This window comes from Ranitomeya imitator, chromosome 8, assembly GCF_032444005.1.
Source record: "Ranitomeya imitator isolate aRanImi1 chromosome 8, aRanImi1.pri, whole genome shotgun sequence".
In the NCBI taxonomy this organism is placed as follows: domain Eukaryota; kingdom Metazoa; phylum Chordata; class Amphibia; order Anura; family Dendrobatidae; genus Ranitomeya; species Ranitomeya imitator.
The window spans coordinates 62,615,327-62,687,415 of record NC_091289.1 but is presented as its reverse complement, the minus strand read 5'-3'; the positions used below and the strand labels follow the sequence as shown (position 1 = coordinate 62,687,415).

General features: G+C 46.4%; 1 protein-coding gene across 1 annotated transcript; it reads left to right on the top strand.

The window, feature by feature from the left end:
* The first annotated feature begins 36,749 nt into the window (after positions 1–36,749).
* On the top strand, positions 36,750–45,848 carry PHF5A (PHD finger protein 5A). The gene is made up of 4 exons (XM_069737027.1): positions 36,750–36,900; positions 41,943–41,966; positions 44,972–45,138; positions 45,651–45,848. The coding sequence occupies exons 1-4, from the start codon at positions 36,849–36,851 to the stop codon at positions 45,738–45,740; spliced, it is 333 nt and encodes a 110-aa protein (XP_069593128.1). The 5' UTR covers positions 36,750–36,848; the 3' UTR covers positions 45,741–45,848.
* Positions 45,849–72,089: the final 26,241 nt, after the last annotated feature.

Sequence of the window (72,089 nt, the reverse complement as noted above, 5' to 3'; positions counted from 1 at the left end):
GTCAATTCAGAAAGCATAAACCTCTTATAAAGAAATGTGTCGGCGTCTGTAAAATTACAATATCTGATAAGAGTTACTGCATTACATACCGACATTAGCCACGTAAAGTTTGTTGTTCACAATTAACACCACGATGACCATTGCGCCCCCATAAATCTCCTTTTCTAGGCTGGTAAGTCGGTCTACAATTTTCTGGTACTGGCTAGGAAGCTGCTGAAGTACCGCACCCTACAGCACACAGAGAAGAAAGGGTAAATGAGGAGGAGCGGAGGCAATTAATATACTGACAATATTTTATTTACAGCATTGTTCTTTACACTAATTTTTTAATTACTTCTTTGCTGAAATATATGGACATTAGCATGTTACCGATAACTGGCAGGTAAATACTTTACATTGAAGGATAACTATGAGCAGGCGATGTTAGCGCTCGATTCACAATCATCTTTCAGAGTAAACAGGCGGCCGAACATATAAAAGGTAAAAAATGCTTGTTTGTAGGGTGAGATGATTTTCTCCGCAGCACAAAAGATCATTCTGGGCAGTGTCTTGTCCTGTGTATAAACAGGACTGAAGCTGCCAGGAACCATAGCAGCTTATGTGCACTGAGCGAGCCATGACACATCGCTCCGTGCTCGCCGGTCACTGCCGTCTGCCTGTGTATACAGGATATTAAACTACCGTATTTTCCAGCGTATAAGACAACTTTTTAACCCCTGAAAATCGTCTCAAAAGTCGGGGGTCGTCTTGTACGGCGTGTGCAGGGAGCTGTCCTGGATGGTTCCCAGGGTCTGAAGGAGAGGAGACTCTCATTCAGGCCCTGGGATCCATATTCATGTAAAAAATAAAGAATAAAAATAAAAATTATGGATATACTCACCCCTCCGACAGACCCTGGCTCTCAGCGGTGCAAGCGGCTGCCTCCGTTCTTAAGAATGCATTGAGCGTAGGACCTGCGATGACGTCGCGGTCGCGTGACCGGTCGCCACTAACACCAAACTAGGGGCAGTTTACAACACAAAAAGGACAGGACAGGTTTCCTGTGTATAGCCATCTACCTGAAGAATGAAGACAGGTTATGGCAGGTTTAATGACCCTCGCCGTATGTAAGTAACGCTGCATAAACTACACACAAACTGGCAAATAGAACTGGAGAATTTGTGGTTAGAAATGTGTTAACTTTGTTATTAAACTAATCACAGACATTGATTGTTCTAAAGGTCAAGCAACCTACTGAAATATTCTTGAATGTATCAATAAATACCTGGAAAATAAAATGTCTGCACTATTCAGAATGAGAGACTTACCTCTGGCAGCTGAGACAGGAGGCTCGCTTTTTCGGCTAAGGAATCATCTATGGACTCGAGAAAACTTCTTTCAACCATATCAAATGCCTAAATGACACAATTAAGGAAGATGAAATGCAAGATTGCTATGCAGCCGATTACCATTACTCTTAAGTTATCATAGAAATAATCCCAGCATACAACCAGGGCCGGTATTAGGGGCGGGCAGACTAGGCAGCTGCCTAGGACCCTCACTTCCAGAGGGGCACACCACGCGGCCACTATTGGGCTCGTGAGTCAGGGGGCCCGCCCAGTGCCAGCACCGCCCCTCCGCGCGCCACATTCAACTGTATCGGCATCATAAATGCTGATACAATTAAAGCAATAATGGAGGAGAAAGTGTCAGATGATGCTCCTTCCCTCATAAATCCCCTCTGCCTCTGACACAGTGGGTGTGCGATGACGTCACTTCATCGTGCTGTGCGCTGGCAAGGCAGCTGCTGAGACCAGAGCACAGTCTGGAGCAGTGTGTTAGACAGAATGGAGCACTATGGGGCACATTATACTGTATAGAGGACTATTGGGTGTGCATTATACTATATGGAGGACTATGTGGTGCATTATACTATGTGGAGGACTATGTGGTGCATTATACTAAACAAGCAAAATGCTGCCTATTCATCGAGTGATTGAATTGTTTATGCTGGAACAAAAATCCTTGTTCTCAGCAGCACATCACCCGGTGAAAACTGTAGATATACTGCAGATAACATGATAATGTTTGGGGGACACATTGATCCATTAGTGATTGTTCTGTCCCCATCATTGTTCCTTAGCCGGTGTAAAGAGACCAGGAAACAAGCGGCGAATGACTTCAATATTATTGATACGCTCGTTTAGCGGCCTGAACTCAGCGCATGTAAATACAACCAAAATGTTTCTGTCTGATGGTGCAATATGTCAGAATTTGGGGCCCCATTTCAAAACTTTTGCCCAGGGCCAGTTTTAGGCAAAGTGTAGCAAATAAATTTTTATAAAACATTCTATGTTTCTACTTTTGATTGGATGACCCTGGGCAGCGCTCAACAGATCAGCTGAACAATCATCAATTTCCAAAATGGAGGGAGGAATTCAACAACCTCTTATAAGAGCCTAGAATTAAGCTGCTTTAACAAGACATATTAGAGACTGGATCCATGGAACTAGTAGTATTTCAAATACCATGTTGGAGAAGGAATTGGCTGCACATAGTGATCTCCGGATCATTTTGCATATAAAGTTTGGAGAAATCCATTCTCATGTCAAACATTGCATCCTTTAGAAAGACATTATAGGTGCATGGAAAGCTTTAGGACAAGGTTTTCAAGCAATGGAAACAGAGAGGGATTTCTAAGATGGGGGATTTATTATACGTTAATGAAGGAAGGCTGCTCACCTGGCAGGAATTCTCAGGGATGTTAGATATGGGAGATCATCAATGTCTACAGCATCACCAAACGGTTAGTTAGTTAGTTAGTTAGTTAGGGAAGAGGGACAGGGAGTCTCCACATGAGTAATATCCAGCTGGAATCCAAGCGAGTTTGCTAGCATGTGTCTGGTGGGTGCATTCAGCAAATGTAGGGAAAGGAAAGGATATGTTTCCAGCACACCGGCCAGTGACAATTAGTGATGGGAGAGCACTACAATGCTTGGGTGCTCATTGCTCGGGTCAAGCAGATTGGAATGTTCAGGTGCTCGACCCGAGCAACGAGCACAATGTAAGTCTATGGGAAACTCGAGCATTTTTCCAGCAGCCCCTTCCCTCCCGGTGGTCTGCAGAGGGACTAGAAATTGCGGAAATCGATAGAAACAGTGCTCAAATAATATGGGAACAGCATGGGGAAGAGCCCTGGAAGCATTTCTGCCTCCCAGGTCACTGCTGTAAACAATGTTGGCAGAGTCGTACGCCACTTTTACAGACTCACATTAAAACATACAAAAACGACACCAAAATGGATTTTCCTGGGAAATATGTTAAGAAACAGCCTTTCCAGGTTATTGACTTGTATATAAGGCAAAATAAATTACCAAAAACAATAATCCTCCTCCACACCTTGGGCTATGTTCACACGTAGCGTTTTTGATGTGTTTCTGAACTTTAGCATTGCTTTCAACCAATCATTTTACAACCTTATCTGACCATGTGGTGTGTGACACATTATAAGACACATCCTGTTTCATTTATGAAGGAGGGACTTTGAAAGTCACAAAGCCTATTTTTATAGGGTCATCAGGCGGCCTTTACTATTCTTAACCTTCGTCTGGCTGAGTAGATACAATTGTAACTATTCCGTTTTAAAATTGCAATAACTTTTTTTTTGAAAAGCTGTAGAGGGCTGAAATTTCGTGACATCTCTGCAGTTTTGGTCCAGAATATATTGGCCAAATTTCAATAAAATATATATGAAGGTACAATTGTACCTCTGCAGCCTGTTAACGTTGTAAAATTATGCAGCCTGACGAAGGTTCAAGGGCCAGCAGTCGGCCCTCCCTATTCTTAGAGTGCCATCAGCTGTCTATGCTTTGCTGTTCCCATTATTAAACAGTGGGTCTCTTATACTGTTGTTGAGTATGCAGTGAGTGGCAGGGCTTTCAAAAATTTGGACGCACCCCAGTACCCCTTTGAAGAGAAGTACAGGAGGGCCTCCTGAAAAAAATATTCCCATTATTAGGAAGAGGGTTTCCCATACTGTTTGCCTGTGCAGTGAATGCAAGGGCTGCCAAAAATTTGGACCTAGTCCAATGCCCCTTGGAAAAGACGTAGAGGAGGGCCTCATAAAAAAATATTCCCATTAGAAAGGAGCGGGTCTCCTATACTTGTAATGCCCATGCACTAAGTGTATGGGCTGACAAACATTTACCCCTGGGGGGTATACATGAACATACTGTATAACAATTTTTTTTTAAGGGCATTATAAACACCCTTTAAAAAAATGATGTGGGTGTTGCATCACGGACCATGGTCACCCTGGTGATATGGTGGTGAAGGAGGATGATGAGAAGGAGGAGGACAACAGCAAATAGCCAAAATCAGGAAGTGTATACCTATGCGTGGATATGAAGAGGTTACGCTGCTATCATTTGGTGATGTTGAGAAGTCTGGCCCAATCCAGCCCTTGTTCATTTTTATAAGAGTCAGCCTATCAGCATTTTCAGTTGACAGGCGGATGCGCTTATCAGTTATAATTCCACCAACGGCACTAAAAACCCACTTCGACAAAACGCTAGCGGCAGGGCAGGCCAGAACCTCTAGGGTGTATTTTTTTAATAATTCCGCAACAAGGGCCATCTGGTACTGCCCCATTTTAGTAGACCTGTCCACCTCGGGAATAAGAGAAAGAAAGTTCTCTTTTTAGCGTGGGTCTAAAAGTGTCACCAACCAGTAATGGCTGTCACCCAAAATTTTGAGAACGCGAGGGTCACGGGAAAGGCAGTGTAACATAAACTCAGCCCTGCGTGCCAGACTGAGCGTGCCAGATTGTGAGCAGAGAGCGTTTCAGAACACAGAGAAGCGAGATGGTGATGCTAATTATGGCGTGGAGTTCTCAAAGTTTTGGAAAATGGTACATATGTCTGACATCCATGTCCACTCCTGAGGTCTTGTGTTGTGAATTCTGTGGCAGAGCTCCCTCCTGTGGTCACAAGTGGTACTTCGGCTGATTCTCTCTGTGAGCTTCCGTTGGTGGAGGAGAGTGGTACTGCGGCTTCTGAGTTTCCTTCCTCAGGTGATGTGGTGAAGTCGTTAGGTGCTGCTCTATTTAACTCCACCTAGTGCTTTGATCCTGGCCTCCAGTCAATGTTCTAGTATTGGACCTGTTTCCTCCTGGATCGTTCCTGTGGCCTGCTGCTCTGCATAGCTAAGTTCCGCTTTTGTTATTTTGTTGCTGCTTTTTTCTGTCCAGCTTGCTTATTTGTTTTTTTCTTGCTTGCTGGAAGCTCTGGGGCGCAGAGGGTGTACCTCCGTGCCGTTAGTTCGGTACGGAGGGTCTTTTTGCCCCTTTGCGTGGTTGTTTGTAGGGTTTTGTGTTGACCGCAAAGTTACCTTTCCTATCCTCGCTCTGTTTAGTAAGTCGGGCCTCACTTTGCTAAATCTATTTCATCTCTACGTTTGTATTTTCATCTTAACTCACAGTCATTATATGTGGGGGCTGCCTTTTCCTTTGGGGTATTTCTCTGAGGCAAGGTAGGCTTATTTTCTATCTTCAGGCTAGCTAGTTTCTCAGGCTGTGCCGAGTTGCATAGGGAGCGTTAGGCGCAATCCACGGCTGCCTCTAGTGTGGTTGGAGAGGATTAGGGATTGCGGTCAGCAGAGTTCCACGTCTCAGAGCTCGTTCTATGTTTTTGGGTTATTGTCAGATCACTGTATGTGCTCTGACTTCTATGTCCATTGTGGTACTTAATTACCTCATCATAACAGTCTTGTGTGGAGTCTGAACTGAATAACGACGGCCTTGTTGATGCTGGTAGTCAACAACTGCCCTCTTCCGCTCACAAATCCTTTCCAACATCTTCAGTGTAGAGTTCCAATGCGTGGGGACATCACACACCATTCGGTGAGTCGGAAACTGCAAACGCTGCTGAAGCACGGCAAGGGTGGTGGAAGCTGTAGCTGACTTTCTAACATGGGCACACAGGCAGTGTACTTTGACAAGCAGATCCGGCAGGTTCGGGAATATTTTGAGAAACCGCTGAACCACGAGGTTAAGCACATGGGCCAGGCATGGTACGTGTGTGAGCTCGCCTCGCCTCAGAGCCGCCACCAGGTTCTGGCCATTGTCACACATGACCATGCCTAGCTGTAGGTTCAGCGGTGTCAGCCACAGATTTGCCTAGTCTTTCAGAGGTGTCCACAACTCTTCAGCATTGTGCGGTTTGTCACCTAAGCATATTAGCTTCAGCACAGGTTGTGGCCGCTTGGCTGAAGCAGTGCTGCAGTGGTTCCAGCTTGTGACTGGTGTCATTTCGGAGATGGAGACTGAAAAAGAGGAGGTGTAGGAGCTGTAGAAACTGGGGGCAACCCTGATTGACCCAGGGCCAGCAATCCTCAGAGTCAGGAGGACGTGTTCTATCCCAAGGTTCGACTGGGTCCCTGCATCCAGTATGTTAACCAAGTGTGCCATCAGCGAGATGTATCGTCCCTGCCCACAAGCACTTGTCCACGTGTCTGAGGTTAGGTGGACTTTTCCAGTAACTGCATTATTGAGGGCACGGCTAATGTTGTGGGACACGTGACTGTGTAATGAGGGGAGGGCACACCGAGAGAAATAGTGGTTGGGGAAAGCTTCCGTCTCCACGAGTCTAAAAGGCAACATTTCGAGTGCAAGCAGTCAATTAATGTGTGAATTTAGAAGTGTGGCCTCTGGGGCATTGGCTGCATATTTACGCTTGCATTCCAAGGACTGGGGTATGGACAACTGAACGCTGTGCTGGGACATGGACGTGGACGTGCTTGCTGATGGTGCTAGTTGAGTGTGTGCAACGACAGGTGCAGGGCAGGAGGCATCTTAGCATGCACCATGGACAGGGAATTGGCTTTCACGCACAACAGCTAATGAAGCAGTGGTGTCACCCGCAGACACTGTTCCTGAACCCTGGGGTTCAGCCCACAAAGTCGAATGCTTTGCTGCCATGTGCTTGATCTGTTATGAAAGGCAATTCAGTACCACAATGGACATAGCGGTCAGAGCACATACAGTGATCTGACAATAACCCAAAATCATAGAACGAGCTCTGAGACGTGGGAACTCTGCAGACCGCAATCCCTAATCCTCTCCAAACAACACTAGAGGCAGCCGTGGATTGCGCCTAACTCTGCCTATGCAACTCGGCACAGCCTGAGAAACTAACTAGCCTGAAGATAGAAAATAAGCCTACCTTGCCTCAGAGAAATACCCCAAAGGAAAAGGCAGCCCCCCACATATAATGACTGTGAGTTAAGATGAAAAGACAAACGTAGAGATGAAATAGATTCAGCAAAGTGAGGCCCGACTTTCTTAACAGAGCGAGGACAGAAAAGGTAACTTTGCGGTCTACACAAAACCCTAAAGAAAACCACGCAAAGGGGGCAAAAAGACCCTCCGTACCAAACTAACGGCACGGAGGTACACCCTTTGCGTCCCAGAGCTTCCAGCAAAAAATTAGACAAGCTGGACAGAAAAAATAGCAAACAAATAGCAAAGAAGAACTTAGCTATGCAGAGCAGCAGGCCACAGGAATGATCCAGGGAAAAAGCAAGTCCAACACTGGAACATTGACAGGAAGCCAGGATCAAAGCATTAGGTGGAGTTAAGTAGAGAAGCACCTAACAACCTCACCAGATCACCTGAGGGAGGAAACTCAGAAGCCGCAGTACCACTTCCCTCCACCAACAGAAGCTCACAGAGAGAATCAGCCGAAGTACCACTTGTGACCACAGGAGGGAGCTCTGCCACAGAATTCACAACAGTACCCCCCCCCATGAGGAGGGGTCACCGAACCCTCACCAGAGCCCCCAGGCCGACCAGGATGAGCCACATGAAAGGCACGAACAAGATCGGGAGCATGGACATCAGAGGCAAAAACCCAGGAGTTATCTTCCTGAGCATAACACTTCTATTTAACCAGATACTGGAGTTTCCGTCTAGAAACACGAGAATCCAAAATCTTCTCCACAATATACTCCAATTCCCCCTCCACCAAAACCGGGGCAGGAGGATCAACAGATGGAACCATAGGTGCCACGTATCTCCGCAACAATGACCTATGGAATACATTATGTATGGAAAAAGAATCTGGAAGGGTCAGACGAAAAGACACAGGATTAAGAACCTCAGAAATCCTATACGGACCAATGAAACGAGGTTTAAACTTAGGAGAGGAAACCTTCATAGGAATATGACGAGAAGATAACCAAACCAGATCCCCAACACGAAGTCGGGGACCCACACGGCGTCTGCGATTAGCGAAACGTTGAGCCTTCTCCTGGGACAAGGTCAAATTGTCCACTACATGAGTCCAAATCTGCTGCAACCTGTCCACCACAGTATCCACACCAGGATAGTCCGAAGACTCAACCTGTCCTGAAGAGAAACGAGGATGGAACCCAGAATTGCAGAAAAATGGCGAAACCAAGGTAGCCGAGCTGGCCCGATTATTAAGGGCGAACTCAGCCAAAGGCAAAAAGGACACCCAGTCATCCTGATCGGCAGAAACAAAGCATCTCAGATATGTTTCCAAGGTCTGATTGGTTCGTTCGGTCTGGCCATTAGTCTGAGGATGGAAAGCCGAGGAAAAAGACAAGTCAATGCCCATCCTACCACAAAAGGCTCGCCAAAACCTTGAAACAAACTGGGAACCTCTGTCAGAAACGATATTCTCTGGAATGCCATGTAAACGAACCACATGCTGGAAGAACAATGGCACCAAATCAGAGGAGGAAGGCAATTTAGACAAGGGTACCAAATGGACCATCTTAGAAAAGCGATCACAGACCACCCAAATGACTGACATCTTTTGAGAAACGGGAAGATCAGAAATAAAATCCATAGAGATATGTGTCCAAGGCCTCTTCGGGACCGGCAAGGGCAAAAGCAACCCACTGGCACGAGAACAGCAGGGCTTAGCCCGAGCACAAATCCCACAGGACTGCACAAAAGTACGCACATCCCGCGACAGAGACGGCCACCAAAAGGATCTAGCCACTAACTCTCTGGTACCAAAGATTCCAGGATGACCAGCCAACACCGAACAATGAACCTCAGAGATAACTTTATTGGTCCACTTATCAGGGACAAACAGTCTCTCCGCTGGACAACGATCAGGTTTATTAGCCTGAAATTTTTGCAGCACCCGCCGCAAATCAGGGGAGATGGCAGACACAATTACTCCTTCCTTGAGGATACCCGCCGGCTCAGACAAACCCGGAGAGTCGGGCACAAAACTCCTAGACAGAGCATCCACCTTCACATTTTTAGAGCCCGGAAGGTACGAAATCACAAAGTCAAAACGGGCAAAAAACAGCGACCAACGAGCCTGTCTAGGATTCAACCGCTTAGCAGACTCAAGATAAGTCAAGTTCTTATGATCAGTCAATACCACCACGCGATGCTTAGCTCCTTCAAGCCAATGATGCCACTCCTCGAATGCCCACTTCATGGCCAGCAACTCTCGGTTGCCCACATCATAATTTCGCTCAGCAGGCGAAAACTTCCTGGAAAAAAAAGCGCATGGTTTCATCACTGAGCAATCAGAACCTCTCTGCGACAAAACAGCCCCTGCTCCAATCTCAGAAGCATCAACCTCGACCTGGAACGGAAGAGAAACATCTGGTTGACACAACACAGGGGCAGAAGAAAAACGACGCTTCAACTCTTGAAAAGCTTCCACAGCAGCAGAAGACCAATTGACCAAATCAGCACCCTTCTTGGTCAAATCGGTCAATGGTTTGGCAATACTAGAAAAATTGCAGATGAAGCGACGGTAAAAATTAGCAAAGCCCAGGAACTTTTGCAGACTTTTCAGAGATGTCGGCTGAGTCCAATCATGGATGGCTTGGACCCTAACAGGATCCATCTCGATAGTAGAAGGGGAAAAGATGAACCCCAAACATGAAACCTTCTGCACACCAAAGAGACACTTTGATCCCTTCACAAAGAAAGAATTAGCACGCAGGACCTGAAAAACTGTTCTGACCTGCTTCACATGAGACTCCCAATCATCCGAGAAGATCAAAATGTCATCCAAGTACACAATCAGGAATTTATCCAGGTACTCTCGGAAGATGTCATGCATAAAGGACTGAAACACCGATGGAGCATTGGCAAGTCCGAATGGCATCACCAGATACTCAAAATGACCCTCGGGCGTATTAAATGCAGTTTTCCATTCATCTCCTCGCCTGATTCGCACCAGATTATACGCACCACGAAGATCTATCTTGGTGAACCAACTAGCCCCCTTAATCCGAGCAAACAAATCAGATAACAATGGCAAGGGGTACTGAAATTTAACCGTGATCTTATTTAGAAGGCGGTAATCTATACAAGGTCTCAGCGAACCATCCTTCTTGGCTACAAAAAAGAACCCTGCTCCTAATGGTGACGATGACGGGCGAATATGCCCCTTCTCCAGGGATTCCTTCACATAACTGCGCATAGCGGCGTGCTCAGGCACGGATAAATTAAACAGTCGACCTTTTGGGAATTTACTACCAGGAATCAAATTGATAGCACAATCACAATCCCTATGCGGAGGTAGGGCATCGGACTTGGGCTCATCAAATACATCCCGGTAATCAGACAAGAACTCTGGAACCTCAGAAGGGGTGGATGACGAAATTGACAGAAATGGAACATCACCATGTACCCCCTGACAACCCCAGCTGGACACCGACATGGATTTCCAATCTAATACTGGATTATGGGCTTGTAGCCATGGCAACCCCAACACGACCACATCATGCAGATTATGCAACACCAGAAAGCGAATAACCTCCTGATGTGCAGGAGCCATGCACATGGTCAGCTGGGTCCAGTATTGAGGCTTATTCTTGGCCAAAGGCGTGGCATCAATTCCTCTCAATGGAATAGGACACTGCAAGGGCTCTAAGAGAAACCCACAACGCTTAGCATACTCCAAGTCCATCAAATTCAGGGCAGCGCCTGAATCCACAAATGCCAAGACAGAATACGATGACAAAGAGCAGATCAAGGTAACAGACAGAAGAAATTTTGACTGTACCGTACCAATGGTGGCAGACCTAGCGAACCGCTTAGTGCGCTTAGGACAATCAGAGATAGCATGAGTGGAATCACCACAGTAGAAACACAGCCTATTCAGACGTCTGTGTTCTTGCCGTTCAACTCTGGTCAAAGTCCTATCGCACTGCATAGGGTCAGGTAATACCGCCAAATGGTGCACAGATTTACGCTCACGCAAGCGTCGACCGATCTGAATGGCCAAAGACATAGACTCATTCAAACCAGCAGGCATAGGAAATCCCACCATGACATCCTTAAGGGCTTCAGAGAGACCCTTTCTGAACATAGCTGCCAGCGCAGATTCATTCCATTGAGTGAGCACGGACCACTTTCTAAATTTCTGACAATATACCTCTATCTCTTCCTGACCCTGACAAAGAGCCAGCAAATTTTTCTCTGCCTGATCCACTGAATTAGGTTCATCGTACAGCAATCCGAGCGCCAGGAAAAACGCATCAATATTACTCAATGCAGGATCTCCTGGCGCAAGAGAAAATGCCCAGTCCTGAGGGTCGCCGCGCAAAAAAGAAATAACAATCAAAACCTGTTGAACTGGATCACCAGAGGAGCGAGGTTTCAAGGCCAGAAACAATTTACAATTATTTTTGAAACTCAGAAACTTAGTTCTATCTCCAAAAAAACAAATCAGGAATAGGAATTCTTGGTTCTAACATAGATTTCTGATCAATAGTGTCTTGAATCTTTTGTACTCTTGCCGAGAGCTGATCCACAGATGAAGACAGACTTCTAATGTCCATCGCTACACCTGTGTACTGAACCACCCAAATGTCTAGGGGAAAAAAAAGGCAAAACACAGTGCAAAGAAAAAAAAATGGTCTCAGAACTTCTCTTTTCCCTCTATTGAGAATCATTAGTACTTTGGGCTTCCTGTACTGTTATGAAAGGCAATTCAGTACCACAATGGACATAGCAGTCAGAGCACATACAGTGATCTGACAATAACCCAAAATCATAGAACGAGCTCTGAGACGTGGGAACTCTGCAGACCGCAATCCCTAATCCTCTCCAAACAACACTAGAGGCAGCCGTGGATTGCGCCTAACTCTGCCTATGCAACTCGGCACAGCCTGAGAAACTAACTAGCCTGAAGATAGAAAATAAGCCTACCTTGCCTCAGAGAAATACCCCAAAGGAAAAGGCAGCCCCCCACATATAATGACTGTGAGTTAAGATGAAAAGACAAACGTAGAGATGAAATAGATTCAGCAAAGTGAGGCCCGACTTTCTTAACAGAGCGAGGACAGAAAAGGTAACTTTGCGGTCTACACAAAACCCTAAAGAAAACCACGCAAAGGGGGCAAAAAGACCCTCCGTACCGAACTAACGGCACAGAGGTACACCCTTTGCGTCCCAGAGCTTCCAGCAAAAAATTAGACAAGCTGGACAGAAAAAATAGCAAACAAATAGCAAAGAAGAACTTAGCTATGCAGAGCAGCAGGCCACAGGAATGATCCAGGGAAAAAGCAAGTCCAACACTGGAACATTGACAGGAAGCCAGGATCAAAGCATTAGGTGGAGTTAAGTAGAGAAGCACCTAACAACCTCACCAGATCACCTGAGGGAGGAAACTCAGAAGCCGCAGTACCAATTCCCTCCACCAACAGAAGCTCACAGAGAGAATCAGCCGAAGTACCACTTGTGACCACAGGAGGGAGCTCTGCCACAGAATTCACAACATTGATCATGCTGGTGGTGATCAGGGTGGCAGTTTTGCTACCACATCTGATGCGGGCATGGCAAGTGGTGCAAATGGCCTGTTTGAGGTTATTGGAAGAGTTTTTAAAAAACAACCTGACTCGGGAAGACCTAACAGTTGAACTGGCAACTTCTATGATGTTGGTGTTACGGGGAACGGTTGCCCGCCTTCTGTCTGCGGCCACCACACTGCTTCTCCCACCCCCTGTGTGCTGCTGTCCTCGTTCTGCATGTCCTCCTGCCAGGTTGGGTCAGTTACTATATCATCCACCACCTCGTCTTCCACTTCCACACCCTGGTCCTCCTAACTTTCTGGCAATGGTGTCTCATCATCGTCCACCTCTTGTGACACTTTCCCACCGTCGCTTTCGTGTGACCGTGGCTGCTCAAATATTTGGTCATCGCTACATGCGATCTCCACTTGCTCTGCTTCAAGTGGACCGGGCGAGAGTATAAATGGAAAAGTGAACAACTCTTTGGAGTGTCTAAGTGTAGGATCAGTTGTCTCCGGGCACTCTGCATGGTGGGAGGAAGGAGGATCAGGGTGAGGAATATGTGGTCCAGACTCATGGCTACTGAGACTTGACTGTGTGGGAGACAGGTTGGTGGTGGCACAGTGACTGGAGGCATTATCCGCTATCCAACCAGCAACTTTTTGACACTGCTCTGGGTTCAATAGTGGTGTGCTGCGGTCCTCTAGTAATTGGGACAGGAATGTTGGGCGAGAAGTTGTGGGTGTTTGTTGTGGCACAATATCAGCTTGCCCTCTGCCTCTGCATGCACCATCACCATCACATCCAGTTCCCCTGTCCCTTGCCACGTGCCTTGCCAATTTTAAATGGAAGACAATATTTTCCATGTTCACTATAAATGGCTGAATTTGGAGCAAACTTATATGTGATCCGTGTGTAATGGAAAATCACAGTTAGCTGGCCTGTAGGTAACTATTTTTACCTGCAAACTGGTGACAATAACGTCACTAACACACTGCAACAAAATGTAAATGGAGGCTAGAAATGGAAGAATTTGGAGCGCACTTATATGTGATCCGTGTGATGGACAAACCAGTTTTGAGTAGCTAGCCTGTAGATAACTATTTTTACCAGCAAACTGGTGTCAATAACTTCACTAATACACTGTGTTAGGGTTGGCGGAACGCACTGAATATATTTATTAGATGGGATTGGTGCGTTCGCAACCCGGGATCCACCGTGCAGGAAAGAACCTGCTGCTAAGTAAATGGCAGCACTATATGGCGGTAAGAACCAGCTCTGTTAGCTTCACAGAGCAGCCAAGAAAGCAAAGCTCTGTGCCCTGTTAGACTTTCACAGAGGCACAGGCTAACTACCCAAACGAGAGCAGTCAGTGGTCATGCATGCACACAAAACTCCTCGCCGGAGATGCCAGCATTCTAGGGGCTTATTTCAGCCAGGTCCCTGAATACACACAAACACAATCTCCTCGCCGGAGGTGCCAGCATTCTAGGGGCTTATTTCAGCCGGGTCCCTGAACACATACAAACACATGACCACACATTGGCGCAAAGCACATAACATAGGAAGATACTAGCGCATGGCCATGCGGCCATGCAAGCCTTAAATAGTTGCAGCACGTACAGGACCTTCCTAGAAGGACCAATGGAAGTTGCTGCAGTACCTGAGCATGTGACCCTTGATCTTCACTGAGAGATCTTACCCTGGGCATGCTCAGTGTGTGCAAAGCAGGACTTAGTCCCAGAAAAGCCTGCTCGCCGCAGATCAGTGCAGGGTACAGTAGCAGAGCCTGGAGAGACAGCAGTAACCCATTGCACAGTATCAGTCCCAGTGAGACACTGGGACCGTTGTCTCCACTGAGCAGGCTCCACTGCGGCCGATGCAGAATGGGAGACCGCAGCAGACACGGATCGAGATTCCCCCTGTGCAGCAGAGGAAACTCAACTCCTAACACACTGTAACAAAATTTAAATCGAGGGCAGAATTTGGAGCGCACTTATATATGATCCATGTGACGGACAAATCACAGTTTTAAATAGATGGATTATTAGCGCTGTAATATAGAAAGGATCTGGCTGTATTCTGCAGTGTCAACAAGCAAATGGAGCAGAAAAACGGTAATCTCTGGATAGCTTTTTAATCAAATAATCAGGATTAAGATACAAAAAAATTATTCCTGGCCCCTGATACCTGGGGCTATGTCTTGAAATATCTGTCAAAGCTGCAGCATCCTCCACCACCATATTACCAGGGTGACCATGGTCCGTGATGCAACACCCACAACATTTTTTTAAAGGCTGTTTATGATGCACGTAAAAAAAATTGGTATACAATATGTTCATGTATACCCCACAGGGGTAAATGTGTATCAGCCCATACACTTAGTGCATGGGCATTACAAGTCTACGAGACCTCTCCTTTCGAACGGGAAAATTGTTTTATGAGACCCTCCTCCACATCTCTTCCAAGGGACATTGGAGTGCCTGAAAATTTTGGCAGCCCTTGCCTTCACTGCATAGGCAAACACTATGGGAGACCCACATCCTAATAATGGGAACATTTTTTTCATGAGGCCCTCCTCTAAGTCTCTTCAAAGGGGCATTGGAGTGCCTCCAAATTTTTTGGCAGCCCTGCATTCACTGCATAGGCAAACAGTATGGGAGACCCACATTCTAATAATGAAAACATTGCTTTCAGGAAGCCCTCTTGTACGTCTCTTCAAAGGGGTATTGGGGTGCGTCCAAATTTTTAGGCAGCCCTGCCACTCACTGCATACGCAATAACAGTATAGGAGACCCACTGTTTAATAATGGGAACAGCAAAGCATAGCCGGCTGATGGCCCTATAAAAATAGGCTTTGCGACTTTCAGAGCCCCTCCTTCATAAATGAAACAAGATGTGTCTCCTTATGTGTCACACACCACATGGCCAGTTAGGGTTGTTAAATGTTAAAATGACATTTCCCAGTGAATGCATTTGTCTTGGTTGAAAGCAATGCTAAAGTTCAAAAACGCATCAAAAATTCTACATGTGAACATAGCCCAAGGTGTGGAGGAGCATTTTTGTTTCTGGTTATTTATTTTGCCTTATAAACAAGTCATTACATTGGAAAGGCTGTTTCTTAACATAATTCCCAGGAAAATCAATTTTGGTTTCGTTTTTGTATGTTTTATTGCGAGTCTGTAAAAGTGGTGTAAGACTTTGACAACATTGTTCACAGCAGTGACCTGGGAGGCAGAAATGCTTCCAGGGGTCTTCCCCATGCTGTTCCCATGTCATTTGAGCACTGTTCCAATTGATTTCTGCAATTTCTAGTCCCTCTGCAGACCGCCGGGGGGCTGCCAGAAAAATGCTTGAGTTTCCAATAGACTTACATTGGGCTCGTTGCTCGGGTCGAGCACCTGAGCATTCCAATTTGCTCGACCCGAGCAACGAGCACGAAAGCATTTTAGTGCTCGCCCATCACTACATCTCTTCAACCTATCACTAACAACTGGTGTTTTCCCCTCATGCTTCAAACATGCCTCAATCACACCCATCCTCAAAAAACCCTCCCTCGACCAATCCTCTGTGTCTAGCTATCGCCCGATACCACTTCTCCCTTATGCCTCTAAACTACTGGAACAACATGTCCATTTCGAACTATCCTCCCATCTCTCTTCCTGCTCCCTCTTCGACCGCTTACAATCTGGCTTCCGAGCGCATCACTCCACTTAAACTGCCCTAACTAAGGTCACCAATGACCTATTAACCACCAAAGCCAAGCGACACTACTCTGTCCTCTGCCTTTGACACAGTGGACCATTCCCTATTACTGCAGACCCTCTCATCTCTTAGCATCACAGACTTGGCCCTATCTTGGATTGCGTCATACCAAACAGACCGGACATTCAGCGTCTCCCACTCACACACAACCTTGTCACCTCGCCCCCTATCTGTCGGAGTCCCCAAGATTCAGTCCTAGGGCCCCTGCTCTTCTCCATTTACACCTCTGGCCTGGAACAGAGAGATGCCACAGCATGAGGGTCCACACACTGGCAGAAATGTTTCTTAATGCTGTCAGAGTGTTTGGGAGCTGATTGTAGCCCCTCACTCTTAGAATCCCCAGACTTAAAAAAAGGGGGAAACGCGTCGGGATGGGACGCAGACATCTGAAAGCTAAGTGACATGACTTGCAGAAATACGTTTTAGTGGAGCTTATTATATACTCCAGGATAAATGTGCTGCTGAACCCATCTGCTATGCTCACTGACAGTGATATAATTGTTTAGCTGAGGCCAATTATCTTTTGTGTATTTTTGAGAACTTTTTGGTTTATCATTATGATAGGTTCTTTACTATATTTACCATAGAGTTCTGTGTATTGTTGGCAGACCAATTTTGGTGTTTGATGAGATCTATTAAGACTTTATTCCATGTAAAAGCTACATTAATTTAATATATGGTAGCCAATACAGATATAGTTTACTAATTATCTACTATACATTCCAATTGTGAGCATAAAAACATACCACATAGTATTGTTATTTTTCTCGTACTATAACTACAGTAGGTTCATCAATGTAAAGCACCTAAGCACTTTATGTGTGATGGTAATGGCTTGGTGAGGGATTCCCTTCCAGGGTCAGACAGGGATAAGTCAACGTGGAGCGGGGGCGCCATAACGCTTTCCACTAGAGTGCCAAACTCTGCTGCCAGGTAGGGAAACGGAGTATCAGTATTCTTTTCCCCTAGACTATTTCCTAAATTATTATATTTTGCCTGGTTCTCCAGTGTATAACCCATGTTTGATCCTTGCACCAAAACGTGTTTTAAAAGCTTTTTTTAGAGATTAATTAATAAAAGCTATTTTTAGGTCTGTCTTTTGTTTGTTTAATATATTAAGTGTATTCGTAAATAAATTGCACTTAAAGAGTGGTAGTAACATCTGGGCAAGAAATATGAAAATTACATCTATAGAATGGGAGGAATAGAACAAAGCAACAGCAGGTGTGAAAAAGACTTGGGTATACTAATAGATCACAGACTGCACATGAGTCAACAGAGTGATGCAGCAGCAAAAAAGGCAAACACCCTTCTAGTATGTATTAAGAGAAGCAAAGAGTCTAGATCATGTGAAGTAATTACCCCCCTCTACTCCTCCTTGGTCAGGAGGCCTCATCTGGAATTCTGTGTCCAGTTCTGGGCATCAAATAAAAAAAAAAAAAAAAAGAAATTGAAAAACTGGAGCAAGTTCAGAGCAGAGCTACCAGGATGGCAAGCGGAGTGCAAAGTATGTCCTAAATGGGATGGTTAATGGATCTGGGAATGTTTAGCTTGCAAAAAAGACTATTAGGAGACTTAGTAGCTGTCTACAAATATCTGAAGGGATGTTACAGTGTAGAGGGATCATCATTATTCTCATTTGCACATGGAATCACGAGAAGTAATGGAATGAAACAAAGGGAGAAGATACAGATTAGATATTAGAAAAAAATGAGGGTGCCCAATGAGTGGAACAGGCGGCCACGATAGGTGGTGAGTAGGGTTGAGCGAAACGGGTCGTTCATTTTCAAAAGTCGCCGACTTTTGGCAAAGTCGGGTTTCATGAAACCCGATCCGACCCCTGTGCGTGGTCGGCCATGCGGTTCGCGACTTTCGCGCCAAAGTCACGTTTCAATGACGCGAAAAGCGCCATTTCTCAGCCAATGAAGGTGAACGCAGAGTGTGGTGATGACATAGGTCCTGGTCCCCACCATCTTAGAGAAGGGCATTGCAGTGATTGGCTTGCTGTCTGCGGCGTCACAGGGGCTATAAAGGCGCGTTCCCGCCGACCGCCATCTTACTGCTGCTGATCTGAGCTTAGGGAGAGGTTGCTGCCGCTTCGTCAGAAGCAGGGATAGTGTTAGGCAGGGTCCATTAACCACCAAACCGCTTGTGCTGTAGCGATTTCCACTGTCCAACACCACCTTCGGTGTGCAGGGACAGTGGAAGCTACATTTTATTTTTTCTCAGCGCTGTAGCTCATTGGGCTGCCCTAGAAGGCTCCCTGATAGCTGCATTGCTGTGTGTACGCCGCTGTGCAAACCAACTGCTTTTTTCAAAGCACAAATCCTGTTGTTCCTTCCGTTCTGCACAGCTATCTTGTTTGTTTGTCCACACTTTTTATTTAATTTGTGCATCAGTCCACTCCTTATTGCTGCCTGCCATACCTGGCTGAGATTACTGCAGGGAGATAGTAATTGTAGGACAGTCCCTGTTTTTTTTTTTTTTTGTGGGAGATTAAGATTGGCATTTCTGCTAGAGTGCCATCCCTGTGTGTGCCATCTCTCACTCAGTGGGCCATAGAAAGCCTATTTATTTTTTTTGCTTGATTTGGGTTCTAAAATCTACCTGAAAAAATCACTACATCAATCAGTGGGAGAAAAATATTGGCCTCAGGGCTTGTGTGCCACTCCTGACTCCTGTGTGCATCATCACTCACTCAGTGGGCCATAGAAAGCCTATTTATTTTTTTGCTTGATTTGGGTTCTAAATCCTACCTGAAAAAATCAATAAATCAATCAGTGGGAGAAAAATATTGGCCTCTGGGCTTGTGTGCCACTCCTGACTCCTGTGTGTGCCATCTCTCACTCAGTGGGCCATAGAAAGCCTATTTATTTTTTTGCTTGATTTGGGTTCTAAATCCTACCTGAAAAAATCAATAAATCAATAAGTGGGAGAAAAATATTGGCCTCAGGGCTTGTGTGCCACTCCTGACTCCTGTGTGTGCCATCTCTCACTCAGTGGGCCATAGAAAGCCTATTTATTTTTTTGCTTAATTTGGGTTCTAAAATCTACCTGAAAAAATCACTACATCAATCAGTGGGAGAAAAATATTGGCCTCAGGGCTTGTGTGCCACTCCTGACTCCTGTGTGTGCCATCTCTCACTCAGTGGGCCATAGAAAGCCTATTTATTTTTTTGCTTGATTTGGGTTCTAAAATCTACCTGAAAAAATCACTACATCAATCAGTGGGAGAAAAATATTGGCCTCAGGGCTTGTGTGCCACTCCTGACTCCTGTGTGTGCCATCTCTCACTCAGTGGGCCATAGAAAGCCTATTTATTTTTTTGCTTGATTTGGGTTCTAAAATCTACCTGAAAAAATCACTACATCAATCAGTGGGAGAAAAATATTGGCCTCAGGGCTTGTGTGCCACTCCTGACTCCTGTGTGTGCCATCTCTCACTCAGTGGGCCATAGAAAGCCTATTTAGTTTTTTGCTTGATTTGGGTTCTAAAATCTACCTGAAAAAATCACTACATCAATCAGTGGGAGAAAAATATTGGCCTCAGGGCTTGTGTGCCACTCCTGACTCCTGTGTGTGCCATCTCTCACTCAGTGGGCCATAGAAAGCCTATTTATTTTTTTGCTTGATTTGGGTTCTAAAATCTACCTGAAAAAATCACTACATCAATCAGTGGGAGAAAAATATTGGCCTCAGGGCTTGTGTGCCACTCCTGACTCCTGTGTGTGCCATCTCTCACTCAGTGGGCCATAGAAAGCCTATTTATTTTTTTGCTTGATTTGGGTTCTAAATCCTACCTGAAAAAATCAATAAATCAATCAGTGGGAGAAAAATATTGGCCTCTGGGCTTGTGTGCCACTCCTGACTCCTGTGTGTGCCATCTCTCACTCAGTGGGCCATAGAAAGCCTATTTAATTTTTTGCTTGATTTGGGTTCTAAAATCTACCTGAAAAAATCACTACATCAATCAGTGGGAGAAAAATATTGGCCTCAGGGCTTGTGTGCCACTCCTGACTCCTGTGTGTGCCATCTCTCACTCAGTGGGCCATAGAAAGCCTATTTAGTTTTTTGCTTGATTTGGGTTCTAAAATCTACCTGAAAAAATCACTACATCAATCAGTGGGAGAAAAATATTGGCCTCAGGGCTTGTGTGCCACTCCTGACTCCTGTGTGTGCCATCTCTCACTCAGTGGGCCATAGAAAGCCTATTTATTTTTTTGCTTGATTTGGGTTCTAAAATCTACCTGAAAAAATCACTACATCAATCAGTGGGAGAAAAATATTGGCCTCAGGGCTTGTGTGCCACTCCTGACTCCTGTGTGTGCCATCTCTCACTCAGTGGGCCATAGAAAGCCTATTTAGTTTTTTGCTTGATTTGGGTTCTAAAATCTACCTGAAAAAATCACTACATCAATCAGTGGGAGAAAAATATTGGCCTCAGGGCTTGTGTGCCACTCCTGACTCCTGTGTGTGCCATCTCTCACTCAGTGGGCCATAGAAAGCCTATTTATTTTTTTGCTTGATTTGGGTTCTAAAATCTACCTGAAAAAATCACTACATCAATCAGTGGGAGAAAAATATTGGCCTCAGGGCTTGTGTGCCACTCCTGACTCCTGTGTGTGCCATCTCTCACTCAGTGGGCCATAGAAAGCCTATTTATTTTTTTGCTTGATTTGGGTTCTAAATCCTACCTGAAAAAATCAATAAATCAATCAGTGGGAGAAAAATATTGGCCTCTGGGCTTGTGTGCCACTCCTGACTCCTGTGTGTGCCATCTCTCACTCAGTGGGCCATAGAAAGCCTATTTATTTTTTTGCTTGATTTGGGTTCTAAAATCTACCTGAAAAAATCACTACATCAATCAGTGGGAGAAAAATATTGGCCTCAGGGCTTGTGTGCCACTCCTGACTCCTGTGTGTGCCATCTTTGGTTACTTTGGTTAAGTTTTTAAAACAATGAGGAAGTCTGGTGCAAGAGGTCGTGGCCGTGGGCGTTCATTGTCAGCTGGTAATGATGGTAGTGGTAGTGGAGCATCAGGTGGTCGTGGGAAAAAAAATATTCCACCTAAGTCTGGAGCTGTGGAGCCAGGTTCGTCGTCTGGCTACACAAGGCCTCGAACGCTCTCTTTTCTGGGAGTAGGAAAACCGCTTTTAAAGCCGGAGCAGCAACAGCAAGTTTTGGCTTACCTTGCAAACTCAGCCTCTAGCTCTTTTGCCTCCTCTTCTGAAACTGGTAAATGTAAAAGCAGCGCGTCGCTTGTGGATGTTCACGGTCAGGGACAAGTCGCTTCCTTGTCCTCTTCAGCAAAAACAACAACAAGAGAGAAGGATGCAGCAGGCGACACAACGGGTTACTCCATGGAGCTCTTTACACATACCGTCCCTGGCTTAGAAAGTGAAACACTTAACAGGCCATGCCCATTACAAGTAGATTCTGACATGGAGTGCACTGATGCACAGCCACAGTCAGACTACTATGCTGGTCTTTTGACTCAGACCACAACATTGCCCTCTCAGGGTACTGATCCACAATCAGACCCTGATGAGACTATGTTGCCCCGTCACGAACGCTATACCACCGACCGACACGATGACACAGACGAAGTTGCACACGAGCTAGAAGAGGAGGTAATAGATGACCCAGTTGTTGACCCCGATTGGCAGCCATTGGGGGAACAGGGTGCAGGCGGCAGTAGTTCAGAAGCGGAGGTGGAGGAGGGGCGCAGCAGGCATCAACATCGCAACAGGTTCCATCTGCCGGGCCCGTATCTGGCCCAAAACGCGTGTCAAAGCCAAAACCTGTTGGAGGACAGCGTGGCCATCCGGTTAAAGCTCAGTCTGCAATCCCTGAAAAGGGATCCGATGCTAGGAAGAGTGCAGTCTGGCATTTTTTTAACCCCTTCAAGTCGCGGCCCTTTTTCATTTTTGCTTGTTCGTTTTTCGCTTCCCTCCTTCCCAGAGCCATAACTTTTTTATTTTTCCGTCAATATGGTCATGTGAGGGCTTATTTTTTGCGGGACAAGTTGTACTTTTGAACGACACCATTGGTTTTACCATGTCTTTTACTAGAAAACGGGAAAAAAATTCCAAGTGCGGTGAAATTGCAAAAAAAGTGCAATCCCACACTTGTTTTTTGTTTGGCTTTTTTGCTAGGTTCACTAAATGCTAAAACTAACCTGCCATTATGATTCTCTAGGTCATTACGAGTTCATAGACACCTAACATGACTAGGTTATTTTTTATCTAAGTGGTGAAAAAAAATTCCAAACTTTGCTAAAAAAAAAAAAAAAAGTGCCATTTTCCGATACCCGTAGCGTCTCCATTTTTCGTGATCTGGGGTCAGGTGAGGGCTTATTTTTTGCGTGCCGAGCTGATGTTTTTAATGATACCATTTTGCGCAGATACGTTCTTTTGATCGCCCGTTATTGCATTTTAATGCAATGTCGCGGCGACCAAAAAAAAACCGTAATTCTGGCGTTTCGGATTTTTTTATCGCTACGGCGTTTAGCGATCAGGTTAATGCTTTTTTTTAATTGATAGATCGGGCGATTCTGAACACGGCGATACCAAATACGTGTAGGTTTGGTTTTTTTTTAATTGTTTTATTTAGGATGGGGCGAAAGGGGTGTGATTTAAACTTTTATATTTTTTATATTTTTTTCATATTTTTAAAAACATTTTTTTTTTTACTTGTGCCATGCTTCAATAGAAGCTGGCATAGCCTGATCGGCTCTGCTACATAGCAGCGATCATCAGATCGCTGCTATGTAGCAGAAATGCAGGTGTGCTGTGAGCGCCGACCACAGGGGGGCGCTCACAGCAGACCTGCATCAGTAACCATAGAGGTCTCAAGGACCTCTATGGTTACCTTCCTGATGCATCGCCGACCCCCGATCATGTGACGGGGGTCGGCGATGACGTCATATCCGGCCGCCCGGCCGGATGCGGTAGTTAAGTGCCGCTGTCTGTGTTTGACAGCGGCATTTAACAGGTTAATAGCGGCGGGTGAATAGCGATTTCACCCACCGCTATTGCGCGCACATGTCAGCTGTACAAAACAGCTGACATGTCGCGACTTTGATGTGGGCTCACCGCCGGAGCCCACATCAAAGGGGGACTCACGGCATGCGCAGTAGATGTACGGCGCATGTCGTGAAGGGGTTAAACAACATCCAATTGATCAGCGCAAAGTCATCTGTCAAAAATGTTCAACTAGCTTAAGCAGAGGTCAGAATCTGAAAAGTCTCAATACAAGTTGCATGCATAGACATTTAACCACCATGCATTTTCAAGCCTGGACTAACTACCAAACGTCCCTTAAGGTTGTAGCACCCTCGGCCAATGAAGCTAGTCAGCAACGCAACATCCCTTCCGTCACTGTAAGGCCACCATTTTCCGCACCACCGGCAGTATCTGTGCAGGTTTCTTTGCCAGCCAAAAGCAGTCAGGGTCAGGGAATCACCAGTTTTGTAGGAGGAAATATTGCATCTAGGGCACCGGCGGAAACAATACCGTCTCCAACCGTCTCTCAGTCTGCCATGTCCACCTGCACACCCGCAAGTTCCACGATCTCCAGCTCTCCAGTCCAGCTCACCCTACATGAGACTCTGGTTAGAAAAAGGAAGTATTTATCCTCGCATCCGCGTACACAGGGTTTTAACGCCCACATAGCTAGACTAATCTCGTTAGAGATGATGCCCTACCGGTTAGTTGAAAGCGAAGCTTTCAAAGCCCTGATGGAGTACGCTGAACCATGCTACGAGCTACCCAGTTGACACTTTTTTTCCAGAAAAGCCATCCCAGACCTGCACCAGCATGTTAAACAGCGCATCGTCAATGCACTCAGGCAATCTGTGAGTACAAAGGTGCACCTGACTACAGATGCATGGACCAGTAGGCATGGCCAGGGACGTTACGTGTCCATCACGGCACACTGGGTGAATGTGGTGGATGCAGGGTCCACATGGGACATCAATTTCGGGACAGTTGTGCCTAGCCCACGGTCTAGGAAACAGTTGGCTGTAGGCGTTCGCACCCCCTCCTCCTCCTCCTCGTCCTCCTGCAGAAGCGACAGCTCTTCCACAGACCGCAGTCGGCCAACCACTCCATCGGCAGCTGACACTGTTGCACACCAGTTGTCCCATTATGGGCCAGCTACTGGCAAGCGTCAGCAGGCTATATTGGCTATGAAGTGTTTGGGAGACAACAGACACACCGCGGAAGTTCTGTCCCAGTTCTTGCAACAAGAAACGCAGTCGTGGCTGGGCACAGTAGATCTTGAGGCAGGCAAGGTAGTGAGTGATAACGGAAGGAATTTCATGGCTGCCATCTCCCTTTCCCAACTGAAACACATTCCTTGCCTGGCTCACACCTTAAACCTGGTGGTGCAGTGCTTATTGAAAACTTATCCTGGGAGGATACACATACACGGGCAGGCAGTAGGATGGCAGACATGGAGTTGTCAGGTGTGCAGTGGTCGAAGATACAAGACATGTGTCAAGTCCTTCAGTGTTTTGAGGAATGCACACGGCTGGTTAGTGCAGACAACGCCATAATAAGCATGAGCATCCCCCTAATGTGTCTGCTGATGCAAAGTTTGACGCACATAAAGGATCAGGCGTCTGCACCAGAGGAAGAGGAAAGCCTTGATGACAGTCAGCCATTGTCTGGTCAAGGCAGTGTACAGGACGAGGTAGCGGGCGAAGAGGAGGTGGAGGACGAGGAGGATGATGGGGATGAGTATATTTTTAATGAGGAAGCTTTCCCGGGGGCACTGGAAATTGGTTGCGTGGCAAGGCCGGGTTCTGGTTTTTTGAGGGACACAAGTGACGTAGATTTGCCTGAAACTGCCCCTCAACCAATCACAAACGCAGATTTGACAACTGGAACTTTGGCCCACATGGCGGATTATGCCTTACGTATCCTCAAAAGGGACACACGCATTACTAAAATGATGAACGATGACGATTACTGGTTGGCCTGCCTCCTTGATCCACGCTATAAAGGCAAATTGCAAAATATTATGCCACATGAGAACTTGGAACTAATATTAGCAACCAAACAATCAACTCTTGTTGACCGTTTGCTTCAGGCATTCAAAGCACACAGCGCCCGTGATCGTTCTCACACGAGCTCCAGGGGGCAGCAGACCAGGAGTGTTAGGGGTGCACACATCAGAAGTGGCGTTGGACAGAGGGGTTTTCTGACCAGGTTGTGGAGTGATTTTGCTATGACCGCAGACAGGACAGGTACTGCTGCATCAATTGAAAGTGACAGGAGACAACATTTGTCCAGTATGGTTACTAACTATTTTTCATCCCTTATCGATGTTCTCCCTCAACCGTCATTCCCATTTGATTACTGGGCATCAAAATTAGACACCTGGCCAGAATTGGCAGAATATGCATTGCAGGAGCTTGCTTGCCCGGCAGCTAGTGTCCTATCAGAAAGAGTATTCAGTGCTGCAGGTTCAATATTAACCGAAAAAAGGACTCGCCTGGCTACCCAAAATGTTGATGATCTAACATTCATTAAAATGAACCACAACTGGATTTCGAATTCTTTTGCCCCACCTTGCCCGGCAGACACCTAGCTTTCCTATGAAAAGCTCTTGCCTGTGGACTACTGTGAATTACTTTTCGAATGTCTAATTTGCTGCAGCTGATTGTCCAGCATACGACATGTTTACACCTCCCTAAATGGCAAAACTCCCCACACGGGGCCGTGGTATCGCGACTTGGCGCAAGCACCCGTGAGAGTGCTGTTTGTCTGAAGAGGTGGGTGTGCCCGCTTTTGGTCGACGGCACTGCCACTGGGCCCCTCATAGTACAATAAAGTGTCTCTGGCGGTGGTGGTGCGCACCCAACGTCAGACACACTGTTGTAACATGAGGGGCCCTGGGCCTGTACCGCCGGCCACAAGAGAGTTCACCCACCCCCAGGTCAAACATTGCTCTACCACTTCCACAGTTATCTCTCACACTTCCACCAATGTTTAGTCTATGCGCTGACATCCTTCCATTCCTGCCACTGACAATACCATTGTGTTGACATGTATGATGGTACTTAACATAGTCAGGGGCAGTGTCCTCTATTTACCACAGTAAATACTTTGCGCTAAATTAGTAGGTCTGAAACTACGCAGAGGATCCCACCCCTGAACCTAATGATTGCACCCGTTAGTGTTTTCGTTTTGTTTTAATGCGATACATTCACATTTATTTATTGTTTTGGACTACTAACTGGCAGACACTCATTACAATCGGCCTCCGCTGACCAGACCACTGCTGCCCGTCTACCCCTGGAACCAATTTTAAATTGCCTACAGCCAGCCCATTTTATTATGCTAGGCCTTCGAAGCCTGTCTGCGGCCCGTTCTTTCAACTACTACTACACTGACCTGTCTACTGCTGCCCGTGTACTCCTGGAACCAATTATAAAGTGCCTACAGCCTGTCCAATTTTATTATGTTAGGCCTTCGAAGCCTGTCTGCGGTCCCTCCTTCCACTAGGCCTCCACTGACCAGACCACTGCTGCCCGTGTACCCCTGGAACCAATTTTAAATTGCCTACAGCCCTATTTTTTTATGTTAGGCCTTCGAAGTCTGTCTGCGGTCCCTCCTTCCACTAGGCCTCCACTGACCATTCTACTGCTGCCCGTGTACCCCTGGAACCAATTTTAAATTGCCAACAGCCCTATTTTGTTATGTTAGGCCTTCGAAGCCTGTCTGCGGTCCCTTCTTTCTACTACTACTACACTGACCAGACCATTGCTGCCCGTGTACCCCTGGAACCAATTTTAAATTGCCTACAGCCCAATTTTATTATATTAGGCCTTCGAAGCCTGTCTGCGGTCCCTTCTTTCCAATAGTCCTCCAGTGACCATTCTACTGCTGCCCGTGTACCCCTGGAACCAATTTTAAATTGCCTGCAGCCCAATTTTTTTTATGTTAGGCCTTTGAAGCCTGTCTGCGGTCCCTTCTTTCTACTACTATTACACTGACCAGACCATTGCTGCCCGTGAACCCCTGGAACCAATTTTAAATTGCCTACAGCCCAATTTTTTTATGTTAGGCCTTCGAAGCCTGTCTGCGGTCCCTCCTTCCACTAGGCCTCCACTGACCATTCTACTGCTGCCCGTGTACCCCTGGAACCAATTTTAAATTGCCAACAGCCCTATTTTGTTATGTTAGGCCTTCGAAGCCTGTCTGCGGTCCCTTCTTTCTACTACTACTACACTGACCAGACCATTGCTGCCCGTGTACCCCTGGAACCAATTTTAAATTGCCCACAGCCAGCCCAATTTTTTTTATGTTAGGCCTTCGAAGCCTGTCTGCGGTCCCTTCTTTCTACTACTACTACACTGATCAGACCATTGCTGCCCGTGAACCCCTGGAACCAATTTTAAATTGCCTACAGCCCAATTTTTTTATGTTAGGCCTTCGAAGCCTGTCTGCGGTCCCTCCTTCCACTAGGCCTCCACTGACCAGACCATTGCTGCCCGTGTACCCCTGGAACCAATTTTAAATTGCCTACAGCCCAATTTTTTTATGTTAGGCCTTCGAAGCCTGTCTGCGGTCCCTCCTTCCACTAGGCCTCCACTGACCATTCTACTGCTGCCCGTGTACCCCTGGAACCAATTTTAAATTGCCTACAGCCCAATTTTTTATGTTAGGCCTTCGAAGCCTGTCTGCGGTCCCTCCTTCCACTAGGCCTCCACTGATCATTCTACTGCTGCCCGTGTACCCCTGGAACCAATTTTAAATTGTCTACAGCCCAATTTTTTTATGTTAGGCCTTCGAAGCCTGTCTGCGGTCCCTCCTTCCACAAGGCCTCCACTGACCATTCTACTGCTGCCCGTGTACCCCTGGAACCAATTTTAAATTGCCAACAGCCCTATTTTGTTATGTTAGGCCTTCGAAGCCTGTCTGCGGTCCCTACTTTCTACTACTCCTACACTGACCAGACCACTGCTGCCCGTGTACCCCTGGAACCTATTTTTTATTGCATAGAGCATCCTTTTTTTAATAGTAGGCGTACAAAGTCTGTCTTCGGTCCACTATTGAAATTGTCCTCCACTGCCCAGAGCAATGCTGCCTGTGTACCCCTGTAACCTTTTTTAAGCTGCAGTGAGCCACATTTTTGGTTTAAGGCCTACTACCTGTGTCTGTCTGCGCCACTCAATTCAGCTGTGTTCCTTTGAAAAAAGCTGAGCGTCAATAGTCTTGTTTTCAGCCTCTAGGAATTTTAAAACTGCATTGGGGGTACAACTTTGGTAGGGCCTACTAACGGTGTCTGCCGCCCCACGGTGTGCCCCAGGTTTCGTCCACATTGCTTCGGTCTTCCGACTCTCGTTTAGTAGTTGTAGAAAACTACACTGCATTAGGCCTACAAATTGGGTATGGGGTGTAGAGAGATGGTGTGTTACACTCCAAGGTGTTCCCCAGGTTTCGTCCACATTGCTTCGGTCTTCCGACTCTCGTTTAGTAGTTGTAGAAAACTACACTGCATTAGGCCTACAAAATGGGTATGGGGTGTAGAGAGATGGTGTGTTCCACTCCAAGGTGTTCCCCAGGTTTCCTCGCCATTGCTTCGATCTTAATGCTCTCGTTTAGTAGTTGTTGGAAACTACACTGCATTGGGCCTACAAATTGGGTATGGGGTGTAGAGACGGTGTGTTCCACTCCAAGGTGTTCTCCAGGTTGCCTTTCCTGAGCTTCTATCTTCAGGCTCTCGTTTAGTAGTTGTTGGAAACTACACTGCATTAGGCCTACAAAATGGGTATGGGGTGTAGAGAGATGGTGTGTTCCACTCCAAGGTGTTCCCCAGGTTTCCTCGCCATTGCTTCGATCTTAATGCTCTCGTTTAGTAGTTGTTGGAAACTACACTGCATTAGGCCTACAAATTGGGTATGGGGTGTAGAGACGGTGTGTTCCACTCCAAGGTGTTCTCCAGGTTGCCTTTCCTGAGCTTCTATCTTCAGGCTCTTGTTAAATAGTGGTTAAATGGAACAACTGCATTTGGCGTACTAGTTGGTTTGGGGCCTACTAACAGTGTCTGCCGCTCCTTGCTGTTCTCCTGGTTTCCTGTCCTGAAATTCCATTTTCAGGCTCTCGTTAAGTAGTTGTTAATGTTAGACTGCATTTGGCCTACTAGTTGGGTTGGGGCCTACTATCGGTGTCTGCCACTCCTTGCTGTTCTCCTGGTTTCCTGTCCTGAAATTCCATTTTCAGGCTCTCGTTAAGTAGTTGTTAATGTTAGACTGCATTTGGCCTACTAGTTGGGTTGGGGCCTACTATCGGTGTCTGCCACTCCTTGCTGTTCTCCTCCACTGAACAAAGCTGTGCCGCCTGTTTACTACGGTTGCCAATTTTGAACTGCATTTCGACTACTTACTGATTTGGGCCTACTCTCTGTGTCAGCCTCTCATTCCAGTTGTCCTCCACTGCAATGCCCCCTGGTTAGTCCTGTGTTACCAATTTTGAACTGCATTTAGCCCACTTTATTCTTTGGGCCTATATCTGTGTTTCCTCCTCATCCTGCCCATTGCCCAGCCAGTGATAGATGAGTCTGCTGGTACATTGACCCATAACGCAAAATTCCCCGTGCACGCTACACAGCAAGATTGTGACCCTGCTGAAAGTCAGGTTCCTCTTCCCGCATACCATACCACCTTACACGGGGACAAAGAGGAAGGTGCAGATGAAAGTGCAGGTTCCTTCATCAGGTGGGGGGAGGAATACTAGTTGGCGACGTCACTGGCACAGGGCCTCTCATAGTACGCAAAAGTGTTGCTGCCGGTGGGAGGCGCCCCCGCCGTGCAAACACACCGCTGTACTTTGAGGGGCCCTGTGCCAGTGCCAATGCCAACGAGTGGGCCCCCCCTGCTTGCTCAGGATCACAGCACTTGCAAAGTTGAAATACTTACCTCTCCCTGCTCCACTGCCGTGACGTGGTCCAGATTTACTGGGCCCACTAATTACTTGAACCAGCCCTACCCCCCACAACTTTAGCCAAATGACCCCCAATTTCAAATGCCTTCCAATTATTATAAGGTAAATTACGATTGACAAGCTTCTGTAACAAGAATGGATGTTTTTGCCATTAAAATGGGCAGTGTAGGTGTTTTCCTGGCCTCCACTCACTGCCGACTATGCTCCCCCATTGACTTGCATTGGGTTTCGTGTTTCGGGCGATCCCCGACTTTTCGCGATAATCGGCCGATTCCACTCGACTCGACTTCTAAGATAGTCGGGTTTCGCGAAACACGACTCGACTCTAAAAAGGTCAAGGTCACTCAACCCTAGTGGTGAGTTCTCCTTCAGTGGAAGTCTTCAAACAGAGGCTGGACAGGCATGTCTAAGATGGTTTAGTGAGTCCTGCATTGAGCAGGGGGTTGGACACGATGACCCCAAAGGTCCCTTCCAACTCTACCACTCTATGATTCTATGACTACGATAACTGTGTTCACCGTTTGTGCTGACTGCATTCATGGTGTGCACTGTTCACTTCTGAGAAAGATGGCACCTGTTACTTTTGCTTGATGGCACTTATTACTCTTGCTGTGACCGCTCCCTCTATTTACCACTCATTGCATCTGCTCAGAATCAAGGATTGCCTCAGCTTCCTGTGCCTGCTCCTTCTGCTAAGCACTGGCTGTATCAATGTAGAGCACAGCCAGCACTTAGTATAGGGGTTGCGGCCAGAACAGGGGGCCGCTGCCATCTTAGATTTTGAGCTCTGGCCACACAGCCACTATGGGACCAGTGAGTTGGGGGGAACCTGATATCAGTACCGGCATTGGGCCAAGCCTGGCACTGCAATTTCACAAATTAAAGTGAGTAGTTGGTACAAACAATAGTCCTTTGAATACTACCCCAAACTCCTGTATGGTAAGGATATGTGAACTCAAGTTGATAATCTGATTCTCACTCTGTTCTATAGCCAACGGTGTTTCCTTAGAGAAAATCCAATTGTGCTGGTGGGAGGAAACACTCGTTTTTCTCAGTGTCTTTTCTCATTATTATCAATAAGATCCAACTTTTGTTTGTTCTCTAAAGTTTTGAGGATGTTAGTGTCCTAACGTTTGTTGATATCACATCATAGTTGTTGAACCATTATGGTCTTGCATCTGATTAAGCAAAGTTTATTTAATTCAGTCCCATTTAATTCCAGGCAAAATGGTAGATACAATATATTATTTGACCACTAGATGGTGTTATTGCCTAATAAATGGAATTCTCACAGCAACTATCTCAGCTAAAAACTTAGCGAGCTCTCAATACAGTTTCACTCCTTAACCCCCGAAAGCTTTTTTCGGTTTTGCTTTTTCGTTTTTCGCTCCCCTCTTCCCAGAGCCATAACTTTTTTATTCTTCCATAAATATGGCCATGTGAGGGCTTATTTTTTGTGGGATGAGTTGTACTTTTAAATGACACCATTAGTTTTACCATGTCGTGTACTAGAAAATGGAAAAAAAAATTCCAAGTGCGGTGAAATTGCAAAAAAGTGCAATCCCACACTTATTTTTGTTTGGCTTTTTTGCTAGCTTCACTGAATGCTAAAACTGATCTGCCTTTATGATTCTCCAGGTCATTACGAGTTCATAGACACCTAACATGGCTAGGTTCTTTTTTTATCTAAGTGGTGAACCAAAAATCCAAACTTTGCTAAACAAAAAAAAGTTTTCAAAGCAGAGGTACTGCCAATGGACGTACTATTCCGCCTGATGGCATAAAGGGGTTGTTCGGTCAAAACTGTGACTGCAGACTTGCGGTATGAATCCCCCCGCACAGGCACTGTGTGCTGCAAGGATTCGCTGGTTTCAGACCTGGGAGCGGAGGATATGTATGAGATATGTATATCCCGGCCAGTGGCCGCGGACTCGCTTCATGCATTTGCAGGGCCGCCATCAGGGCACTACAGCCGTGACTGGCGTATGGGGCCCGGTGAGCAGAGGGGGCCCGCATCGGGCCCCCTCTTACCTGCTCACCGGGCCCCTACCGGCAGCCGCAGGCTGAACCGGGCCCTTAGCGGCGGCCGGCGCTACAGCTGTACGCTATTGACGTGCGGGCCCAGGGCAGTAAAGCTGGACACAGGGTGGGGGCCCAGGGGCAGTAAAGCTGGACACAGGGTGGGGGCCGGGGGGCAGTAAAGCTGGACACAGGGTGGGGGCCGGGGGGCAGTAAAGCTGGACACAGGGTGGGGGCCGGGGGGCAGTAAAGCTGGACACAGGGTGGAGGTCCGGGGGCAGTAAAGCTGGACACAGGGTGGGGGCCCGGGGGCAGTAAAGCTGGACACAGGGTGGGGGCCGGGGGGCAGTAAAGCTGGACACAGGGTGGGGGCCCAGGGCAGTAAAGCTGGATACAGGGTGGGGGCCGGGGGGTAGTAAAGCTGGACACAGGGTGGGGGCCGGGGGGCAGTAAAGCTGGACACAGGGTGGGGGCCCGGGGGCAGTAAAGCTGGACACAGGGTGGGGGCCGGGGGGCAGTAAAGCTGGACACAGGGTGGGGGCCGGGGGGCAGTAAAGCTGGACACAGGGTGGGGGCCCACCAGGGCAGTAAAGCTGGACACAGGGTGGGGGCCGGGGGGCAGTAAAGCTGGACACAGGGTGGGGGCCCGGGGGCAGTAAAGCTGGACACAGGGTGGGGGCCGGGGGGCAGTAAAGCTGGACACAGGGTGGGGGCCGGGGGGCAGTAAAGCTGGACACAGGGTGGGGGCCGGGGGGCAGTAAAGCTGGACACAGGGTGGGGGCCGGGGGGCAGTAAAGCTGGACACAGGGTGGGGGCCGGGGGGCAGTAAAGCTGGACACAGGGTGGGGGCCGGGGGGCAGTAAAGCTGGACACAGGGTGGGGGCCGGGGGGCAGTAAAGCTGGACACAGGGTGGGGGCCGGGGGGCAGTAAAGCTGGACACAGGGTGGGGGCCGGGGGGCAGTAAAGCTGGACACAGGGTGGGGGCCCAGGGCAGTAAAGCTGGATACAGGGTGGGGGCCGGGGGGCAGTAAAGCTGGACACAGGGTGGGGGCCCACCAGGGCAGTAAAGCTGGGCACAGGGTGGGGGCCCGGGGGCAGTAAAGCTGGACACAGGGTGGGGGCCGGGGGGCAGTAAAGCTGGACACAGGGTGGGGGCCGGGGGGCAGTAAAGCTGGACACAGGGTGGGGGCCGGGGGGCAGTAAAGCTGGACACAGGGTGGGGGCCCAGGGCAGTAAAGCTGGATACAGGGTGGGGGCCGGGGGGCAGTAAAGCTGGACACAGGGTGGGGGCCGGGGGGCAGTAAAGCTGGACACAGGGTGGGGGCCGGGGGGCAGTAAAGCTGGACACAGGGTGGGGGCCGGGGGGCAGTAAAGCTGGACACAGGGTGGGGGCCGGGGGGCAGTAAAGCTGGACACAGGGTGGGGGCCGGGGGGCAGTAAAGCTGGACACGGGGGGGCAGAGTGCTGGACAGAGATGGGGCAGAGTGCTGGACAGAGATGGGGCAGAGTGCTGAACAGAGATGGGGCAGAGTGCCGAACAGAGATGGGGCAGAGTGCTGAACAGAGATGGGGCAGAGTGCTGGACAGAGATGGGGCAGAGTGCTGGACAGAGATGGGGCAGAGTGCTGGACAGAGATGGGGCAGAGTGCTGAACAGAGATGGGGCAGAGTGCTGGACAGAGATGGGGCAGAGTGCTGGACAGAGATGGGGCAGAGTGCTGAACAGAGATGGGGCAGAGTGCTGAACAGAGATGGGGCAGAGTGCTGGACAGAGATGAGGCAGAGTGCTGGACAGAGATGGGGCAGAGTGCTGGACAGAGATGGGGCAGAGTGCTGGACAGAGATGGGACAGAGTGCTGGACAGAGATGGGGCAGAGTGCTGGACAGAGATGGGGCAGAGTGCTGGACAGAGATGGGGCAGAGTGCTGGGCAGAGATGGGGCAGAGTGCTGGGCAGAGATGGGGCAGAGTGCTGGGCAGAGATGGGGCAGAGTGCTGGGCAGAGTGCTGGACAGAGATGGGGCAGAGTGCTGGACAGAGATGGGGCAGAGTGCTGGACAGAGATGGGGCAGAGTGCTGGACAGAGATGGGGCAGAGTGCTGGACAGAGATGGGGCAGAGTGCAGGACAGAGATGGGGCAGAGTGCTGGACAGAGATGGGGCAGAGTGCTGGACAGAGATGGGGCAGAGTGCTGGACAGAGATGAGGCAGGATTGGAAACAGATGGGGCAGAGTGCTGGACACAGATGGGGCAGGATTGCACACAGACTGGGCAGAGTGCTGGACACAGATGGGGCAGGATTGGACACAGATGGGGCAGGATTGGACACAGATGGGGCAGGATTGGAAACAGATGGGGCAGGATTGGAAACAGATGGGGCAGAATGGAGACAGATGGGGCAGGATGGGGAGATCATATGGGGCAGAATGGATACCCATGAGGGCAGGATGGGAGAACATATGGCTGGAGCCTGGAATGAGACACACGGGGGCTAGGATGGCGAATATTACCATAGGGGCTAATTAAGGGATATTATTATTGCAGTGATGTATTTATTTTATTTTTTGAGTATACTGTTTTAAATGGGGGGGAGGTCCTGTTACTGTGTAGAGTGATACTATGTTGCCTTCTTCATGTGGTGTAATGTAGAAGTTGGGAAAATTAAGTAATGTGTTCTACAAGCGGAACTTGAGATAACTGTTTTATTTCCTGCAGAGACGAGTCCTGGCTGGATGAAGTGATGGCGGTCTGTGCTGGATGAAAGATGAAGGACTTCACCTAGAGACGTCACTGGTGAGTCAGTGTTACCTATACACTGACACTATACACTGTATACTATATACAGAGGTCCTGTGTACAATGTCACCAGTGATCACTATATTACCTATACATTATATACAGAGCTCCTGTGTGTAATGTCACCGGTGATCACTGTATTACCTGTACACAGACACTGCTTACTAATTACAGATCTCCTGTGTATAATGGCACTGCTGGTGATAGTATTGTGTTTTTTTTTTTTAATTACTGATCAGTATTGTAGTATTCAGTCATTTGTGGTTATATGTGGTCTGGTCATGGTGTAGCGGTATTTGTTCCTTGTATTTTATATTATTCGATCACTGTGGTGGTAATATGTCATCTGGTCATAGTGCGGTGGTATTTGTTCCTTGTATGTAGTATTATAGGTCATTTTAAAAATTGAAAAATAAATAAAAATATACCTAAATTGTATTGCATATTTTAACAAATATTTAGTAGGTTACAGTAGAGTAGGGCCCGGCCAAAAGTGTCTACCGTGTTATGGTGGCGGCTTAAAAAATCTTTTGGCCAAAACAAAAGCTGCCGGCTATATGTGTGATCTGGTGATGGGAACTGTCAATGTGTGATAGGTGAGAAGTGGAGATTTTCCAAGAGAGAGCGGTGGGACTGTGGACAGTTCGAGGGGTGGAGCCTGGAGGCGGGGCTGGGGTGGAGCCTGGGCGGAGTTTCAAGGGGGCCCCGAAAATTTTGCCAGTATGGGGCCCCGAAATTTCTAGTGGCAGCCCTGTGCATTTGTATAGAGCGAGGCTGCGACCTCTACCCGGCCACATCACTGGTCCAAGCACAGTCTCTGCTCAACACAAGTGTATGGAGAGAGGCCGGGAGCATGTGTATCGCATACATACCCTCCGCTCCCAGGTCTGAAACTGGCAAATCCTTGCAGAGGACAGAGCATGTGCCGGTGGATTCCGAAGTCCCCCCTTTATGACAGTAAAAGCCTGAAAACAGTGGCCATGGTCCCACCATGCCCTCCCCGCCTATCTGAATCCTATGGGCTCGCTCACACTGGCGCCTAATATAGAGGAGTGCAATGCCCAAACCGCTCCAGCACATTAACCCCCTAAAAGCTCCTCTGCCCTGGGACCAGTGCCCCTGCAACAGCATCACAGGGGCCCGATCATTGCCATGGTGACTCTGTCCTCACGATCTGGGTCACCAGGCACTAGCAATTTAGTTAGAGCTTGCGCAGAGTGGTCACATGACCGCCCCTCTCCAGCACAATGCTGCCGAGAGAAGAGCCTCTGTAGCTCAATAATGAGCGGTTTTACACAGGTCACATGACCGCCCCTCTGCAGCACAATGCTGCCGGGAGAAGTGACTGCAGCTGCGCACTGCGCGCCGCACGCAGTCAGCACTGACAGTGACAATAAGAAACGCCAAATCACGTGAACAGGAAGTCAGAGAGGTCATAGTTCACTGCACACGGCAGCCAATCAGCGGGCGGAGTTGTGGGTATCGGAACGAGGCTAGAGACGCAGATCCAGCGTGTCTGCTGATTGTAGCCCGGGGAAGCGGGGAATATGGCGAAACATCACCCTGACCTGATTTTCTGCAGGAAGCAGGCCGGCGTGGGTAAGCTGGAAGCTGGGCTGTTCGGGGACATGGCGGCTCCTCAGTCACACTCTGGTTGTGTCCCCCCGTGTGTGCTGGGGCCCCGCAGACTGCAGTGTCCATGGAGGACTGGGGCAGTAATACCCTCGGTGCTTGTGGTGGAGCTGCTCGGTACAGTTATAGGACATACTGCCCTAGACTGCTAAATCTGTGGGGGGATTGGAGTTTTTCTCTTAGATTCCGCCCACATGACTCCTAATGGCCGCCCGCTGCTATGTCAGTGAGCCCGTGTATGCCAGTCCATTACAGGGATTGTTTGTCTGTATTTTATTCCATTTGCTTTAAAGGGAACCTGCCCCGTGTTACTGCCGTCCAATCTGCAGCCCGTGTTATGGAGCGGAGCCTTAAAGGGAACCTGTCACCCCGAAAATCGCGGGTGAGGTAAGCCCACCGGCATCAGGGGCTTATCTACATCATGCTGTAGATAAGCCCCCGATGTTAGGGTACCGTCACACAGTGCCATTTCGATCGCTACGACGGTACGATTCGTGACGTTCCAGCGATATCGTTACGATATCGCTGTGTCTGACACACAGCAGCGATCAGGGATCCTGCTGAGAATCGTACGTCGTAGCAGATCGTTTGGAACTTTCTTTCGTCGCTGGATCTCCCGCTGTCATCGCTAGATCGGTGTGTGTGACACCGATCTAGCGATGCGATCCAGCGATGCGTTCGCTTGTAACCAGGGTAAACATCGGGTTACTAAGCGCAGGGCTGCGCTAAGTAACCCGATGTTTACCCTGGTTACCAGCGTAAATGTAAAAAAAACCAAACAGCACATACTTACATTCCGGTGTCCGTCAGGTCCCTTGCCGTCTGCTTCCCGCACTCACTGACTGCCGGCCGTAAAGTGAAAGCAGAGCACAGCGGTGACGTCACCGCTGTGCTGTGCTTTCACTTTACGGCCGGCAGTCAGTGAGTGCGGGAAGCAGACGGCAAGGGACAGACACCGGAATGTAAGTATGTGCTGTTTGTTTGTTTTTTTTACGCTGGTAACCAGGGTAAACATCGGGTTACTAAGCGCGGTCCTGCGCTTAGTAACCCGATGTTTACCCTGGTTATCCAGGGACCTCGGCATCGTTGGTCGCTGGAGAGCTGTCTGTGTGACAGCTCCCCAGCGACCACACTACGATTTACCTACGATCACGGCCAGGTCGTATCGCTGGTCGTGATCGTAGGTAAATCGTATAGTGTGACGGTACCCTTACCTGAAAGAGGAGAAAAAGACGTTAGATTATACTCACCCAGGGGCGGTCCCGCTGCTGGTCCGGTCGGATGGGTGTCTCTGGTCCGCTGCGGCGCCTCCCATCTTCATTCCAAGACGTCCTCTTCTGATCTTCAGCCATGGCTCCGGCGCAGGCGTACTTTGTCTGTCCTGTTGAGGGCAGAGCAAAGTACTGCAGTGCGCAGGCGCCGGGCCTCTCTGACCTTTCCGGCGCCTGCGCACTGCAGTACTTTGCTCTGCCCTCAACAGGACAGACAAAGTACGCCTGCGCCGGAGCCGTGGCTGAAGATCAGAAGTGGATGTCGTGGAATGAAGATGGGAGGCGCCGCAGCGGACCAGAGACACCCATCCGACCGGATCAGCAGCGGGACCGCCCCTGGGTGAGTATAATATAACATCTTTTTCTCCTCTTTCAGGTAACATCGGGGGCTTATCTACAGCATTACAGAATGATGTAGATAAGCCCCTGATGCCGGTGGGCTTACCTCACCTGTGATTTTCGGGGTGACAGGTTCCCTTTAAGAGCTTGGCATATGAGCAGGGCCGGTTCCAGGTTTTCATGGGCCCAGGGCGAAAGAGTCCCGGTGGGCCCCTTTAACACATTCCACAATTCATAATGCACAGATACGGCAGAGAAATATAGGTATACTACAATGCCAAAGATTTCACTTACTACTTACATTACATGAGTGATATCTATTATACATTCTTCATTAGCTCAGAAACTGGACAGTATAGTCCTCTGTACAGAATAATGAGCCCCATATATTGCTCCAAACAGAATAATGAGCCCGACATTATGCTCCAAACAGAATATGAGCCCCATATATTGCTCCATACAGTATAATGGGCAGCACGTAGTACTCCATATAGAATAATGAGCCCCATATAATGTTCCAAACAGAATAATGAACCTCATATAATGCTCCATACAGTATAATGGGCAACACATAGTACTCCATATAGAATAATGGCCCCCATATAGTCCTCTATACAGAATAATGAGCCCCATATAATGCTCCATACATTATAATGGGCACCACAGAATGCTCCATACAGAATGAGCCGCATATATTGCTCCATACGGAATTGACCCCACATAATGCTCCATACAGTATAGTGAGCCACATATAATTCTCCATACAGTATATGATAGGCCCCATCTATTGCTCCATATATAATGGGACTCATATAATGCTCCATACAGTATATGATCATCCCCATACAGTATACGGAGTCCCATATATTGCTCCATACAGAATGGGCCCCATAAGATGCTCCAAAAATAATTGGCCCCATATAATGCTCCATATATAATTGGCCATATAAAACACTCCATATATAATTAGTCCCATAAGATGCTTCATGTATTATTGGCCCCATATAATGCTCCATATTAAATTGGCCGCATATAATGCTCCCTATAGAATTGGCCCCATAAGATGCTCCATATAGAATTAGCCCCTTCTGATGGTCCCCATATATTGCTCCAAATATATATATATATATTAAAAAAAAAAAAAAAAAAAATCACCTCTCGTTGCTTGACGCTGCTCTGGACTCCTCACCGTTGGCGTCTTCCTGCTCTCTGTGCTGTAACTGCTCAGGCAGAGGGCGCGCACTGGTGATGTCATTGCGCCCTCTGACCTGAATGTCACAGTCAGAGGATGGAAGACGCTGCAGCGCTGGAACCCCTGGAATGTGGGCCCCCTGCCTGCTCAGGGCCCCGGCACTTGCCCGGGTGCGCCTGGTGCTGACGCTGGCCCTGCATATGTGTTTGTCATTTAACCCTCTGTTGTCCCTTGGATATTCTGTCAGTAACTTTCTTTATGAGTGTACATACAGAAATGGCTGTCAGTCACTGATAGGAGCCCACTGGCCAAATCTCCCAGAAAGGGCAACGGATTAGGTACATAAAACATGGGAGATACTGATTGTTTTCTTCTAAAAGGATATATCATTCTACCTCTCTATAACATGGGGCTGCATTAACGTGATAGGTTCCCTTTAAGTTTGTCAAAATAATGTCAGCTGTACCAAGCACAAACCTGACCTTCACCCTCGGGCGCTCGTTGGCATGACTGTAGCAGTGAGATCACAATAATGTCATGTGACTGCTGCAGCCAATCACCATGCTTAGCAGTAATGTCACGATGCCACTGAGCCTAGTGATTGGCTGCAGTGGTCATGTGATGTCGTGACATAACTTGCAGCCATAGCCTCAAAGACTGAGGGTAATGGGGTAAGTACTGACTTCTGTATTTTTACATATAAAAAGCCTATGGAATAAGAAAAAAATGGAGAACCCCATTAACAGTGACGGGCTGCTCCTAATATCGACCAGGCACCGCCTGAAGGAGGTGGGATCCCAAAATCGTGCGGCCGTACTACAATGTTTCCATATTTCTTATTACACGTCTATGACTTTCGGAAGCAATGTCTCCCACGTCTCGTGACCAAGTTATAACCATTACAGACGTGAACCTCAGAGTCGGACCTTTTATCTTATGGTTAATGCAGCCATGTTCTGGGATCATTAAAACAGAAATAAAATGTCAGCACAGGACCCATTCATTAAAAGGGAACCTGCCATTTCCCACTTTAGGGCTCATACTCACTCGCATGAAATACGACTGAGTCTCGCAGGTTAAAACCCAGCTCTGCCGCCGGCACTCCAGAGCGGAGCGTGCGACCGCATAGCAATACATGGAGCTGCACGCTCCGCTCCCAAGTGCCGGCGGCAGAGCCGGGTGTTACCATGCGAGCGAGTATGAGCCCTTAATCTGAGCCCGGGGTCCTGTTGTAGACCCCTCAGTCTGCAGATGATTACTGGCGCCTCCAGCCCATGGAGCAATCATTGAAGTACATGGGCGGGTTCAGCAGGATCACTGTGGGGCTGGAAGAGATGCTGTAACGGCCCCAGTAGCTCGGGGCGATGTGTTTGTATACAAGTAAGCGCATTATATTACTTTATAGCACATCATCTGAATAAAATGCTGATAAATAATCTTTATTATGGCCATTGCATTGACCACAGGACCTTGGGGTCAGATTAATATGCAACATTCTGATATTGGGTTCCTTTGAATGGAAGCAGAATTATCATAAAACTTTTGTTTGCTTCCTTTCAGTTGCCTTATTTTTTTTCTTTTTTAAGCGACATTTAAAGAAAAAAAAAAAAGGTGTACCACTTTTTCCCAGCTAAAAATTGGATCCACTTATTTTTTTGAACATTAACATTTTTTGGAAGTAAATGATAAACGATGGTCATCCATTATGTCCTATGTTAATGGGTCCTTTTTTTTTAGCATTGCGCTTGCCCTGAACACACAAAGAAAATAAAAATTTGTTAAACGACATGCATACCAGAAAACAAATTGGCAGTTCTTAAATGGATCCCTTTTTTCCACCATAATTTTCAGAGGAACTGCCCCCAAAAAACCCACTACAGTGCGGCCATGTGTCGCCACTGAGCAGCTTCAGAATGCAGGGAGACGTTCCCCGTTGGTAACACGCAGTTGTCACTTCATTCATACATTCCTGCACACAATGAAAAGACGGCCTAAACTGATCTATCACTGGAGAGCTATTTACTAATGGAGACATAACAGGAATATGGACATCAGCAGCAGAATGCTGTCAAGTCAGTGATTATACTGGTACATATTGGAGTTTTTAGAAAAGTATTTACCATACGTTAAAATATTTAATTCCAATCTAATTGTTAATTATTGAGACAATCTGTTGTGATATATTAATTTTTTGTTTTTATTTTCAGCTATAGGAAGACTATGTGAAAAATGTAAGTACTTGCAATTTAATTAGCACAAAAATATCAGAAATTATAGAAATTCTGATAAGGATGCCCAGACTTTTTTTAAAGTGGCTTAAAAAAAAAAAAGTTGATGTCAAATGGTGTTTAATCCACTTTAGAGCCTTTTCTGACATTCCTTACACCAGAAATCTTACTTTAATCAGATTTATGGCGTGGCATACGCCCCGTGTCCAATGCTCTTGATTCATTAAGAGGTGAGCGCCTCTTAATGAATCGGGATCGACTAACTCCAAAACGCGCCTTCATCAAGACCAGCGAGAAAATCAACAACCTAGATGAATCAAGGCCAGAGAACCCGATTTCGTGGATGTCTTAGTGGGCTACTTGCTGTAGTCTTGATAAAATCACTATTTTCTCAGCAGCAGATTATCACTAGAGGCTTAGGCTGGTTTCACATTTGCGTTTTTTGCCGATGTGTTTAAACACATGCGTTTTTTTCCCTATATTTAACATTAAAAATGCATGCTTTTTTTTTGTACGCGTTTGATGACGCATGCGTCGTTTCTATGCTTGCGTTTTTTTGCGGAAATGCAACATGTAGTAATTTCTAGAGGCGTTTTTTTTGCTGCAAAAAAAGTATTGCTGTCTATGTAAACGCATGCGTTTTTAAGCACGTGCGTTTGCTTGCGTTTTTAAACGCATGCGTTTCAATAGAAGAAAACAAGTCTACACACTGATAAGCCACCCCCCACCATCAAGGTGATAAAGGGATCCTAACCCTAGGGATCCAAACCCTAACACTAGGGATCCAAACCCTAACCCTAGGGATCCAAACCCTAACCCTAGGGATCCAAACCCTAACCCTAGGGATCCAAACCCTAACCCTAGGGATCCAAACCCTAACCCTAGGGATCCAAACCCTAAAGGTACCGTCACACTAAGCGACGCTGCAGCGATACCGACAACGATCCGGATCGCTGCAGCGTCGCTGTTTGGTCGCTGGAGAGCTGTCACACAGACAGCTCTCCAGCGACCAACGATCCCGAGGTCCCCGGTAACCAGGGTAAACATCGGGTTACTAAGCGCAGGGCCGCGCTTAGTAACCCGATGTTTACCCTGGTTACCATCCTAAAAGTAAAAAAATAAACAGTACATACTTACCTACCGCTGTCTGTCCTCGGCGCTCTGCTTCTCTGGTCTGGCTGTGAGCACAGCGGCCGGAAAGCCGGAAAGCAGAGCGGTGACATCACTGCTCTGCTTTCCGGCCGCTGTGCTCACAGCCAGACCAGAGAAGCACAGCGCCGGGGACAGACAGCGGTAGGTAAGTATGTAGCGGTTGTTTTTTTTACTTTAACAATGGTAACCAGGGTAAACATCGGGTTACTAAGCGCGGCCCTGCGCTTAGTAACCCAATGTTTATCCTGGTTACCAGCGAAGACATCGCTGAATCGGTGTCACACACGCCGATTCAGCGATGTCTACGGGGAGTCCAGCGACCAAATAAAGTTCTGGACTTTCTTCCCCGACCAGCGACAGCGCAGCAGGATTCTGATCGCTGCTGCCTGTCACACTGGACGATATCGCTAGCGAGGACGCTGCAACGTCACGGATCTCTAGCGATATCGTCTAGTGTGACGGTACCTTAACCCTAGGGATCCAAACCCTAACCCTAGCCATTTCTATTTATAGTGGGTTTTCTAGTTGATTTTTATGATTGGCAGCTGTCACACACTAAAGACGCTTTTTATTCCAAAAAATATTTTTTGCGTTACCACATTTTGAGCTACAATTTTTCCATATTTTGGTCCACAGAGTCATGTCTCACGCCCTCTGTAGGCCCATTGGCGGTGTCTGGATCTTGATTTTTTTTCTCTTGTGAAATTTCTCATCATGCGTATCAAAAACGCAAACGCAGGAAAAAACGCATGTAAACGCGTAAAAATGCGGCGTTTTTTTAACGCATAGGAAAACGCATGCGTCTAAAAAACGCAACGTTTGTACGCGTTCACATGTGTTTTTTTTCACCACATGTGGATGTGTTTTAAACGCTGCGTTTTTAAACGCAAATGTGAAACTAGCCTTAGTAAACCTGCAGCCATGTGCATGAGCTCTACATAAACCCATTGATCTATATTATTTTAGGGTGCTTTGTTTGCGGTTTTGGAAGGTAAAACTAGGCGTGTATGTGTGGGGGAAATCGAATTATTCTGATGTCAGTCCCTTTCCAACAATCAATTCTTGGCATTAGTTTCAAAAACCGCATCACGCCTGCATGTGAGAAGGCGCCCTTGGGGTATGTGCACACATTGTTTGCAGCAGAATCTTCTGCACCATTTCTGCATCTCTAGACAGGAAAAACGCTGCATAAAATAGGCGGGTTTTTGTTACATGACGTTTTCCCCGATCATTAATATAATTGAAATCTGTAGCAAAAACACTGAAAGAATTGACATGGAGCAGAATTAAATCTGCAAGGAAAAATAAACATGTGCATGATATTTCAGGATTCTTATTCACTTTGCTAGTGATAGGAAATCCTTCAGGTTTTGTGACAAATCTGCAGAGGAACAAAATTGCACCGTGTGCGCAGGCCCTTATACAGCAAAAATAAACGGTGTAATCGTTCCATTAGGCTGTGTGCACACGTTGCAGATTTGGTGCATTTTTGTAGCATTTTTTTTTCTGCACGGATTGTGGCAAAGTGAATGAGAATCCTTACATGTCGTGCGCACGGTGAGTATTTTTGACTTGCAGATTCGGTGCATTAAAATAATCTGCAGCATGTCAATTCTCTGCTTGTTTTTGCCCTGCGTTTTTCTTCCATTCGATCCATTGAAAAAACCGCAATGTTTTTGAGGCTGCGGTTTCCTGCCAAGAGATGCAGAAATTTCTGCAATCCCATTTTCAACGTGCGCACAGACCCGTATACAGCATGTGTATGTGTTCTTACTCTAGAATATTTGATTTCACACTAAATGCCTCCAAATACGGGTTATATTCAACTAAAACGAAAAATACTGTCCGTTTTGTAGGCGATGGGAAGTGTGTTATTTGTGACTCGTACGTGCGGCCTTGTACCCTGGTCCGGATCTGTGATGAGTGTAATTACGGCTCGTACCAAGGCCGCTGTGTCATCTGCGGAGGCCCCGGAGTGTCGGACGCTTACTACTGCAAGGAGTGCACCATTCAAGAGAAAGATGTGAGTGACATAATTGTATGTTTGTACAATGTAAGAATAACTGCTAATGAACAGCACAGGACTTTCTCCACTACATTTAAATTATAGTACAATTATATGTTTGTGTACATAATTATATTTTTGGGACACGACAAGATTATGACGTTCTAGATTTGGGCATCGTTCTGCATTGATGGACTTGTATCTATCAGCACAGAACAATGAGAAGAAGGCCATCGGGCACACTGAATACATGGACAGCTGGGTTTCACTGCTCCTCAGTGTCGCTTCTCACTACACAATGTTCACGGCCTTTTCTCGTGAAGAATACTCACATGCCAATGTGTTCATACATTTTCAGGGGAAATAGCAGAAGCCTAGCACACAATTGAGCGGTTACCTTATGGTTTTTAAGTAGATTATTTTTGGATGTAAATTCTAATTATTAACTATGTAAACAAAACTGCACTTTTATTTATTTTTCTTTTTTTTTTCTTTAATAATTTACCCTTTTATTTTTTTAATCCTTTTAGAGAGATGGTTGCCCAAAGATTGTGAATTTGGGCAGTTCGAAAACAGATCTTTTTTATGAGAGAAAGAAGTATGGTTTCAAGAAGAGGTAGTTCCGAGCCTGGATCCTGTTTGATGGAAACTGTACATTTTTTTTTTTAAATTTTTTTTTTATTGTTATTATTGGATAATTGGATCAATAAATTCTGTTTCTACAACCATTTGTTTTGTTCCTTGTGATGAGTTCACTGATCTACAGTGCCTACAAGTAGTATTCAACCCCCTGCAGATTTACACATTTGGAATTAACTTGGCATTGTGACATTTGGACTGTAGATCAGCCTGGAAGTGTGAAATGCACTCCAGCAAAAAAGAATGTTATTTCTTTGTTTATTATTTTTTTAAATTGTGAAAAGTCTTTTCAGAGGGTCATTTATTATTCAACCCCTCAACCCACCAGAATTCTGTTTGGTTCCCCTAAAGTATTAAGAAGTAGTTCAGGCACAAAGAACAATGAGCTTCACATGTTTGGATTAATTATCTCTTTTTCCAGCCTTTTCTGACTATTTAACACCCTCCCCAAACTTGTGAACAGCACTCATACATGGTCAACATGGGGAAGACAAAGGAGCATTCCAAGGCCATCAGAGACAAGATCGTGGAGGGTCACAAGGCTGGCAAGGGGTACAAAACCCTTTCCAAAGAGTTGGGCCTACCTGTCTCCACTGTTGGGAGCATCATCCGGAAGTGGAAGGCTTATGGAACTACTGTTAGCCTTCCACGGCCTGGACAGCCTTTGAAAGTTTCCTCCCGTGCCGAGGCCAGGCTTGTCCGAAAAGTCAAGGCTAACCCAAGGACAACAAGGAAGGAGCTCCGGGAAGATCTCATGGCAGTGGGGACATTGGTTTCAGTCAATACCATAAGTAACGTACTCCACCGCAATGGTCTCCGTTCCAGACGAGCCCGTAAGGTAACTTTACTTTCAAAGTGTCATGTCAAGGCTCGTCTACAGTTTGCTCATGATCACTTGGAGGACTCTGAAACTGACTGGTTCAAGGTTCTCTGGTCTGATGAGACCAAGATCGAGATCTTTGGTGCCAACCACACACGTGACGTTTGGAGACTGGAAGGCACTGCATACGACCCCAAGAATACCATCCCTACAGTCAAGCATGGTGGTGGCAGCATCATGCTGTGGGGCTGTTTCTCAGCCAAGGGGCCTGGCCATCTGGTCCGCATCCATGGGAAGATGGATAGCACGGCCTACCTGGAGATTTTGGCCAAGAACCTCCGCTCCTCCATCAAGGATCTTAAGATGTGTCGTCATTTCATCTTCCAACAAGACAACAACCCAAAGCACACAGCCAAGGAAACCAAGGCCTGGTTCAAGAGGCAAAAAATCAAGGTGTTGCAGTGGCCTAGTCAGTCTCCTGACCTTAAAGGGAACCTGTCACCTGAATTTGGCGGGACTGGTTTTGGGTCATATGGGCGGAGTTTTCTGGTGTTTGATTCACCCTTTCCTTACCCACTGGCTGCATGCTGGCTGCAATATTGGATTGAAGTTCATTCTCTGTCCTCCATAGTACACGCCTGCACAAGGCAAGATTGTTTTGCGCAGGCGTGTACTATGGAGGACAGAGAATGAACTTCAATCCAATATTGCACCCAGCATGCAGCCAGCGGGTAAGGAAAGGGTGAATCAAACACCAGAAAACTCCGCCCATATGACACAAAACCAGTCCCGCCAAATTCAGGTGACAGAGTCCCTTTAACCCAATTGAAAACTTTTGGAAAGAGCTCAAGATTAAAGTCCACATGAGACACCCAAAGAACCTAGATAACTTGGAGAAGATCTGCATGGAGGAGTGGGCCAAGATAACTCCAGAGACCTGTGCCGGCCTGATCAGGTCTTATAAAAGACGATTATTAGCTGTAATTGCAAACAGGTTATTCCACAAAATATTAAACCTAGGGGTTGAATAATAATTGACGCACACTTTTATGTTTAAAATTTATAAAAATTTAACTGAGCAACAAAACTTTTTGGTTTGTAACATTTATGCATCTGTTAATAAATCCTGCTCTTGTTTGAAGTTTGAAGGCTCTAACTTATTTGAATCTTATTAAACCTGCTAAATCTGCAGGGGGTTGAATACTACTTGTAGGCACTGTATGTAAACATCAGCATTCCCAAACTGCTGAGCCGCATTGGGGACATATCACTTTGAAAAAACGTCAATAGGTTTTGTAACTACCGTAACTTGATTTTTGCTTAGAAAAAAAAAAGTGCCTGAAAGTTGGATGGGTGGGTAGTCAGCCAATCACATGTCTGCAATTTGCAGCCACTTTCTGTCCAGCTTCTCTCAACTGTCTTCTATTGAGAGAAGCTGGATGAAACTGGATGGCACAAAGGGACTGCAGACTTTCTTTTCTTAGACCAAATAACCCCTTTAAAACATGATTTTATTTTTTTAATTTTTATTTTTTACTTACACAGGTCAAAGGCCAGCAGTCAATGTGTGAACTGTATTGATGAGCGAATGTGCTCGGATAAGGCGTTATCTGAGCATGCTTGTGTGTTAATAGTATTTGAGCACGCTGAAGATACTCTATGTTCAAGTCACCGTGGCTGCATGCCTCGCGGCTGTTAGACAATCCCTGTATGTGTCGCGGCTGTTGAACAGCATTGAGACATGCAGCCGCGGGGACTCGAACATAGTATTAAAGCACGCCGAAGATACTCTATTCACACACAAGCGTGCACAGATAACACCTTATCCAAGCCCGCTCGCTCATCACTAGGGCTGCTTATGTTTGGCCACCATTACCAGGCAGCACTGGGGCAGGTACCTTTAGAGATGTGCAATAAACGCAAAAATATATATATATATATATATATCGGCATAACAATGCAAACTTACCTGATTTCTGTCTACCTTTCTCCCTTATTTTTAATCCCTTAACAACCAGAGGTATTTTTGGTTTTGCATTTTAATTTTTTGCTCCCCTTCTCAGAGCCATAATTTTTTTTTTTTTCTCCATCAATATGGCCACATGAGGGCATGTTTTTTTGCAAGACTTGTACTTTTGACCGACATCATTGGTTTTAACATATCATGTACTGGAAGATGGGAAAAAAAATTCCAAGTGCGGTGAAATTGCAAAAAAAAAAAAAATGCAATCCCACAGATTTAGCTTTTTTACTATGTTTACTAAATGCTAAAACTGGCCTGCCATTATGATTCTCCAGGTCATTACAAGTTCATAGACACCTAACATGTCTAGGTTCTTTTTTTACTTAAGTGGTGAAAAAAAAAATCCAAAGTCTGTTAAAAAGTTAAAAAAAAAGCGCCATTTTCCAATACCCGTAGCGTCTCCATTTTTTGTGATCTTGGGTTACGTGAGGGCTTATTTTTTGTGTGCCGAGCTGACGTTTTTATTGATACCATTTTAGTGCACATACACTCTTTTGATTGCCCATTATTGCATTTTAATGCAACATGGTAGAGACCAAAAAAAAATTATTTTTTTATTTATTTTTTAATTTTCAACCTCTTCAAGACGCAGCCCTTTTGCATTTTTGTTTTTTGCTCCCCTCCTTCCCAGAGCCATAACTTTTTTTATTTTTCTATCAAAATGGCCATGTCTGGGCTTGTTTATTTTCGGGACAAGTTGTACTTTTAATGTGCACACGATGCAGATTTAGTGCAGAACTGCAGCAGATTTTTCTGCAGCAGAAACGCTGCAGAACTGCACTGTGATTTACAGTACAATGTAAATCAATGTGAAAAAAAAAAAGCTGTGCACATGGTGCAGAAAAATCTGCGCAGAAAAACGCTGCAGATTTCAAAGAAGTGCATGTCACTGCCTTTGTGCAGTTCTGCAGTGTTTCTGCACCCCTCCATTATAGAAATCCACGGTGGTAAAATCTGCGCAAAAACTGCATAAAAAACGCACCTGCGGATTCTGCCAGGAGATGCAGATGTAGTGCAGAAAATTCTGCACCACATTTCCCACGTGTGCACATAGCCTTAAACGAAACCATATGTTTTACCATGTCTTGTACTAGAAAACGGGAAAAAAATTCTAAGTGTGGTGAAATTGCAAAAAAAGTGCAATCCCACACTTGTTTTTTGTTTGGCTTTTTTGCTAGCTTCACTAAATGCTAAAACTGACCTGCAATTGTGATTCTCCAGGTCATTACGAGTTCATAGACACCAAACATGTCTAGGTTATTTTTTATCTAAGTGGTGAAAAAAAAGCCACATATTGCTAAAAAAAAAAAAAAATTTGCGCCATTTTCTCATACCTGTAGCGTTTTTATTTTTTTGGGATCTCGGGTTGGGTGAGGGCTTATTTTTTGAGCACACCGAGCTGACGTTTTTAATTATACCACTTTTGTGCAGATATTTTTTGATCGCCCATTATTGCATTTTAATGCAATGTCGCGGCGACCAAAAAAACATAATTCTGGCGTTTTAAATTTTTTTTTCTCGCTATGCCGTTTAGCGATCAGGTTAATCCTTTTTTTTTAAATTATTGATCAGGCGATTCTGAACGCGGCGATACAAATTTTAAACTTTTATATTTTTTGTTCATATTTAACCCCTTCCCGACCTTTGACGCCACGTAGGCGTCATGAAAGTCGGTGCCAATCCGACCCATGACGCCTATGTGACGTCATGGAAAGATCGCGTCCCTGCAGATCGGGTGAAAGGGTTAACTCCCATTTCACCCGATCTGCAGGGACAGGGGGAGTGGTAGTTTAGCCCCGTGCCCCCCCCCCCCCCCCACGCCATCATACTTACCGATCCTGCCGGGGTCCGTCCGTCTTCTCCCTGGGCGCCGCCATCTTCCAAAATGGCGGGCGCATGCGCCGGCAGATTCGTTCCAAAGTGCATTTTGATCACTGAGATAGATTATATCTCAGTGATCAAAATAAAAAAAAAATAATAAATGACCCCCCCCCCTTTGTCACCCCCATAGGTAGGGACAATAAAAAAAATAAAGAATTTTTTTTTTCCCACTAATGATAGAATAGGGTTAGGGCTAGGGTTAGGGCTAGGGTTAGGGTTTCGGTATGTGCACACGTATTCTGGTCCTCTGCGGATTTTTCCACTGCGGATTTGATAAATCCGCAGTGCTAAACCGCTGCGGATTTATGGAGGATTTACCACGTTTTTTCTGCGCATTTCACTGCGGTTTTACAACTGCGATTTTCTATTTGAAAAGTTGTAAAACCGCTGCGGAATCCGCACAAAGAAGTGACATGCTGCGGAATGTAAACCGCTGTGTTTCCGTGCAGTTTTTCCGCAGCATGTGTACAGCGATTTTTGTTTCCCATAGGTTTACATTGAACTGTAAACTCATGGGAAACTGCTGCGGATCCGCAGCGTTTTCCGCAGCGTGTGTACATACCTTTAGAATTAGGCTATGTGCACACGGTGCGGATTGGCCGCTGCGGATTCGCAGCAGTGTTCCATCAGGTTTACAGTACCATGTAAACCTATGGAAAACCAAATCCGCTGTGCCCATGGTGCGGAAACGCTGCGTTGTATTTTCCGCAGCATGTCAATTCTTTGTGCGGATTCCGCAGCGTTTTACACCTGTTCCTCAATAGGAATCTGCAGGTGAAATCCGCACAAAAAACACTGGAAATCCGCGGAAAATCCGCAGGTAAAACGCAGTGCCTTTTACCCGCGGATTTTTCAAAAATGATGCTGAAAAATCTCACACGAATCCGCAACGTGGGCACATAGCCTTAGGGTTGGAATTAGGGTTGTGGTTAGGGTTGTGATTAGGGTTATGGCTACAGTTGGGATTAGGGTTAGGGGTGTGGGGGGGTTAGTGTTGGAGGTAGAATTGAGGGGTTACCACTGTTTAGGCACATCAGGGGTCTCCAAACACAACATGGCGCCACCATTGATTCCAGCCAATCTTGTATTCAAAAAGTCAAATGGTGCTCCCTCAATTCCGAGCCCCGACGTGTGCCCAAACAGTGGTTTACCCCCACATATGGGGTACCAGCGTACTCAGGACAAACTGCGCAACAATTACTGGGGTCCAATTTCTCCTGTTACCCTTGTGAAAATAAAAAAATGCTTGCTAAAACATCATTTTTGAGGAAAGAAATATGATTTTTTATTTTCACGGCTCTGCGTTGTAAACGTCTGTGAAGCACTTGGGGGTTCAAAGTGCTCACCACATATCTAGATAAGTTCCTTGGGGGGTCTAGTTTCTAAAATGGGGTCACTTGTGGGGGGTTACTACTGTTTAGGCACACCAGGGGCTCTGCAAACGCAACGTGACGCCCGCAGACCATTCCATCAAAGGCTGCATTTCAAAAGTCACTACTTCCCTTCTGAGCCCCGACGTGTGCCCAAACAGTGGTTTACCTCCACACATGGGGTATCAGCGTACTCAGGAGAGACTGGACAACAACTTTTGGGGTCAAATTTCTCCGATTACCCTTGGGAAAATAAAAAATTGCAGGCTAAAAGATCATTTTTGAGAAAATAATTTTTTTTTTTTATTTTCATGGCTCTGCGTTATAAACTTCTATGAAGCACTTGGGGGTTCAAAGTGCTCACCACACATCTAGATAAGTTCCTTTCGGGGTCTAGTTTCCAAAATGGGGTCATTTCTGGGGGATCTCCAATGTTTAGGCACACAGGGGCTCTCCAAACGTGACATGGTGTCCGCTAATGATTGGAGCTAATTTTCCATTCAAAAAGTCAAATGGCGCGCCTTCCCTTCCAAGCCCTGCTGTGCGCCCAAACAGTGGTTTACTCCCACATATGGGGTATCAGCGTACTCAGGACAAACTGGACAACAACATTTGGGGTCCAATTTCTCCTATTACCCTTGGCAAAATAGATTCCAGGCTAAAAAATCATTTTTGAGGAAAGAAAAATTATTTTTTATTTTCATGGCTCTGCGTTATAAACTTCTGTGAAGCACCTGGGGGTTTAAAGTGCTCAATATGCATCTAGATAAGTTCCTTTCGGGGTCTAGTTTCCAAAATGGGGTCATTTCTGGGGGATCTCCAATGTTTAGGCACACAGGGGCTCTCCAAACGTGACATGGTGTCCGCTAATAATTGGAGCTAATTTTCCATTCAAAAAGTCAAATGGCGCGCCTTCCCTTCCGAGCCCTGTCGAGTGCCCAAACAGTGGTTTACCCCCACATATGAGGTATCCGCGTACTCAGGACAAATTGGACAACAACTTTCGTGGTTCAGTTTCTCCTTTTACCATTGGGAAAATAAAAAAATTGTTGCTAAAAGATAATTTTTGTGACTAAAAAGTTAAATGTTCATTTTTTCCTTCCATGTTGCTTCTGCTGCTGTGAAGCACCTGAAGGGTTAATAAACTTCTTGAATGTGGTTTTGTGCACCTTGAGGGGTGCAGTTTTTAGAATGGTGTCACTTTTGGGTATTTTCAGCCATATAGACCCCTCAAACTGACTTCAAATGTGAGGTGGTCCCAAAAAAAATGGTTTTGTAAATTTCGTTGTAAAAATGAGAAATCGCTGGTCAAATTTTAACCCTTATAACTTCCTAGCAAAAAAAAATGTTGTTTCCAAAATTGTGCTGATGTAAAGTATACATGTGGGAAATGTTATTTATTAACTATTTTGTGTCACATAACTCTCTGGTTTAACAGAATAAAAATTCAAAATGTGAAAATTGCGAAATTTTCGCCAAATTTCCATTTTTATCACAAATAAACGCAGAATTTATTGACCTAAATTTACCACTAACATGAAGCCCAATATGTCACGAAAAAACAATCTCAGAACCGCTAGGATCCGTTGAAGCATTCCTGAGTTATTACCTCATAAAGGGACACTGGTCAGAATTGCAAAAAACGGCAAGGTCTTTAAGGTCAAAATAGGCTGGGTCATGAAGGGGTTAATTTTTTTTTTTTTTAAACTTTTGCCATACTTCAATAGAAGCTGGCACAACTGGATCGGCTCAGCTACATAGGAGCGATCATCAGATTGCTCCTATGCAGCTGAATTACAGGCTTGCTATAAGCGCTGCCAACGCATCGCTGACCCCCGATCACATGACGGGAGGTCGGCGATGCGCGCATTTCCGGCCCAATGGCCGGAAGCGGTAGTTAAATGCCGCTGTCAGCGTTTGACAGCGGCATTTAACTAGTTAATCGCGGCAGGTGGATCGCAATTCCACCTGCCGCTATTGTGCGCACATGTCAGCTGTACAAAACAGCTGACATGTTGCGACTTTGATGCGGGCTCAGCGCCGGAGCCCATATCAAAAAGGGGAGACACGACATGCGCCGTACTAGTACGGTGCATGTCTTGAAGACAGAGGTTAAAAACTTTTTTTTTTTTTTATATATATATAACTTTTTTGGCATGCTTCAATAGAAGCTGCCATAGCCCGATCGACACTGCTATATACAGGCGATGATCAAATCGCCTGTATGTAGCATAATTGCTCACTTGCTATGAGCGCCGACCAGCGGGTGGCACTCATAGCAATCCAACAGTGACAACCATATAGATCTGCTTTAGACCTCTGGTTGTCTTGCCAAAGCATCAGCGACACGGCCACCGATGGGCAGGATTTCCGGCGTGCTTGCCGGAAGCCCGTGTTAAGTGCGATTGCACCCACAGATGTTAGAGGCACATGTCGGCTGTTCAAAACAGCTGACATGTGCCGGAAAATATATGGGATGAGCGCCAGAGCCCACATCAAAGGGAGGGTGTCGGACTTACTATTATGCCCGATACCGGAAAGGGGTTTAACATGAGTAACCCTTTTTAGAAGAGGACGTTTTAGCATGTTAACATGGAAATTTGGCTGCAGAGCTGTCATCACAAGGAGAAAGCAGGTTCTAAGCTTCTCTGGGACTTGTGCTGTTTTGTTCTTCTTTACTGCATGACGCCTGGTGTTTATGATTAGTCAGTCATGAGAGTAAAACTAACCGCCCCAGAGATGAAGCTCTGCTAACGCCCCTTTGAAGAGGAAATTAAAATCTAAATTTACAAGCCATTATCTCCACAATGGATATCAGAAATTAAAAAAAAGTTCAGCTCTGCAGTCACATGATGGAAGTGGTCAGTGTAACATGACATAACTGATGAAGGGTCCTCTTTAATGGCTCTAGCACAAAGTACAGTACCTTGGGCCATATTAGGAGTAACCTGCCACTATCTTACAAAATAGGGTAAACTGAAGGGTAGACAAACTGCTAACTAGAAAAGACCCTTTCTAAAATATAACTCTTAGGCCGGCTTCACACTTGCGAGTTTTACGGACGTAAGAGCGCAGAAACTACGTCCGTAAAACTCGCAAAAAATACGGCACAATTATTCTCTATGCCCCTGCTCCTATCTGCCGTATTTTAATGATCAGTATTATACGGCTTTCTACGGCCGTACAAAATCGCAGCATGCTGCGTTTGTCACCGTACTGCGCAAGAAATACGCCAATGAAAGTCTATGGAAGCGTGAAAAATACGGATTACACACGGACAAGCAGTGTGACTTGCGAGAAATACGCAGCGCTGTTAGAGAGAAAAGCCGGTAATTCAGTGCGGTATACAGTAAAATCACACTGACCGCTTCCAGTCCAATAGGTAGAATAAATGTGTACACATAGAATAGGTATATATATATATATATATATATATATATGTGTCAGTGAGACACATATATGTATATATATTAATATTTATTCCAGCGCTATACAGCTTGAAAGCCGGTAATTCAATTACCGGCTTTTTCTTTCTCCTTCCTAAACCCGACATGATTTGAGACATGGTTTACATACAGTAAACCATGTCTTCTCTCCATTTTTTTTTTTGCAGATTCCACACTACTAATGTCAGTAGTGTGTATCTGCAAACTTTGGCCGTTCTAGCTCTTAAAATAAAGGGTTAAATGGCGGAAAAAATTGGCGTGGGCTCCCGCGCAATTTTATCCGCCAGAGTAGTAAAGCCAGTGACTGAGGGCAGATATTAATAGCCTGGAGAGGGTCCACGGTTATTGGCCCCCCCCTGGCTAAAAACATCTGCCCCCAGCCACCCCAGAAAAGGCACATCTGGAAGATGCGCCTATTCTGGCACTTGGCCACTCTCTTCCCATTCCCGTGTAGCGGTGGGATATGGGGTAATGAAGGGTTAATGCCACCTTGCTATTGTAAGGTGACATTAAGCCTAATTAATAATGGAGAGGCGTCAATTATGACACCTATCCATTATTAATCCAATTGAATGAAAGGGTTAAAAAAAACCACACACATTATTAAAAATTATTTTAATGAAATAAAAACAAAGGTTGTTGTAATATTTTATTTAACGCCCAATCCAATCACTGAAGACCCTCGTTCTGTAAAAGAAAAAACATAATAAACCAACAATATACTTACCTTCCGCAGATCTGTAAAGTCCAACGATGTAAATCCTTCTGAAGGGGTTAAAACATTTTGCAGCAAGGAGTTCCGCTAATGCAGGCTGCTCCTTGCTGCAAAACCCCGGGGAATGAAGCTAAATATAGGTCAATGATCTATATTTAGCTTCATTTGCGGTGAGGCGCCCTCTGCTGGCTGTTCATAGATCGTGGGAACTTACCTAGAAAGCCTGGGAGCTTTCTAGGAAAGTTCCCACGATCTAGGAACAGCCAGCAGAGGGCGCCTCACCGCAAATGAAGCTAAATATAGGTCATTGACCTACTTTACCTTCATTTTCCGGGGTTTTTGCAGCCATGAGCATCATTGCATTAGCAAAGCTCGTGGCTGCAAAATATTTTAACCCCTTCAGATGGATTTACATCGTTGGACGTTACAGGTCTGCGGAGGGTAAGGATATTGTTGGTTTATTATGTTTTTTTACTTACAGAACGAGGGTCTTCAGTGACTGGATTGGGCGTAGAATAAAATACTCCAACAACCATTGTTTTTATTTCATTAAAATAATTTTAAATGTGTTTGTGTTTTATTTACCCCTTTACTACAATTGGATTAATAATGGATAGGTGTCATAATTGACGCCTCTCCATTATTAATTAGGCTTAATGTCACCTTACAATAGCAAGGTGGCATTAACCCTTCATTACCCCATATCCCACCGCTACACGGGAATGGGAAGAGAGTGGCCAAGTGCCAGAATAGGCGCATCTTCCAGATGTGCCTTTTCTGGGGTGGCTGGGGGCAGGTGTTTTTAGCCAGGGGGGGGCCAATAACCGTGGACCCTCACCAGGCTATTAATATCTGCCCTCAGTCACTGGCTTTACTACTCTGGCGGAGAAAATTGTGCGGGAGCCCACGCCAATTTTTTCCGCCATTTAACCCTTTAATTTAGTAGATAGAACGGCCAAATTTTGCAGATACACACTACTGACATTAGTAGTGTGGAATCTGAAAAAAAAAGGAGAGAAGACATGGTTTACTGTATGTAAACCATGTCTCAAATCATGTCGGGTTTTAGGAAGGAGAAAGAAAAAGCCGGTAATTGAATTACCGGCTTTCAAGCTGTATAGCGCTGGAAAAAATATTAATATATATACACATATATGTGTCTACTGATATATATATATATATATATATATATATATATATATATATATATATATATATATATATATATATATATATATATATATATATACAGTATATATATTTTTTTTTTCTTTTTGGGACACATGGATCACTTCTATGGCGGTATGTTGGTTTTGCAAGCCTGCGAGAAAACCACGCAGTACGGATGCCATACGGATTACATACAGAGGATGCCATGCGCAAAAAACGCTGACACACCCTGCCTACGGAGGAGCTACGGACCACTATTTTCGGGACTTTTCAGCGTATTACGGCCGTAATATACGGACCGTATTTTCATACGCTGAGTGTGAAGCCGGCCTTACTAGTTGGCCCGTGAAAAATTTTTGCACATTGGTTGTCAGGGCACAGGCAATTTCAGGAAAATCAAGTTGGTCAAATGATAAAGGGAATCTGTCACCTACTTTTTCATATATAAGCTGCGTCCACCAGCATCAGGGGCTTATCTACAGCATTCTGGAATGCTGTAGATAAGCCCCCCAATGTACCCTGAAAGATGAGAATCTGAGAAGCAGAGACTGCGCCAGGATGTGGTGAGTATAACGGGGGTGGGTGAGCTATGCAATATTCACCTGTCCCTGTTCTACCGCAAGGCTCTGTCTTCCACGTCCTCTGGCTGTGATGTTGAGGTCAGAGGGCGCGATGACGTGTTTAGTGCGCGCCCTCTGCTTGAACAGTCACTGCAGAGACCCGGAAGACACAGCCTGTGCAGGACACTGGCACCTGGCCAGGTGACTGTCATTTTAAAAAAAAATATATATATTTTTTTTTTAATCGCAGCAGCATACGGGGCATATTATTCTATGGAGCATCTTATGAGGCCATCAACCTTTTATGGAGCAGCATAATGGACATATTCTGTGGAGCATCTTATGGGGCCATCAACCTTTATGGAGCAGCATATGGGGCATATTATTCTATGGAGCATCTTTTAGGGCTATTATTAACCTTTCTGCAGCATTATATGGAGCATATTCTATGAAGCATCTTATGAGGCCATCAACCTTTATGGAGCAGCAAATGGGGCATATTCTATGGAGCATCTTATGGGGCCATCGTTATCCTTTTATGCAGCATTATATGGAGCATATTTTAATATGGAGCATCTTATGGGGCCATTTTTAACCTTTGTGCAGCATTATATGGGGCATATTTTTTGTATGGAGCATCTTACGAGGCCCATTATGAACTTTATGGAGCATTATATGGGGCTCCTGATTCAATATGGATATTCAAACATTTACCGTATTTTTCGGACTATAAGACGCACTTTTGTTCCCCCAAAAATTGTGAAGAAAATGGGGACTTAACGGTTGGTGGTGGCAGTGGTGTGGCGGCAGAGGTGCGGTGATGCTGAGGCGGGGTGGGCGGTATGGCATGCACCTGAGCAGGGTCCCTTCCTCAGGTGAGGTGATGCCGTGGCCCGGTGTCCACGAAGAGCAGAACTGGATGAATCACGGGTTTCTCGGTGGCCATCTTCCGGAGGCCACGCTTGCGCAGATTGACTTCTCTGCTTCCTGGGGCTTCAGGAAAATGGCCGCAGGAGGCCACTAGTGTGCAGATTGCGGTGGCCATTTTCCTAAAGCAGAGTTTGCAGATTGAGATCTCTGCTTCAGGAAAATGGCCACCGCGATCTCCATCTGCACAGGCGCTGCCTCCCGTGGCCATTTTCCTGAAGCCCCGGGAAGCAGAGTACTCAATCTGCGCACATGCGGCATCAGGAAGACGGTCGCCGCCACAGAGAAACCCGTGATTAACCCGGCTCTGCTGCTCGTCTTGGAAACTGGGCCACGGCGTCAACTCACCTGAGGAAAGGACCCTGCTCAGGTGCACGCTGTACCACCTACCGTGCCTCAGCATCACCGCACCTCTGCCACACCACTGCCGCAACCCCCCCCATGGACACAAGGCCGCTGCGTCGCCCACCTTAGCAGGAAGGAACCCTGCTCAGGTGCACGCCGTACTGCCCACCGCGCCTCATCATCACCACATCTCTGCTGCCGCCACACCACTGCCTCAACCTCCTGTGGACACCAGGCCGCGGCGTTGCCCACCTCAGCAGGAAGGGACCCTACTAAGGTGCACTCCCCACAGCCCACACATCAGCACCGACGACACCGGACCTATCCTGAGGAAGGGACCAAGCCTGTGACACTGCTGTACCACCGCCAGCCCTCAGGTAAGATACCTTAAAATTTGGACAATGAGACGGACCCCCATCTTATAAAAATCTTTTTTTTCCTGCTATTTTCACCAAAAAAAATTGGGGTGCGTCTTATGGTCTGGTGCATCTTGGAGTCCGAAAAATACGGTAACCTACTGATGTCTCAATTAATTTTACTTTTATTGGTATCTATTTTTATTTTTGAAATTTAGCAGTAGCTGTTGCATTTCCCACCCTAGGCTTATACTTGAGTCAATAAGTTTTCCCTTTTTTTTGTGGCAAAATTGGGGGTCTCGGGTTATACTCGGGTCGGCTTATACTCAAATATATACGGTAAGTATAAATAAAAAATACATCAATACCCACTAAGTGAAGGTGCAAAAGTGCTTGAAGACTGAAAAACAAAAATAATAATGTATGAAAGGGCTAAAAAAATCCTAAGAACGAAAAGGGATAATTAAATTTATCCCACTAAGCTATCCGTATTGCCAATATGGAATAATTCTGATTAATACACATCTTTGCTCAAAAAATTATACCATGCAAAGATTAGCCCGTACAGCACATGCCTCAAAACCTAATCCTAAAGAAAACAGGGTAACTAATGAATAGCTCACTACCTAGAATAATATGTCAGAATAGTGATGACTCATGTCTGCACATCGGCAAATCATTTCTGTTTGGAGCACGATAGAGCATCACTATTATGACATATTATTCTAGGAAGTGAGCTATTTGTACATTTCATTATCCTTTTTTTTTTTTTTCTCCTAGGCTTTTTGTAGCCCTTTCATACTTATTTTTCGTAGGCCTGAAAACCCCAGACTGGATCGTAGGATCTACATTTCCCAACCAGGTTCTTTTGGTTACTCAGAGAAATCAGACGCCGAATTCATTCACATTAAACCCTCTCGGTAACCATGTGTTACTGGTACAGCTTACATTACTGACAATTACCTTACCTCCTGCTTTCCATACCCCTAACCCTGCATCCAGCATATAACCTCTGCAAATATTTCACCTTTAAAAACAATTGTCTAGATCTGTGACTACAGCATGAGAATACATGCACCTGTATACTTACTTTGCGCGTTTACTGGAACAGTTCTATTTTAACTTTAGTGATAAGGAAACCCACAAGTATTTAACTAATAATAATGAATTATTTTATTTCTTAAAGAAAAAAGGGGACTATTGAAGGTAAGGATTTTAAGCATATGACAGCCATACTGCTAAGTCTAGTCATAGGAGACTCAATCTACCATAAAATATGCTGTACGATTCTCAATAAATGTGTGTGTGGTGTGCAAGCGCTGCCGAGTCTGCCGGCACAAATCCACCCTGTCTTGTCTAGAGGCTCGCTGATCACAGCAGAAGACACTACTGGTTTTGTTAGGTTCCTCCCTAACCGCCTCCACCCTTCTGATACTTATTATAGATGTAATAAAATAATATATATAGCCATCTAGAATATTTCATAACCTCGTGTCTAGTCTCATTGAAGACACCAAATCTCATTGAAAATCTTAGAACCTCTGATATTAATAATGCAATCTGATCTCACAGAAGAAAGTTATAAAGCAGGGTGGGCAATTTTCTCCAGGGGGCCCACATGAGAGAATCTGACTGTACTGGGGGCCGAATTTAGTTCTGCTCACTTATTTTATACCAATTTTTATAACTGAATATTGAGCAGAACTAAATGAATGTCACCAAATTTTTGCTACCCCATTAGAGAGCAGCGTGCAAATGGCCTATAGCTTCCACAATCCAGAGGGTCCTTGCCCGGTTTAGGTACGAGGGTGATATACTGCTGAAAAATAGCGTTAGAGATTGGGAGAACTGATTATAAACGCATTGATAAGTGAGCAAAGCCTAGGAGACAATTCAACACCCTACGTTTTAAAGTATAAATATGGGAAATCATCTTGGCTTGAGGCTTTATTTGTAGACCCTTAATGGTTTCCAACATCTCATTTGTCGTAGTGGGAGGACTGAAGTCTGTGACCTGCTTTTGGGTAGATTGTGAGAAGGACACAATATCAGCCGAAAATGTAAGTTTGCATAGTAATAAGATCTCCTCTACAGAGGAGTTTGTGAAACTTCCTTGCAAGTCTCTTTGGACACCACATTTCTGGTGGTGATGATACACAGCAGCTAAAAGATGTTAAATTTATCGTGCATCTTACTCCATTGCATTTTTCATCAAGACTGTCCCACAAAACACCGGTCCTTTTGCATTATTGCCAACTAGTAGAAAACTGGTGTGCACTTAATTTGATTGTGTCTCTAGCATGCATAGCACACAGCCATAGCCGGCCTCATAGCCTTTTATGAGGTCCCTTCTTGCTATTGCAACATATCGTAAGGACCTTTCACCACATTTTTCATATTGAACTGGACATGTAATGTAATTGTGGCTTCAAAGTTGAATGAAACGCTTTTTCTCTAGTAACCCCCCACGACAGCACACCTGGAGGATGTTACCCCTTTCCTAATAGGGACAGGAAATTACAAGAGGTTAAATAACCCCTCCCTCATCCTCCCCCTCAGTGTTCTTTCCTGTCCCTACTAGGGATGAAGAGGTCATCCCAGGTGTACTGTGCCGGCAGCGGTCACCGGGGGAATAGAGATTTTTTTTGGCCGGGCAGCGGGGATCGGACTTACGTCTATTCCCCTTCGCTGCTCCCGTCTCCTCCGACTCTGGACTTCTCTCGCACCATTCCGCACCTGTGGATAAGGTCTGGGGCGTTCTTCGGCTGGAGGCCTCTCTGAGCTCTCCAGGCCTTCTCCTCCTCCTCCGCGCGCGTGTGGGGACTTCCGGTCTGAAGCCGGCGGCCGGATATGACGTCAGACGCCGGCCGGCTTCACTGAATAGGAAGTTACTGGTGCGTTCCAGCTGGAACAAGGCAAACAGCGTGGAAGACGTCGGCGTTCTCCCCCCACGTACTTCCGGACACCGGAGGAGGAGGTCCTCATCCAGGAGGACAGGTGATGCGGTCCGGTCGCCTATATATTTAGGCCCTGGACAGGAAGACATCGCAGGTAGGACCACTGTGTGGTGAAGACCATGGAGATGTCTGCTTCCTCGCGCTCTGCACCTGCAGATCATAGCACCATCCCGGCCCCAGTGAGTAGTCTGGCCCAGGGTGTCCATTCCCTGATGTGGGTTGTAGTCTTATGATTCCTTCTCCCCTTCCTTTTTAGGGGGACAAGGAACCCACATCAGGAGGCAAAACCAAAACTACCTGCAAATGTGCAGTTTGTATGAAGAAGCTGTCCTCTTCATACAAGAAATCATTGTGCAAAGAATGCACAGAAAAAATTATCAGGGAGGAACAGCCGTCTCTGATGGATGAGATCAAAGGCTTAATCCAGCATGAAATTAGAACATCTCTGGCCACTCTTTCCCAGCCTACACCATCTCCTAGTGCCCCTCCTGAGGCTAAGAAAAGGAAACTTAATCCACAGGAAGAAGGGCAGGAGGACTCAAGGGGAGACATCAGACGAACCCCCAGAGGAAGGTGAATTATCCTTTGAACCTGAGACCGTCCAGCAAGAGAGATACTACTTCTCTTCAACTGACATAGAAGAACTCCTCACAGCTGTCAGGAAGACTATGGAAATTGAGGAAGAGAAGACGGCCCAGTCAGTACAAGAAGAGATGTTCGGGGGGCTTCGTTCTAAGCAGCGTCAGGTGTTTCCTATTCACCAAAATATCCGGGATTTAGTTCTGGAAGAGTGGGAAGCCCCAGATAAGAAGCTGACTACTCCAGCGGAAATTAAGGACAGATTTATTCGGACTCCCATGACAGCACTACGAGAGAGGGGATCCGCCCTTCAGGAACAGGAAACCTACAGATACAAAAGGGCGGCACCTCTCCCCATGCATCAGTTGGTTTCCTGTTCCTGGAGGGACAGGATCCTACAGATTTCATCTCGTAAGGAGCCCAGGCCGGCCGGTCGAATCTGGTAGCGGGGGGGTCTCCTACCTCGACCGGTGCGGAAAGTCCTGGAGACGCCACGGTGGTCCAGGCTGGACTGCACGTCAGTGGCGTTGGCAGCAGGGAGCAGGGTCCGGAGGATTCCTTGTCTCCGGAAGCCGGCGTTGGTAAGTTTCATTCCCCCCCCCCCTGAGCAGACGGCGGCAGTGAGGTGCGGTGGTGTGGTTGCGGCGTCGGAAGTGGAGCGCCGTCCGGAGCACTGCTGGGCATTCCCGGCGTCCTGCATCGCTCACTGAGCGTTTCCGGAACGCTGGGGCGCCGGGGGTGGAGCCGGCAGGCGCTTCCGGTTTGCGGGTTGACTGCGCATGCGCGGTCTTTCCAAAATGGCGGCGCCCATGGTCCGGTCGCCGGTTCTTCTGTACTACCACCGCTAACCTCCCAGCTGCAGCCTGATCATCAGGAACCAATGGGGAACACGCCAGGTGGCCTGCTGACCGGAATACAGGGGGATATAAGCAGGTGTTGGCGATAGAACCCTGCTTTTGGCCACAGCTTCATCATGGCAGATGATGGTGAGCAGCAGCCTCAACTTCTGGATAAAGTACGGCAGGAAGCCGTGGGAAAGGAGCATATCAGAAGTGACCAGTCCAGCCGTAAAAGCTCGTCCAGGCAAGGATCTAGAGCTTCGACTGGCAAGGAGCCCCCTCGTGTTCCGGTACCTTTCTCTTTGGCGTACACTGGTAAGTGATCTACGTGAATGTTCACTCAGTGACGCGGGCCCCTTATACTTTGTCATTCTAGGGGAAGAGAAGTGCAAAGTCGAAACATAAGGAGTGTGCCCTATGTGAAGTTCCCTTACCAGATTCCTACCCTAAAAAATTGTGTGCCTCCTGTATACAACAGACGGTGAGGTTTACAGGAGTGGAGGGATTGAGTGACATCCGGCTAGATAGATGGTATCACCCTTATTGTCCTCCCCTAGGTAGCGGAAGAATCTGCTTCTACGGCTAATCTGCGTGAGATGATCCGTACAGAAGTAAGGGAATCCCTGCGGTCTATGTCCCAGGCGGGAAGTTCAAAACAGAGAGCCTCGGTGATCTCTGATTCGTCAGAGGAAGATAAAGAGGAAGGTTCTTATCGCTTAAATCTCTCTTCCTCGTCATCAGAAGAGGAATCTGGCAGATTCTGTCTGCCTCTGGACCGGGTGGATAAGTTAGTCAAGTCGGTCAGAGGTACGATGGGCGTAGAAGAGCCTAAGACTCAGCTTTCCCGTCAGGAGCTAATGTTCAGCGGCTTGGAACACAAGAAACGCAGATCCTTCCTGGTGATTGATAAGATTCAAGACCTGATTCTCCGGGAATGGAAAAAACCGGAGAAGAAAGGTTCTTTGCCACCGGCTTTAAAGCGCAGGTATCCCTTTGAAGATACGGATGTGGATACCTGGGACAAGGCCCCTAAATTAGATGCGGCGGTGGCGAAGGCATCTAAGAAAGCAGCTTTACCTTTCGAGGACATGGGGTCCCTTAAAGACCCTCGACAGGAAGGCGGAGATCTTCCTTAAGGGTACGTGGGAGATGGCAGCCGGATCCTTGAGGCCAGCAGTGGCTGCGACTTGTACAGCCAGATCCCTAATGGTCTGGTTGGAACAGTTGGAATCCCAGCTTAAAGAAGGCGCCTCCAGGAATTCTATTCTAGGTGCGCTTCCAGTGATTCAGGATGCTGCGGCTTTCTTGTCGGACGCGTCGGTGGACTCGGTCAGAATGGCGGCCAGAGCAGCAGGACTCTCCAACGCGGCTCGTAGAGCCTTATGGTTGAAGTGTTGGTCGGGGGATATCCAGTCAAGATCCAAATTATGCGCTATCCCATGTAAAGGGGAATATCTCTTTGGGCCAACCTTGGATGAGCTGCTCGAAAAGGCTGGAGATAAGAAGAAATTTCCTAATTTGTCATCAGCTTCTTACCGGCGTCCATTTAACAGAAGGAGATTTGGTCGTGGAAGGAAGCGCGCATCCTCACCCTCTAGAGAAAATTTTAGATGGGAGGATAGACGCAGGAGAGGTACGGGTTACATGTTTCGCCGTTCCTCAAAAGAACGTAAGAAACCAGACCAATGACTAGCAATCCCTGTGGGAGGGAGATTGTCAACCTTCTCTTCCGCATGGACTAACATCACGAATAGTGTCTGGGTCCGAGGTATTGTATCGGAAGGCCTAAAATTGGAATTTGTTCATTGGCCTCGTGATAAGTTTATGCTAACCCCCTTGCGTTCCTCCACTATTGAGCAGACGGCCTTAGAGTCAGAGGTCATGACTTTATGCCGTAAAAATGTACTGATTGAGGTTCCGGAGTCAGAGAGAGGAAGAGGATTCTACTCTCCTCTTTTTTTGATTCAAAAACCAGACAAGTCGTTCAGGACTATTATCAATCTTAAATCCCTTAATGAATACCTGGTTAATACCACGTTTAAAATGGAGTCAATCAGTTCTGCAATAAAGATGTTGTTTAAACACTGCTTCATGGTAGTTGTGGACTTAAAGGATGCATACTATCATGTTCCTATCCACGAAAACTTCCAGAAGTTTCTACGTGTGGCGGTGTCTATGGGAGGTATTGTTCGCCATTTTCAATTTAGAGCCCTTCCCTTCGGCCTCTCAACGTCTCCCCGGGTATTTACTAAAGTAGTTGCGGAGGTTATGGCGCACTTACGTGAATCCGATATTCTCATTGTTCCTTATCTGGATGATTTCCTAATAGTGGGGAACTCAGTAGACCATTGCCTGGCTCAGGTTAAAACAGCTATATTTAAACTGGAAAATCTGGGCTGGATCATAAATTATGATAAATCCCGATTGCAACCCCTAAAGACCCAGAGGTTCCTAGGGCTGCTGTTAAATTCCGAGTCCCAACAATGCTGTCTTCCGCCTGATAAATTACTTCATATCCAACAACAGGTGTTAAAAGCAATTAATAAACCATCCATGACCCTTAGACAGGCTATGTCTTTGTTAGGTTCCCTAACTTCCTGTATCCCCGCCGTCCGTTGGGCCCAGTTCCACTCCAGGCCTTTACAGTTTGACGTACTACATTATGATAGGGTCTTACAGGGTTCCTTGCAGGGTCAGATGACATTGAGTCCAGGGGTTCTTACATCTCTTAGATGGTGGCTAGAGGAAGACAATCTGTCAGCAGGAGTTCCCTGGGTGACTCAGGTGACTCGGGTAATCACAACAGACGCCAGCCCCACGGGGTGGGGGGCTCACATGGGTGACGTGGTAGTCCAGGGTCTATGGGACCCCCAAACATCAGCCTCTTCCAATCAGAAGGAGTTGATGGCAATTGAATTCTCAATTAAGGAACTCCTCGTGTATCTACAGGGTCACCATGTCAAAATCCTCTCCGACAACCAGGTGGCAGTGGCCTACGTGAATCACCAAGGTGGAACACGCTCCGAGTTCCTGATGGAAATAGCGGACCGCCTGCTCCGGATAGCGGAAAACCATTTTCTATCTTTAACAGCAGTGCATATAAAAGGGAAGGAAAATATAAGGGCGGACTTTCTAAGTCGAAACACCTTAAGACAAGGAGAATGGTCTCTGAACTCAAAAATCTTCAACCAGATTGTCCGCAGGTGGGGTCATCCAGAGGTGGACTTATTTGCCAGCAAGGACAACAGAAAAACGAAAAAATTCTGTTCCTTGAATCCCAGGGAATATCCGCTGGCAGTGGATGCCTTCCTGATCAGATGGGATTTCCGGTTGGCTTATGCGTTCCCCCCGCTAAACCTGTTGCCTCTGGTGGTCAGAAAGATAAGGGAGGATCAAGCGAGAATCATACTGATCGCTCCGTTCTGGCCCCGAAGAGCTTGGTTCTCCTGGCTCAGGACCATGTCGGTGGAAGACCCCTGGGTACTGCCGGACATCCCGGACCTACTTCATCAAGGTCCGATCAACCATCCACAAGTGAAGGGTCTCCATTTGACGGCATGGTCTTTGAGAGGTCACTGTTAAAAAACAGAGGATTTTCTCCAAATCTCATTGATACCCTTATGAAGAGTAGAAAACTCATAACAACTAAGATCTACTCTAGAACTTGGAGGAAGTTTCTGGCCTCTTCAAATTTTAATATCGAAGAGGGTTTACCAATTAACCAGATTCTAGAATTCCTGCAGAGAGGGCTAGAGCTAAATCTATCCACGAGTACGCTAAAAGTACAAGTCTCAGCCCTAGGGGCCCTATTTTCTTGTAACATTGCTGGTAATTATTGGGTATCAAGGTTCATCAAAGCAGCTAGTAGGTCCAGACCTATACACAGGAATAGGTCAATGCCTTGGGATCTCAATCTAGTCCTCTCTGCTTTGACTAAAGAACCGTTTGAGCCTTTACATTCAGCCTCACTTAAATTACTATCCCTCAAAACAGCATTTTTGGTGGCAATTACATCTGCTCGTAGGGTAGGAGACATACAGGCTCTTTCTAGGCTCTCCCCCTATACAGAGTTTCTACAGGACAGAGTAGTCCTCAGACCGGATCCAGCTTATTTACCGAAAGTGGCCTCAGATTTTCATAGATCTCAGGAGATAGTTCTACCATCATTTCTCCCTAATCCTTCTAATTCCAAAGAAGAGTTACTCCATACGTTAGATGTTAGGAGATGTCTCTTAGAATATATATCAGTCACTGATGCTTGGAAGAGAGAGGAGGCGTTGTTTCTATCCTTCCAAGGTCCCAGGAAAGGTCTTAGAGTGTCAAAGTGCACGTTAGCGAAGTGGATTAGGGAGGCTATCTCTCTGGCTTATACTGCAGGTGGAAGTCCTGTTCCGCAGAATCTGAGGGCACATTCCACCCGGGCCATGGCTACATCCTGGGCTGAAAGATCTGGAGTTTCCATCGACCAGATATGTAAGGCGGCTACGTGGTCATCCCCTTCCACCTTTTTCAAGCACTATAGGTTGGACTTGGGGTTCTCTTCTGATATCACCTTCGGGTTAAGGGTGCTACAGGCTATAGTCCCTCCCTAAGGTAGTTTACATCTCTGTAATTCTCTCGTAGTGCTGTCATGGGAGTCCGAATAAAGCATTAAGCTACTTACTGGTAGCAGCATTTTTCGGAGGCCCATGACAGCACCCTTAGTTCCCTCCCTATTCACGTGGGGGTTGCACTTCCTATAGTATATATAATGAGATAGATAGATCTCACGTGTGGTATATAGTTCAATATGATGGATTATTTTTGTACATAAACTGTATATAATGTATGTTTGTGTGCTACTAACCGCGGTAGTCCTCTCAGGCTCTAATATACAACTGATGCATGGGGAGAGGTGCCGCCCTTTTGTATCTGTAGGTTTCCTGTTCCTGAAGGGCGGATCCCCTCTCTCGTAGTGCTGTCATGGGCCTCCGAAAAATGCTGCTACCAGTAAGTAGCTTAATGCTTTCCTGTAGATGTCGAGACAGCTTCTTGCTGGTCGGAAGTTCCAAAAGTGGACGTCCAAATTGCCAGAGTAGCCAAAAAAACCACGCTACCATTCGAGGATGCCTCCCAACTGACAGACCCTCTGGAACGTAAGATGGACGGACTACTAAGGAAATTGTGGGAAACGTCAGCGTCCTTATTGAACATTAATTCAGTATCCACTTGCGTGGCTAGATCAATGCATCGCTGGCTGGGGCAGCTAGAGGAGCACTTGTCCTCAGGTACTCCGAGAGAGGATATTCTAGCCTCTTTGCCTATCTTCCAAAAAGCAACAGGCTTTTTAGCGGATGCTTCCGCGGAATCCGTGAGAGTGACGGCAAGATCAGCGGCATTATCAAACTCAGTAAGGCGTGCACTCTGGCTAAGATCCTGGTCTGGTGACATGACTTCTAAGATGAGGCTGTGCTCGATTCCCTTCAAAGGAAAGTATATGTTTGGACCAGCCTTGGATGATCTTCTGGAGAAGGCTTCAGACAAGAAGAAAACCTTACCAGAAACTAGAAACCCTAGGAAAAGACCCTTCCGCGCTCAGCAGGAGCATACTCCTCAATACAGAGGGAAGGGAAAGACAGGTCGTTGGAGTTATCCAAAAGACAGGAATCTTTTTCTTTCCCAACCCCAAAATCAAAGAAAGCAATGACGCTATCATGGTGGGGGGTCGGATCTCGAACTTCCTCCCATACTGGCAAGAGATCGGTGTGGATCAGTGGACTTTAAGATTGGTCAAAGAGGGGATGAAAATAGAGTTCATATCATATCCCCAAAAAAGAATAAAAACAACATTATCCACACCAAAGCTACAATCCACATTGATAGCGGGGATAAAGGATCTCTTAGTCAACAATGTGGTCTCCATAGTCCCAGAAAACGAGAGAAACAAAAGTCATTATTCCAACCTATTTCTGATAAAAAAAACAAATGGAACCCATCGGATGATAATCAATTTAAGACCTCTGAATCAATATGTAACTTGCAGAAGATTCAGAATGGAGTCCGTCAGATCGACAGTACCCCTAATAGGGCAGGACTTCGTCATGGCAACCATCGACCTACAGGACGCATATTATCACGTCCCAGTCCATCCGACTTATCGGAAATTTCTAAGGTTTGCGGTCACCAGAGGAGAGGCTATAGACCACTTTCAGTTCAATGTCCTCCCATTCGGACTATCCTCGGCTCCAAGGATTTTCACAAAGGTCATGTCCGAGGTAATGGCCTACATCAGAAGTCGGCAGATATGCATAATCCCGTACCTCGACGACCTCTTAGTAGTGGCCCCCACGGTTCCAATTCTACAGGAACATCTTCAGACAACAGTCCAGATCTTGTCATCCCTGGGATGGGTGGTAAACCCCAAAAAATCGGATATGGTTCCGTCCACAACGAAGATCTTCTTAGGGGTCTTATTAGACTCCCACAACCAAACATCTTTCTTACCCGAACAAAAGCGGTCCCTGCTTACATCAAAAATAAGAATGTTGCGGGACAAGAAGATAGTATCTCTAAGATGGGCCATGTCGGTTCTAGGGACCATGACATCATGCATCCAGATGGTAGCATGGGCACAAGCCCACACCAGGATACTCCAGACCCATATCCTATCAAGCTGGGACGGATCCCCAGGTTCTCTAGACAAAAAGATCCAGATACCACCGCATGTAAGGTCCTCATTGACATGGTGGCTACAGAAGGAGAACTTAATGAGAGGAGTTCCTTGGTTGCAGGACCCAGCAGTCACCATAACAGTAGATGCCAGCGGGAAAGGTTGGGGAGCTACGGTAGACCAGCACATATTCCAGGGATACTGGTCAACCGAAATAGCACAGCAATCCTCAAACTTCAAAGAGCTAAAAGCAGTAGAAGTAGTTCTCAAAGCGGCAGTAACTCTTGTGCAGAATTCCCATATAAAAATATACTCGGACAACATGACAACAGTTGCCCACCTTCGCCATCAGGGAAGTACAAGACACGAGGATCTAAAAACAATATCAGCAAGAATATTTTCGTGGGCCGAAGAACATGTTCTCTCCATATCCGCCCTACACATAAAAGGAGAAATAAACGTACAAGCCGACTTCCTGAGCAGGACAAAGATCCATCCAGGAGAATGGAGCCTAAACCCGGAAGTCTTTCAGATACTGGTCAGAAGATGGGGACAACCAGAAGTGGACTTGTTCGCGAACAGTCAGAACACAAAGGTAGACCAGTTCTTCTCGCTAGACCCAATCAATCCGGGGTTAGCTGTGGACGCATTGGTTCAGCCATGGACATTTACACTAGCATACGCTTTCCCGCCATTGCCAGTTCTACCAAGAGTCCTGCAGAAGATAAGGGCAGAGAAGCTCAGGGTGATCTTGGTGGCTCCACTTTGGCCCAAAAGAAGCTGGTTTGGGGCCCTCATCAGCCTAACAATAGATGGACCAATAGCACTTCCTCCGGTCAAAAATCTTCTCTAACAAGGGAAAATACTCCATCCAGATCCCGAGAGGTTACACCTAAATGCCTGGCTTCTGAATTCTCAATTCTGAGGACCAGAGGGCTATCAAAGAGAGTCATTAAGACACTACAAAAAAGCCGGAAAACAGTAACTAATTCTATCTACCAGAAGATCTGGAAGACTTTTATCACATGGTGTGCTCCTGAACAACCTAACCCAGGTAGACCGAACCTAGTCAGGATCCTGGATTTCCTACAAGATGGGCTGGACAAAGGTCTCAGACCCAGCACCCTCAAGGTACAAGTGGCAGCCTTGAGCTCTTATTTTGACCAGTCTTTAGCTGACCATAGATGGGTGAGAAGATTCATGACGGCGGCATCCCACATATCTCCAAGACCCATAAATATAGTTCCATCCTGGGACCTGAATATAGTCCTGAAAGGACTTACACTGCCACCGTTTGAGCCCTTGTCATCTATAAGTATGGATAAACTTGTCTGGAAGACCACCTTCCTGGTGGCTATAACAACAGCCAGAAGAGTTGGTGAACTACAAGCCCTGTCAATCAATGAGATGAGCCCTACATGAAGATTCTACAGGACAGGCTTATCCTGCGATTGGATCCATCCTTTCTCCCAAAGGTCGTCTCTGATTTCCACAAATTGCAGGAGATAATTCTTCCTTCTTTCTATCAGGAGCCAAAGAATAAGGAAGAGGAACATTTCCATACTCTGGATGTTCGGAGAATGGTACTCTATTATCTTCAAGCGTCAGAGAAGATTAGAAAGGATCAGAATCTGTTTATTCATCTTCTCGGCCAGAATAAGGGGAAGAAGACTTCCAAATCTACAATTGTGAA

Bases quoted from the DNA above. Each gene is read 5' to 3' on its own strand.
- PHF5A (XM_069737027.1), top strand. From the start codon at position 36,849: ATGGCGAAACATCACCCTGACCTGATTTTCTGCAGGAAGCAGGCCGGC. The intron at 36,901-41,942 runs GTAAGCTGGAAG...TTTTATTTTCAG, and splicing joins CAGGAAGCAGGCCGGCGTGG to CTATAGGAAGACTATGTGAA. The intron at 45,139-45,650 runs GTGAGTGACATA...TAATCCTTTTAG, and splicing joins GCACCATTCAAGAGAAAGAT to AGAGATGGTTGCCCAAAGAT.